Source organism: Pistacia vera, unplaced genomic scaffold (assembly GCF_008641045.1).
Source record: "Pistacia vera cultivar Batoury unplaced genomic scaffold, PisVer_v2 Contig6, whole genome shotgun sequence".
Taxonomy (NCBI): domain Eukaryota; kingdom Viridiplantae; phylum Streptophyta; class Magnoliopsida; order Sapindales; family Anacardiaceae; genus Pistacia; species Pistacia vera.
In genome coordinates this window covers 133,486-196,397 of record NW_022196445.1, presented here as the reverse complement: position 1 = coordinate 196,397, position 62,912 = coordinate 133,486, and the positions used below count along the sequence as shown (strand labels likewise).

The 62,912-nt window shown below is 36.9% G+C and overlaps 4 protein-coding genes, 1 non-coding gene and 1 pseudogene across 8 annotated transcripts; 5 read left to right on the top strand and 1 right to left on the bottom strand.

The window, feature by feature from the left end:
• The first annotated feature begins 4,685 nt into the window (after positions 1-4,685).
• Positions 4,686-7,705, top strand: LOC116110222 (annotated as a pseudogene).
• Positions 7,706-20,413: 12,708 nt separating this feature from the next.
• TRNAA-UGC lies at positions 20,414-20,486 on the top strand. The gene has a single exon. It is a non-coding gene; the product is annotated as a tRNA-Ala (tRNA).
• A 727-nt stretch (positions 20,487-21,213) lies between these two features.
• LOC116110249 (ubiquitin-conjugating enzyme E2 2) lies at positions 21,214-25,074 on the top strand. The gene is made up of 6 exons (XM_031396458.1): positions 21,214-21,266; positions 21,877-22,010; positions 22,147-22,172; positions 23,657-23,746; positions 23,856-23,944; positions 24,921-25,074. Exons 2-6 carry the CDS (start codon positions 21,886-21,888, stop codon positions 25,047-25,049), a joined length of 459 nt encoding a protein of 152 aa, XP_031252318.1. The 5' UTR covers positions 21,214-21,266; positions 21,877-21,885; the 3' UTR covers positions 25,050-25,074.
• Positions 25,075-31,626: 6,552 nt separating this feature from the next.
• On the top strand, positions 31,627-35,107 carry LOC116110250 (ubiquitin-conjugating enzyme E2 2). 2 transcript variants are annotated; one of them, XM_031396460.1, is made up of 6 exons: positions 31,627-31,842; positions 32,368-32,501; positions 32,639-32,664; positions 33,913-34,002; positions 34,093-34,181; positions 34,654-35,107. In XM_031396460.1, the coding sequence occupies exons 2-6, from the start codon at positions 32,377-32,379 to the stop codon at positions 34,780-34,782; spliced, it is 459 nt and encodes a 152-aa protein (XP_031252320.1). In that variant the 5' UTR covers positions 31,627-31,842; positions 32,368-32,376; the 3' UTR covers positions 34,783-35,107. The 2 variants fall into 2 exon arrangements, with proteins under 2 accessions (XP_031252320.1, XP_031252319.1); XM_031396459.1 differs by having other exon boundaries at positions 31,633-31,842; positions 32,361-32,501.
• Positions 35,108-37,231: 2,124 nt separating this feature from the next.
• Positions 37,232-39,047, bottom strand: LOC116110267. The gene is made up of 4 exons (XM_031396483.1): positions 38,903-39,047; positions 38,711-38,816; positions 37,940-38,297; positions 37,232-37,750 (listed from the first exon to the last, which is right to left on the bottom strand). Exons 1-4 carry the CDS (start codon positions 38,940-38,942, stop codon positions 37,238-37,240), a joined length of 1,017 nt encoding a protein of 338 aa, XP_031252343.1. The 5' UTR covers positions 38,943-39,047; the 3' UTR covers positions 37,232-37,237.
• Positions 39,048-41,908: 2,861 nt separating this feature from the next.
• Positions 41,909-47,209, top strand: LOC116110271 (protein IQ-DOMAIN 31-like). 3 transcript variants are annotated; one of them, XM_031396490.1, is made up of 9 exons: positions 41,909-42,019; positions 42,154-42,193; positions 42,269-42,318; positions 43,114-43,244; positions 43,989-44,285; positions 44,483-44,686; positions 45,354-45,434; positions 45,762-46,803; positions 46,974-47,209. In XM_031396490.1, the coding sequence occupies exons 4-9, from the start codon at positions 43,161-43,163 to the stop codon at positions 47,000-47,002; spliced, it is 1,737 nt and encodes a 578-aa protein (XP_031252350.1). In that variant the 5' UTR covers positions 41,909-42,019; positions 42,154-42,193; positions 42,269-42,318; positions 43,114-43,160; the 3' UTR covers positions 47,003-47,209. The 3 variants fall into 3 exon arrangements, with proteins under 3 accessions (XP_031252350.1, XP_031252351.1, XP_031252352.1); XM_031396491.1 differs by having other exon boundaries at positions 42,149-42,193; XM_031396492.1 differs by lacking the exon at positions 42,154-42,193 and having other exon boundaries at positions 41,910-42,019.
• The last annotated feature ends 15,703 nt before the right edge of the window (positions 47,210-62,912 follow it).

The following is a 62,912-nucleotide window of genomic DNA, read 5'->3' as shown; positions in this document are numbered from 1 at the left end:
GGAAAGAATGACTGGTTTTCAAAGAACACGACATGATGGGAAATACGAAATCGGTTAGAGCATGGATCATAGTAAACATAGCCTTTGTATGAAGTACTATAACCCATAAATGCGCATCTAACAGATTGAGCAGATAACTTATGTCGTTCATGAGAAGGCAAATGAACAAAACAAATAACCAAAAGCATGCATGTCAAGGTATCTAGGATGCTGATGATAAAGACGAAAGAAAGGAGTTTCATAATTCAAGACACTAGACGGCAATCTATTAATTAAATAAGCAGCCATAGATAATGCTTTAACCTAGAATTTAAGTGGAACAAATGATTGAAGTAATAGAGTACGAACAACATCCAACAAATGTCTATTTTTACGTTCAACAACACCATTTTGCTGAGGTGTATATGGACAAGAACGCTGAGAAACAATGCCTTTTTGTTGGAGAAAATCATGAAACTCACGAGACATGTATTCACCACCTGAATCAGACCTCAGAATTTTAATGCCAAAAGAAAATTGAGTCTTGACATAGGCAGTGAATTGTTGAAAAAGAGATAAGACTTTAGATTTAGAACGAAGAAAATAGATCCAGGTATACTTTGTATAATCATCGATGAATGTAACAAAAGTATTTATAATTTGCATGTGAGGTAACAGGAGAAATTCCCCACACATCACTATGAATTAAATCAAAACAGCGTTCAACATGACTACCATGAGAAGGAAAAGAAAGAGACTTACTTTTACCTAATTTGCATGTGGAACAATCAAAAGAGAGAGGAGAAGAAAATTGATCTTTATTGCCCAACAAACTAGAGTTTATTATATGAGATAAAATAACAGAGTTAGGATGACCCAACCGTTTGTGCCATACTTCACACTTATTGTTCACAGTGTTACAAGCAAACGAAATAATAGTAGGAATGGAAAAATGCATAGGAAATAAACGTCTAACTTTAGGCCCCTTCACAAGTATCTTGCCCGACATCTGATCATGCACAAGACAACCATCACGAGAAAAACGAACATCATAGTTATTATCAACCAATTGTCTGACTGAAATAAGACTGGTAGAAAGCTGAGGAGATACAAAAACATCTCTAATAGTGGAATAAACATCCCCAATAGCATGAATAGGTAACTGACAACCGTTAGCAATCTGAATATGTGCCGATCCAGTATAAGTTCGAACATTGCTAAGAGTATTTGAAGAACTAGTCATGTGATTAGATGCACCCGAATCAATAATCCATGAGGGGGAAAAGGAACTATTACCTTGCAGTCCTAAGGTTGAAAATGCAGAAATAATCATCTGTTGTACCTTCTCAGTAGTAAGAGCAGGGGAGTCACTAGTAGTAGCAGAAGAAGCGAAATCCACAGTAGCCTGATAAGCATTGGCCTGACGATTCTGGGGACGAGTAGGACACTTTTTAATAATATGCCCTGGCTTCTTACAATAGTTGCAAAATTTTTGTGTACAGTTGGTAGCAATATGTCCGTATTCCTTGCAGCTGAAGCATTGAACTTTCCGCATGTCTCGTCCTTTGCCTTTTCCTTGAGCAGCATAAGCCACTGCATTGCATATTATTTTGTTGTGCTGATAAGTGGCCTGGGTGGCAAGTTTTTGCTCCTCATGAAGTAACTCCCCTAAACAGACATCCAAAGATGGCACGGGATTGTGATTCATCAAATTAGAGCAAGTGGCTTCAAATTCAGGTCATAACTTCATTAAAAATTGATCTCGCTTGCTTTGCGCATGAATTTCTTGCACAACTGAGAGAGATTCTTCTGGTACCTTGGCATAAACAATTTCAGTAAATTCTTCCCAGAGATTATTAAATCCAAAAAAATAATCATGAATGGAGAGATCGCCCTAAGTATAACTAGCAATCTCGTACTCTAATTGAGAATGTCGAGCAATATTGTCTTGATTATATACTTTTTTTAAGTATTCCCACATAGATTTAGCAGTCTTATATGGCCTCAGATTAAGAACAATAATAGGATCCACTGATCCTAAAATCCATGTCATCACCCGAGCATCTTTAGTCCGCCATTGAGTTAGTTTAGGAACATCAATAGGAGCCTGATCATTCCCATCAATGTGACCCCATAACAAATAAATGAATTGAAATTCCCAGGCAGAACTACCCGTGAATTTCACCGCAATGGAATCAGAAGACATGATAGCCAAATTAAACAGTAAAGAGATAGCCACTAACTAGCCCAAGAACAAACCCAAACAGTAGCAACCAAACAATTTCAAAAAATAACTGGTAACGATACCTACCCAGAAACATGCAACAATCGGCACCCAAAAATTGAAGATCCCAAACCAAGAATTGTCGACAACCACCCAAGAAGAGATCGACCACCACCAAGGAACCACTAGAAATTGCCGACACATGCAACAGACCACCAGAAACTGCCGACAAACTTAGGACCTAAGGTGCGCCACCAACAAAACCCACCCAGAATAAGCCGAAAAGTCCTAAGAGACACTCAGACAGTGTCGAAAATACCAAGGAGCCCCAAAAACAACGCCAGACAGCGCCGATGAGGAAGCCCAACGTGACCTAAAGGCACCGAAAAGAAAAAAAACAGAAACCCACACGAGAAAGGTTCGTAACTTAGGATCCTGGCTCTGATACCATGTCAATTGAATTCAATGTCCTCTTTATGAGGATTTCCTCTCATTATATAGGCACAAATGTGCAATACACAAGGCTAGAATCAAGCCTAAATTACCGCTATTAAATCTGTCTATACCAAAACTATGTCTATATATAGATTCTGACTAAATAAGGAAGTATATATATACAATTGGTGAGAACTAAATAAGGAAACATGGAGCGTATCATGGTAACACTTGGAGGCTAGGTCAAAGGCTCGATCTCGAACTATGGAAAGGATCTCATCGATGATCACATGCGAGTCTTGCTCTCATAGCTAAATACACGGTTATTCCTTTCACACCAAATGAAGTGAACTGTGGCAGAGAGGACTAACTATGTAAGGAGATGTCTGAAGTCATCCTTGCATCTATGACGCAGAGCCGTTCACTGGAGACAATATAATATTATTCTTTGTAGATCATGAGTGATCTAAACATTTAAGAAGTCTAGAGTGTAGCTTAATTAAGTTAATTGTAACAAATTGCACTGTTCAGACAGAAACTTACACTTCATTAATAAACTCCAGTGATTTGTTTAGCGTTTACTAATATTATTTCACCCAGTTGGTCAAAAGGTAAGATTCTGAATACGAATAATCTCATAAAGTCTCTTCTTCTTCCAATGAAAAGAAAAATACTGGGAATTACAATGGATCGAACTCAATTATTAGACGTCAACGGACTTGATCCCGAGGGGGCCTGACAATGGCACTGCCACAGCCGAGACTTGTGCTTACGGAGTGGCTTAGTTACATTTTAATATATACATGACAGGGCTCAAACCTCAAGGTCCGTATTATTTTGAGTCAACCATCCTTGAGATAAACTCTTACTTTATTTCCTACTAGGGTTTTGCTTATCATACGGTTTATATTAATAAAATAATAAGGGTTTCTCATTAGGTCATTAATAAGACATATAATTGTGCCAAAAGCCACGTTTTTGGCATACACGTTGTTTTAGCAATAAACGTATAAAATAATTGTGGGTTTGGGTAGCAAAAAAGGACAATTGGATAGGTTTTGTCATATTATTGTCTATCTAAATTAATATTAAGAATAATATAAAAGCCATATGAAACCAAAAAAGTCCGTAGATATGTGGTTTCGTCTGATTGGACATTTTCCACACCACCAATAAGTAAACGTGTATCTATCTCTGCCAATAAGAATCTCCCAATTTACAAGGGCCCTATCTCATTTTTCTTATGGGAAACTTTACCCAAACTTTGACTCCACCCATATAATCAGAAATTACTCTTCAGGAAAATTAAGTAACAAATTCAAGAGAAGTAAATTTATGAACGCCCACCACGATGGGCGTGGAAAGATATCCTGGAGACCTGAACTCGTTTCCTTTTAGGAGATTAAGAAATCGTTATCTTTTTACGTGAACAAGTGATAAACTTAATATGAATTAGACTTGATTTAGGTTTATAATTTTGATAATTAAATCTTATATTATATGATATTAATAAGGTCAAATGCATGGACGAATGAACAACCATTTCCTTGATCCGATGTTTGACCTTTTAACCCCACCCTTACCCTTACCCAGAATCTGACAAAAAAAAAAAAAAACCTAAGACTTGAAGAGCAACTCCGGTCACCCATGGTAACACGGAAATTTGGCAAAAAGTTTGACCAGAGCCAATCAGCATGTGACTTTTGTCATTCAATATTAAAAACTTCAACGAGGTGGCAGTATTAGGTGGGGTCCGGGCAATGGGCTTGAAGGTCTCTCTGATTATAAACCTATCAATATTACATGTTATCTGAGGGGTTGAAGTTGAATTCTTAGTTTATTTATTTGTTATATAATAATATAATATATGGTTGTACACTGTTGTTTATTGCAATTGGATTGGGCTGTTGACACAGTGGCTGTCTGATTGGAAGTTTTTTTAAAATGAGTCAAATACCGTAGGCTCTCTAAAAAGAAAGAGCATATGCAATGTTTAAGATGACTAAAAGAGGAGAGAAGAAAAGAAGAAAACAGTTAGCTATGGAGGATGTTTTCAGACGACCTGGCCAAAGGGCTGGTGCCCGAGGAAGAGAAGAGAGTCGATTCAGTTGGTGATCATAAAGAAGAGATTGCTGTTAAGGTGAATCTTTTTTTTTTCCTTCTTTCTCTAGAAGAAGATACTTGTTTCTATAAAAGATGAAATTCAGTTCATACTTTTTTTTCTTTAATAATTTATTGCTTCCATCTTTCTGAACTTTTTCTTGAAGAATTATACACATGTTTCTGTTTTTTTTTTTTTTTTTTTAATTTCATTTCTTTCTTTATACATATTTCTTCAGATCGGAAAGAAAAGACCATGGAATGATAACAACCATAGATGAAACCATCTTCACCCAGAAAACAAAAAAAAAGCTAGAACAAGCCATAAAGATGTTAAACTTAGATCAACTTAAGTTTCAGTGAAACAAACTATAATTATGGTATAATTAAATCGATCTACATATGAAATGAGACTTTTCTATTATCTTCAAATTTAATGAGGTTTTGACTTGATGTATATGAGTAGTATGAAATATATATGCCTTTTTTCAGACAATTTAAGAAGATACTTATATATTGAGAGATAATACTTTCAACTATAGTATTTGATCACATGCATGTACATCAATCAGCATCTGCAAATATAGCTTTCATTAACAAAGGAGAAAGAACATGTTGGGATTGGGCAATTAATACGAACAAAGACTCAGACAACTTGTTGGAACTTATATTAACTGGGATTAAAGTGGTCCAAATTAATTCATAGTTAATAGACTTTGATATGTCTTATTTCTTCAACCTTTTTTTTTTTGTTTGTGATTGGGTGTCCAGATCAGTTTGCAACTAATCTCTCGGAGACTGGCCAAGAACAAAAATTCAAAATACTTAGTCGCATAATATGCCGCAGACAAAAGATTGACCTAGTATATATTTCATTGTTCACATTTTAATTAATTAATGTATTTATTTATTGTTCCATTCCATTATGATCTTCTGTTTGTTAATTTTATTAAATTTATAATGCAGGACAGTTCTAACTGATTGGGAAGGATCATCCATGGGACTGACAACTCAAGAGCATCTTCTTCAGGCATAAAAAAAGAACAGGTTAGAACCATTGTGGATAATATTTTGGAAATGTTAGTCATATAATAATATTTCGAAGAGTGAAGATGATTATTTATTCAATATTTATAATTAATTTTGACTGTGTGGACGTAGGATGATCAGTTGAATCTGCAGAGCCGAAAGGGTGAAGTGAGAGAAGAAAATGAAAGACTGAAGATGTATTTAGGTCGAATAATGAATGATTACAAGATCCTTCAAATGCGATTCCATGACTTTGTTCAGCAAGACGCGAAAACTACAGCACAGACATCTAATGATCATGACCAAGAAGTCGAAGAAACTGAGCTTGTTTCTCTAAGTCTTGGAAGATTTTCAAGTGATTCAAAAAGGAAGAGAAGACGAAAACCTCTAGCTCAGGAAAAGAAGATGATCAGAAAATTAAAGAAGGCTTATCCCTTGGACTAGAATGCAAATTTGAAGTATCAAAACCAGATGCAAATGAAGCGTTACTGATCCCAGCCTCACAAATAGTTTTGAGGAATCAAAGGAAGAAGTGGGGAGACCTGGCACATAGTAAAGCTCTCAAGACAATGAGAAGTGGAGACGAAGACATTTCTCAACAAAATCCAGTCAAAAGAGCCAGGGTTTCTGTTAGAGCTGGTGCGATACACCAACGGTAAGTATTGATCTTTTAATTAAAAGCTACAGTAATTAGGGTTCAATCTTATATTTGATGCCTTTTGCTACTGTTTATAATTAAAATATAAAGCTCTATATTCCTCATAATATTATTAACAAAAAATTGTTTTATGCAGATGAATGATGGTTGCAATGGAGGAAATATGGACAAAAGATTGCCAAAGGAAACCCTTGCCCTCGTGCTTATTATCGCTGCACTGTTGCTCCTTCATGCCCAGTCAGGAAAAAAGTGCATATATACTTAAGATTCATAAAAGTGTTTTCTCTTTTCAATATGTCTCTATCTTTCTTTAGCCACTGACTTAATGTTCGGTTACTTGGGAATTTTAGGTGCAAAGATGTGCTGAGGAAATGTCAATCTTAATCACCACCTATGAAGGAACCCACAACCACCCACTTCCAATGTCAGCAACCGCTATGGCTTCTACAACTTCTGCAGCCGTTCATGTTATTGTTGGCTCATCATCGAGCTCTGCCTGGCCCACTGCACCATCCACCTCCATCACAGCAGCCAATAATAATCTCCATGGAATAAACTTTTATCTAACCGATAACTTAAAGTCCAAGCACTATTTACCCCCTCCTTCATTATCATCTACACCTTCATGCCCAACAATCACTGTTGACTCACCACTGCACCATCTTCTTCCTCTTCCTTTGGGTGGTTATACAAATTATCCTCAACTGCTCCAAGATATTCTTCACAAGTCTAAGCCGGTTCTTCGAATCCAACTCAATGTCGTGGGGCAACAATTTACTTAGCTATGGTAGCACTCAGCCATATATCAAAAATCAGACTGGAAGTTTAAACCCCGGAATAAGACAACCTATGGAGAATATTTATCAATCCTTCTTACAAAAGAGTAACATTCCTGCTGCTCCCCAACAATCTATACCTGTAGATACGATAGCTGCCGCAACCAAAGCTATAACTGCGGACCCAAGTTTCCAATCTGCTTTAGTAGCAGCGCTACATCAATCATTGGAAATGGGACAGCGGTGGAACGAGTGGTGCAAGTCAGGTTGGCGGAGGAGATAATCTTGGTGTAATGCAGAAACTTAAGTGGGGTGAACAATTTCCAGTGGCTTCTAGTTACTCAGAGAGTGTGAAAGGCAATGGTTGGGATCAAGCTATTTGAACAAATCATCAACACGACAAATACTCAGCGGGAAGTTTGATTTTCTACCACCTTCTTTACCATTTGCTCTTCTAAAAGTGCATCTGCATCTCCTGCCGAGAATAGAGAGCATACAAATTGAGATTCAAGCACTCATTAATCTTCTTTATATCGAATTTCCACCTATGTTTAGTCGTTTACTTAATCTTCATATTGTGATGTATAATAGATAAAGAAATCTGTGCATACGCACGGATGGTGCATGCACAGACTTGCAGGGATTCTTTTATATTTTGTTTTTTTTAATTGTATAATTTAACTTGTATTTAGTTTTGCTTCTAATCATCTGGTTGATGAGATTTGGAATTCTAACAAGATTTAATTTTTACTAAGCCATGAATTTGGCATACATAAGATGGGAACTTAATTGGTATTAATGATTTTTAGAGTTAGTTATGTCATTATGTCATAATATTTGCTAAAATATGGGTTGATACCATATTATTAACACGCGGGCGAACACAAACATATATATATACTAGTTAATAGTTATATCATCTACAATTGCCTGAATCTCAAGATATTTTTCGAACCAATTGAGAACTTTAGTGGGATAGGTAAGTCGGGGAGACTCCCTTTCCATATGAGAATTTCATTTCGGTACAATAAAAAAAATATCCAAATACTCAGTGTAAAGGGTATGAAATAGAAAATTGGAAACTTCTTAATCTGCTCATTCAATCTTATCTAAAGATATGAAAGAGTAAAAATCAGAAAGCTCTTCTTTCAAGTTATAAGTAGAATACCCAAAAAAAAAGTCGACACACTTGTCCTCATGTTGATGGTTACAAGCCTCTTGAATCTTTTAATTACCTATTTCTTTTTCTTTGATTTAGTTATTTTTATTTGTATAAATAATTTTGAAACCTGTATTCATGCTAAAACCATGATGATTCAACAAAACCTTTAAACTAAGTCCAAAGGTTCCCATATAAGTATTTCTATAATAAGGTGATTCATTACTTGTCAACATATACTGCATTTTTTTTATTTTTTTTTGTTTATATATTCTTGTATATGGTATTTTCTTTTCTTTTGTGTGTGAACATTCATGCATTTCAGAAACACTGTTAACCATGTTATTATAATTAGCCCGAAGAATTTCGTTAATCTTCAGTACAGAGTGCATTAATTCCTACCATATAATTATAGCTAGCTACACGGAGACGAAACTCATTAGACAAATCCATGCAGACATTTTTGAAAGAGAAAATTTAGACAGGCAGTAGTCTAAGGAGCATAAGCAATATGCCAATATGTAACGATATACACAAACCTTTTAATGTGGTAAAACCAAAATTGACACATATATATATCCAGATAATATCGGTGAAGAGAAGGTGTGATTTTTGTCAATGAAAATTTGATAGCTAGCCAATTTTGACAGGCTAATTTGTGTCATTCTATTTGCTGCCAGACATGTTGATACTGATAAGAAGAAGTTGACATTTTCAATGCTCGTTCTTCTCCCATGTGTTTGATATTCTTTGGGCATTGCTAAATCTCTATTTAGGTAGTTAGGTTTCATTTGTGAATAGAATACCTCAAATATTTAAATAAAAGTATGAGTTATGCCTAAAAAAACCAGGGCTGACGTGAGCCCACGTCAGCAAGGGCCAATCAGAGTTCAGGAAAGGTTTGTGCCGTCTAGACACTGCCACATCGCGCAAGGACGAAAGAGGTATGACTATTGTCAGTATAGCAGGTGAATGTCAAGCTTGTGAGTGGCTAGGAATTGTCTACCTGCCCAAGTCCTACGCGATTTAAGGATGTCTTCCATGCTGACAACCAATGGGAAGTAGGTTAGGAATTGTACCACACCTATCTAATTGCAGAATCATGATTGCTACCTTAGATCCACCAACTATAAATAGAGGGCTCCTCTCTCATTTACGGGATTGACTCATCTTCAGTCTTCCAAAGCATACTCTCTCTCTCTCTCTCTCTCTCTCTCTCTCTCTCTCTCTCTCTCTCTCTCTCTCTATATATATATATATATATATATATATTCTTTCTAGATTATAATTCAGCTCGCTGCACGCGACCTGACTATTACCACCTATTAATAAAATCACAATGGACGTAGGATTCGCTTTTGAGCATTCGAACCAATTTAAAAACTGCTTCTTATTTATCCTTTAATTGCATATTTTCATATCACGTGTAATTTCTAAGTCCGCTTAGCACTTTGCACGTGTGAGTTGTTGGTGTCAAAATGAAGCATCAATGATTTGGCGCTAGAATGAGGGCCTAATTTAGTATTCGCTCTTTATCAGAAACCTCTGACCAATCGGTCCTACCCATCAACAAATGGCTCGCGGTTTCGAAACTGAGCGAACTGACCTCGACAATAAAGAAATCCCCCGGGTATAGGATGACACTTCTCCCGAAGTGTAGCCAATCCAACAGAGTATCATGGCGGATATTCCTTCGAGCTCACAACTTGACCCAACCGTGATGAATTACATGGCGAGGTTCAAAAAACGGCTAGACCGTTTGGATCGGGTCGTACCACCAGAGTCCAATAAGGTGGTGCCATTGCCAAAGACGCCTGCAGGTTGCACAAAAGCAAGAAAAAGGGCAAAAGCTCGTACCAGCGTGTAAAAGTAAGGGAAAGCAAGTGGCGAGCAGTGGACCAAAGGGCTCTGAGGGTCTAGCGAACATCGGTCGCTCAACGAGTAGAATACCCATGGCATTGTGACTTGGTGACATGTCACATGCAGCATGAGCCGTCCCATGCCATGTCGCATGGGCACTCCCAGAAAAGTGCAAGACAGGGAGATTCCCAATATTGCCAAAATGATGACCTCGACCGTCATTATGCAGAAAACCCCTATCGTCCGTGGGTCAGTTCTTACCACTGCGGAGGTCGGGAAAACTCCATGAGCTATTAAATGCCTTCACACGGCCCCAACCAGAGTGTGTCAAGGTTTGTCGGAGCTTCCGACCGAGATGAGGAAGAGTCCGATTTGCGGTCTCTCCTCAACCGCAACCGTGAGGGTCGAACCCACGTTGCGGAAAGTGATCCTCAGGTAGTTCCACTACCTCAGATTAAGGAATTGCAGCGAGCTTTGGATCAGCTTAAGGCTCAGCAAAATGAGCATGGGAAAGTCGCTGAGGCGTCTCCCTTTTCTCCAAAAGTGTTAACTGCTCCTCTCCCATCGAGATTCAGAATGTCCGACATGCGAGCGTTCGATGGTAATTTTGATCTGTAGGATCACCTTTACGAGTTCAACGACTCATGGAACTCCACCAAGTCTCCGATATGGCCAAATGTTGCTGCCTAGCTCTGGTTCAGATCTCTTCCCGCGGGATCAATCAGCACGTGACAACAAATGAGCTCCTCATTCTTGAGATACTTCCCGGCGAACAGGAAGTTCTCAATACCGTAGAGCTATTTAAGCAACATACGGCCGGAGAGGAATGAATCCCTCCAATCTTACACAGACAAATTCCACAAGGAACTCCACTCACACTCCCGAAGAGTCCGTTCAGACTCTCATTATCGTGGGGGTTCGCCCGCAGACTAACTTGTGGAATGAGTTACAATCTGAGGATGATGTTTCCCTCACTCGCTTCTACAACCTCACTGCAAAGTATCTCCAAATCGAAAATTTTGTGGCCGCTCTTAATCGCCACACCCTCAGTTCTTCGACTAGTGCTCTCGAATGGGGAGAGAACAGTAGATGGGCTAATGACGATCAGCAGAAAGGAAAGAAGTAGCGATTCGAGCCCAAAAAATCTTATGCCCACGTTTCTCATCGCGATCGCAACAAAAGTCAATACACTCCTTTGAATGCCTCTGTGTCAGCTATTCTGGATAAGTCAGAGTAGGCCAACCTGCTCAGAGAGCCAGAGCCCATGAAGAATCTCCCCTCAGCTAGGAACAACAAAAAGTATTGCCGCTATCATCGGGATAATGGGCATCACACCGATGAGTGTTGGGCTCTCAAGCAAGCGATTGAAGACCTCATCAAGCATGGACACTTCAAAGAGTATGTTGATGGTATGACTCACATTAGAGAAAAGGATCAAGAGGAACAAGGGAAGAAGCATAGTGGTCGCAAGGGCTTCTATTGTGTAGGGATCATCTTCGGAGGACCACACCTTGTGGGGAATTCCCGAGGTGCCTAGGAAATGTATGCTCGAGAAGCTCATCATGACCCCGTGAGTATGATGAGCACGGCGCCGAGACCCTTTAAAGTTCACAGGGAAGAGGAGATTACCTACTTTGAGAAAAACGTGGTGTGGTTGCATCATCCCCATGAAGATGCACTCGTCATCATGCCTGAAATAGGACGGTTCGAAATCCAAAGAATGTTGGTGGACAATGGAAGCGCTGTGAATATCCTGTTTCAGCAAGCCTTCAAAAAAATACAATTGGACAAGGCAGACTTGAAGCCTACCTCCATCCCTCTCTACAGTTTCATTAGGGATCATCTGATTCCTAGGGTAACGATCTCACTCCCGGTCACGTTGGGTGAGAACAACAAAATGACCAAGATGAAAAAAAATTTGGTGGTAGACTGTCTGTCTGCCTTTAATGGCATTCTGGGGTGACCTCTACTGCAAAGTTTCAAGGTAGTCACCTCTATCTACCATCTGAAAATGAAGCTCCTCACTTCAACGGGGATTGGGGAAGTAAAAGGATTTTAGCGCAAATCTCGCGACTGCTACATAAGAGTAGTGTAGATGGAGTACAAGGGAAAGGGAAGGCCAATGGGCATCCTCGAGCAGGCTATGATGATCAGTAGGATCGAGCCATAGCCCGACCTATCTGAGGTATCGGTCGATCAAAATGAGCTGACCCGAGTGTTGAGAATCGGGAGTAATCTCAACCCTCGGCTCGCCAAAAGCCTGACAAGCTTCCTGGAGAGAATGTCGATGTTTTTGCATGGACTCATGCTGATATGATCGGGATTAGCTTGAATGTTATATGTCATGCACTCAACATTGACAGTGCAGTCAAGCCATAGACCTTGAGCGCTACGCTACCCTAAAAATTAAGGTAGATAAGCTCCTTTTAAATAGGTCTATTCAAGAGGTGTTTTACCTGAGTTGGGTTGCCAATCCAGTCTTGGTAAAGAAGTCTAATGGCAAGTGGCGAACCTGTGTCGAATTCACCAACCTCAACAAAGCTTGTCCAAAGGACAATTTTCCCTTACCAAGAATTGACCAGCTCGTTGATGTCACCTCTGGGTACGAGCTACTAAGCTTTATGGACGCCTACTCGAGGTACAATCAGATCCTGATGTACGCATCTGACAAAGAGCATACCTCGTTTGTTACAGATCGGAGATTGTATTGTTATAAGGATATGCCTTTCGACTTACCAGTGGCTGGTTAACCGTATGTTTTCTGAGCAGATCAGAAAGTCAATGGAAGTCTATGTTGATGACATGCTTGTCAAGTCGCACGTCGCTTTATATCACATAGCGTATCTCGCTAAGATGTTCGACGTACTCTGAAGGTACATGATGAAGCTCAACCCTTTTAAGTGCTCATTTGGAGTGTCCTCGGGAAAGTTTCTAGGGTATATGGTTAACCAAAGGGGAATCGAAATCAACCCCGAAAAGATCCAAGCTCTCCTTGATATGAAAAGTCCGACCAACGAAAAACAGGTTCAAAGCCTAAATGGAAGGATAACAGCTTTCAGTCACTTCATATCAAGGGCAACATATCATTACTTGCCAATTTTTAATATACTTAGGGCCAACAAGAAGTTTGAGTGGATTCCAGAATTCGAGCAGACTTTTCAAAGTATAAAAGAACATCTGGGAAAGCCACATCTCATAACTAAGCCACTTCTCAAGGAAATTATATTCCTCTACCTATCCGTCTCTTAGTATGCGGTCAGCGCAGCTCTGCTTCGGGAAGAGGACAGAGTCTAGTGGCTAGTGTATTACATGAGCAAATGATTGTTGGACACCGAAATGTGGTATCCAGAAATGGAGCGATTAGCTTATGTCTTGCTGATCGCCTCTAGGAAGCTGTAACCCTATTTTCATGCCCACACAATCCATATTTTGACCAACTACCTGCTCAGGCAAGTTCTTCAGAAGCCAGAAGCTTTGGGTAAGTTACTCAAATGGGCAATGGAATTGACTCAGTTCAATCTGCATTATAGACTGAAGGCAACCATCAAAGGGCAGGCTATTGTCGATTTCATTTCGGAATTCTTTTACCAACCAAATCGAGAATCCAAGCAGGAAGCTAACGAAGTCATCCAAGAAACCATTTAGAACTTATCGACTTGGAGCCTTTATGTCAATGGTTGCTCGAACAGGAAAAGAGCCGGGGCAGGTCTTCACCTCCTCAGTCTCGAAGGGACCTGCATTCATGAAATTCTTCGATTTGGGTTCCAAGATACGTTTAATGAGGCTGAATATGAAACGCTGCTCGCCGGTCTATGACTAGTGAGGGAAATGGGATCAAACACGATCAGCATTTACAGCGACTCACAGCTGGTTGTTAATCAGATCTTGAGACAATATCAAGCCAAGGAATAGAACATGATCAGCTAACTGAAAAAAGCTAAGGCCGCACTCGAGCCTTTCAAGCACTTCACGATCAAGAAAATTTTGGGAGACAATAACTCTGTCGTGGATGACTTGGCAAGAATAGCCTCATCGCTAGACTCAGATATCCCGAAAAGTATTCGAGTTTGGTATATAGAGATTCCTAATATCAACTCACCTGAGCAAACCGTAGCTACAACATAATCAATCTTCTAGATGATTTCAATCATTTAATATCTTCGAGATGAGATTCTGCCCAGTGACAAGATTGAGGCAAAAATCCTGTGCACTAGAGCTGCTCGTTACACGCTCGTCGGAGATCAGTTATACAAGCGAGGGTTTAGCGCCCCTCTCTTCCGATGTGGAATCGACGAAAAAGTAAACTATATTATGAGGGAGATACATGAAGGGATCTATGGTAATAACACCGCTGCATGATCCCTCGCCAATAAAACTGTCCGCCAAGGGTACTATTGACCTCTACTTCAAGAAGACACTTTTAATTTTGTGAAAAGTGTGACAAGTGCTAACGGTTCATGAACATCTCACGAGCTTCTTCCCACCAGCTGACGACTATGACCATCCCCTGTCATTCTCTATATGGGAAATTGATCTTATTGGGCCCATGCCAACCAGAAAGGGGGGCGTTAAGTATGTTGTGGTCGCGGTAGATTACTTCACCAAATGGGCTTAGGCCGAGCCTTTAGTCGCGATCACTACCAAGAAGCTCAAAGACTTCGTTTTTATGAATATAGTATGCCGCTACGGCATTCCTCATACACTCATCTATGATAATGGGAAGTAGTTCGACAATAAGGAATTTAAGCAGTTTTGTGATGAGTTGGGGATCCATAAAAAGTTTGCCTCAATAGCAAGATCGCAAGCCAATGGTTAGGTTGAAGTTGTCAACAAAACCATCAAGCACACATTGAAGGCCAAGCTTGATGCTGCCAAGGAAAATTGGGTCAATGACGTCCCAGAAGTTCTATGGGTATATATAACAACTCTAAGAACCTCTACTTCGGAAATACCCTTCTCGCTAGCATATGGCTACGAGGCTATGATTCTAGTGGAAGTAGGGACTGGTTCACTCTAGAGAGACCTATTCAATGAAACAAACGATGAAGCACTTCTACGTGTGAGTCTAGACCTAGTTGAAGAACACTGTGACAAGGCTTGGTTAAGGATAACATCCTACCAGCAGCGTGCAAAAAGGTTCTTTGACTCTAAGGTCAAGAGAAAAGACTTTCAGGTTGGCGAACTGGTTCTGAAAGAAGTCTTTATCAGTACAAGGGAACTAAGTGCGGGGGTATTGGGATCTAACTAGGATGGACCATACCGCATTGCTAAGGTAATACGACCTGGAATGTATCACCTCAAAAGGTTTAACAGTTCTGAAGTACCGCGAGCTTGGAATATTGAGCATCTTCGCCCTTATTATCAGTAATTCCGAACTCGGTCTTAATTTTATTAATTTCTTTTACTTGTATAGTTTTTCTTGTAATCTTTATGAATAAGATCGTTCTACTTTATCTCAAAATATTTGCGTCATGTTCGTTTGAATGATCTTGTTCGTTATGATATTTTTACAAGTTTCCTGATCAGGAGTATAATACTAGCCTTGTGAAGTGCTCGAATTGTAGAAGTGTTATCACAAATGGCCGAAAGTACTCCTTTTATATATGATTAAAATAAGTACAATGGGTAGCAGAAAAGATAAAAAGTAAAAGAGGAAAAGTCAAAAGAAAAGCTGTGCAAAAGTAGAAGAGGCGATCACTGGTCCCTGCCTCCAAGCTCTGTGGGCGCGACCTCTGTATCTCGCGGTTGGTCGCCGACCATCCGATCAGTTGCTGGGTCCTCAAGAACGTATGCCTCTGACTAGTTATCCTCCGGAGAAGGCTCTTGTCCTTCTTCCTCATCGGCATCATTAGCTTAGGCTATGGAAGCAAGGATGTCCTGATATTCATTCAGGAGATCGGAGAGGTCCATCTTTGGATTCCTCGATCGCAAGTTGTAGATGGCTTATATTGCCTAGTCAGTGGCCTTCCTCTCAAGTTCAAGATTTTGCCGCCTCATCTGATCAGTTAATGAAGTGACACGCCCTTGGGATAGCTCGAGATCTACCTCTAGAGCTCTCTTCTACTTCTCAAAGTTTTCCCACAATCGAGCTCTGTCTTCCTCTGCCTTTATGGCATGCTCAGAGTTCGCCTTCAACTCTTTCTCTTTCTTGTCACACTATTTGGTGAGTTTGGCCACTGTTCTTTGGAGCTCCTTGTTCTCCTCGCCTCTCTTCTCGAGCTCAGCCTTCTGGAAGTCCACTGTGTGAAGGGCAAAATTTCTCTCTACCAAGTACTGATTTGCTTGAATATGGATCGCCTTCGCTTCTGCGTCCAGAGTCGCAAAGTCCTGTTTCAGCTTGGTATTCTCTTCCCTCAGCTCGTGGAACCCTTCAACAAAGTCTAGATCGATCTTCTATTAGGCCATATGCAAGGCGAGCAAGGACTGCATGAGAAAAGAAACAAGAGTTAACCTCCATTTTCCCAAAAATCATAAAGGTTAGAAAATTAACTGATATTGGAAAGTCCTCGACAAGAACAAGTTGTTTTACCCAGATTTGCAGCTAAAGCACATTAGCCACTAGGTCCGTGGGTCAGGAAGCCACGAACTTCTCGAAGGCCGCAACTAGTTGGCACTCCAGTAGGGTATACACACCGGTTACAGGTTCTCTGGGAGTTGCCTCATGAATCCAGCACAAGCGTGTTTAACCCCAAAGGAACTGGCATCTCATTGACCTGTTGTTTACCCGCTCTCCTTTGGGCAACCGCGACCTCCTTCTCTCCTCTGCACGAGCTTTTGGGGGCTGCAAAGGGGCTTGGTGCGCTCCTCGGGGGTACCCACTAGTGGAAAGCTTGGTAAAGCTGTGATCCCCTAGACGGAACCCCTAAGCTCTTCGGCTCGAACTCTGATTCCTCCTCAGCAAGCAGCTACTTCCTCTTCTTGGTTTTCTGCTTAGCGGCGCGAGTAGCCACGGGCCGAGAAGCTTCCCTATGTCACTCTGTGGGTGTTTGCCCTTTGGCGCCAATATGTATCCCTCCAGTAGGGATACTGTCGGGGATTGCCTCGGCTGGCACAGTCGGGGTGACCCATGGAAATACGAACCCTCTGGTCCTCGTCAATGGCCTTGGAACCTTAGGTGGCATGGTCAGTGCGTGACATGAAAGTATGTTAGTAAAAAGGTCACCTCAGGCAAAAGAAAAGGGTTCTAAGTGTGAAGATACTTATGGGCTAAGGGTTCCAGAGATGCTTTCAGATTGAAAAAATCATACTTTCTTAAGTTGGCAGTAGTCACGAGCAATCTTGCATTGCGACTCTGCTCGGGTAGATGACCGAATGTCATAATTCGGTTAAAATCTGTCAGAGTCGTCAATCTGATCATCTTATTTCTTGCAAAGAAACAAAAAGTTCGTTAAGTATAAGAGCTGAAGAAAAAGGAACAGTTTGCAAATCAAAAGAAAGAAAAACCTACTTGGCTCCCTAAACTGGCAAACACCATCATATGCAAAAAAGAAAAATTTGGTCTCATAAGCCCCGACGTTACTAGGGTAACCAAATATTCATTCCTCGATTGTAGATCACTTTGAAAGGTAAAAAAAGTCTTTATCTTTGCTTTTCTTCAGATAGTAAGCGCATGCGAGCTCCAACGCTATTAGCTCGCCAAGACTATTTTCGTAACATGCAATATACATAGCAACAACTATTATATACGCATTAGGCATCAATTGTAGTGGCGCGACCTCGAAGTGGTCGAGGATCGATCTAATGAAAGGGTGAAAAGGTATCAACGCCCCACATTTAAAGATTGCCTTGGAGATCGTGGCCATTTCCTTTGGGGGATTCCGAGTTGTGTATGTCTTATGCTGGTAGATATCCATGCTAAGTGCGAACTAGTCTACCGCTTACTGTATCTCGTCCCGGGTGGCCACTGATAAGGCCTTTTGCACAGGACCTACTAGGGCGCCCGACACCTACGACCTCGTCCCCTCAATTGCTCTAGTTGCTAGATTATCCATTGCTCTTAAAGTCTGAAAAAGGGGCAACATGTAGAGATAACTCAATCTCCGTACAATGTTCCGTATGATGACGTGGAAGAGCAAAAGAAACTCTAATTTACCTTAACCCATAGAAAAACCCTGAAGAATGAATCCCCAAGGATTTGTGCCCTAAGTTCTCACTTTCTATAAAGAAAAAAGTTCTCTTTTTACTGCTGTCTAGAGATACACACCATGAAAGCTTACCAGGCAGTTTATACCCACCATTACTATAAGTCAAGCTAGTAACAAAAATAATAGAAGAAAACAAAGGAGAAGTCCTCCTTACCTCTTGATTGTTGGGAATGAACTTCTTGTCGTAACGGAGAGTGCACATCAATTGGGAGAAGAGCTAACTAATTTTGCAAGAGTTTTGTTTTTTCTCTTTGAAAATGTGAGTTTTGTGATAAAACTTGGGGCGAACCTAGGGTTTTATAGGGGAAAAAAATGATGATTGGTTTCCCTAAGCAAGCGACGCTTGGGCTGGATACGTTTCTCGCCATTGATTATGACTAGGTGTCATTAATCAGCGAGAAGAGTAACCTTCACACTTCGTGGATACCAATCGACATTTCCCTCTATTGGAGCAACCAAGCATCAACACAGTTATCTCTCCCACATTAAATACGCCCTCATCTGCATTTAATGCTCTGAAAGGGAATGTCGTTTCAGCATGGCTTGCATTTAATGGGCATGGTTGGCACTTATTGCACAATAGACACGTCTGTCAGGATAAAGATTATTTAACTAACCAGACTAGCTGTCAAGTGCAACAGATAACATCTGAAGAGTTTGTTCGAGTAAAACACTCTTCGCCATGTATTGATTTTGAGACGATGTGATTCCTTGCTTTCGGTAAAAATATGCTAAGTATTTTTAGGTCGCGAGCTACGGACGAAAGTTAAAGCAGGTTGGTATATCACTGAGTAGGGTTCGACCTAGGTCGTTGAATTTGTAGGGGAAGGTCACCTCAGGTCGCTTGTGTTACTCTGAGAGACCTATGCTGCGACCTCCTTATAGCTCGATCAGCTCGGTCAAGCGTCATTCGGGACAAGTCAAGTCGCTGTATAATCATGAAGTTCTCAAGGTTCAATCCATAAACCTTAAAAATTGGGGGGCTTCTGTTATGCCTAAAAAAATAATGGCTGACGTGAGCTCACGTCAATAAGGGCTAATAAGAGTTTAGGAAGGGTTTGTGCCATCTAGACGCTGCCACGTCACGCAAGGATAGAAGAGGTATGGCTATCGATAGTGTGGCAGGTGAATGCCAAGCTTGTGAGTGGCTAGGAATTGTCCATCTGCCTAAGCCCTACGCAATTTAAGGATGTCTCCCGTGCAGACAACCAATGGAAAGCGGGTTAGGAATTGTACCACACCTGCTCGACTGCAGAATCATGATTACTACCTTGGATCCACCAACTATAAATAGAGGGCTCCTCTCTCATTTACGGGATTGGCTCATCTTCAATCTTCCAAAGCATACTCTCTCTCTCTCTCTCTCTCTCTCTCTCTCTCTCTCTCTCTCTCTATATATATATATATATATATATATATATATATTCTCTCTAGATTATAATTCAGCTCGCTATACGCGACCTGACTGTAACCACCTATTAATACAATCACAGTGGACGTAGGATTTGCTTTTGAGCATCCAAACCACTTTAACAGTCGCTTCTTACCTGACTGTAACCACCTATTAATACAATCACAGTGGACGTAAGATTTGCTTTTGAGCATCCAAACCACTTTAACAGTCGCTTCTTATTTATCCTCTCATTGCACATTTTTATATCACGTGTAATTTCTAAGTCCGCTTAACACTTTGCACGTGTGAGTCGTTGGTGTCAAAATCCAACATCAATAGTATGGATCATCTCTCAATACAATTAGGTATAAATTTAATATACAGCACTACATAATACCAAACATGTTTATAGGGTAATTATTAACTTGCAAAAACTAAAGGATGAAGACACAGAATTTAGAGATTTTTTACCCACCCTTGAGAGGTGAGAAAGTTATAACACCCCCTTGCTTTTTTAAAATTATATACCCCCTTATTATGGGGTTTTTTTGGAACTTTTTTAGGGAATAAATGAAAATATAAGGAGGTAAGTGTGCTTCCGCAAAAACCTAGGGGACATTTATAATTATAATTAAAATTCTCCTTCGAGGCAATGAGGGGATGTAGCTCAAATGGTAGAGCGCTCGCTTTGCATGCGAGAGGTACAGGGTTCGATCCCCTGCATCTCCAACCTTTTTTAAAATTCTCGTAGAGCAGTTGGTCCCGGCGGCTGGCGGCCATCTAATTCTACAGTCCAGTAAGTATATTATGATCTACAGTGTTCTATTCTTTTGAAGAAAATGGATAAGAAGGAATAAATGTGTTATGTGTATACACATTACACAGTCCCTATCACTTTTACATCCCCTATTTTATATCAATACCCAAATACTCCTCCTCCCATACCTTTCTTATTTATATCATCTAAATACCTCCATATTTTTTATTTTCAAAATCTCATTTATAGTTTCATAAATTAACTGATATAAGATAAAACAAATATAATGTTTATAAAAAATAAAATTATTTAAATATATATATTAAATATGATAATGGTTAGATTTATGTGTATTTTTTTTTTTTTAATTTTGGATATAATTTTGTAAAAATATGAAAGTTATATTTTATGGTTAATTAAATTAAATGGGTTGAAATTTAATTAAAAGGTCCTCAGGGATTATTTGTGCAAATATTGAAAAAACAAGAGGAAGACTGGGGACGGCTTCAACACAACACACAAGAAGCCAAACACGTCCCAACAAATACATAAAACTAAAATAATTCCATTCTTTTTCTTCTTTCTCTTTTTCTCCTTAGATTCACTCTTCCTTTTTTCCTCTCCACTCGTACTCACCATTTTCCTCCATCCTTTTTTTTCGTTTTATATAAATTCCATCAATTAGGAGCTAAAACTTGAAGCCCTAGCTTCTGCTCTGAGGTTTTCCACCACCTCTTTTCATCCACATATAGGTTAGACACTTATTCATTTCATTTTGGTTTCTTTCTTTAATTTTATGCAGTTTTCTTTTTTCTTTATTTTATTTAAGCTTATTTTATTTTCGGTTAGATCGGATTAGAGGAACTAAAGATCTAAATTTTGTTATTTAAGCCAGTAAAAGACCTAATTTATGTCTTTTTGATGCATGGGAATTGATTGTTTTAGTTTGCTATTGGAATTACTTGCACCTGTTAATTGTTTATGTAAGATTAACAATATGTTAATTTGAAATGAAAGTTTCCTTTTGGTTATCATTAGTGGCTGGAATCCTGAAAGTTGATTGAGAAATCGAAAGAAAGCTAAGAATTTATTTTTCTTTAATTGAGATGGATGATATGATATTTAAAGACATAACTGGTCATATTTTGTTTTAGTTTAATGATTTTTGGAGAGACGTATGAATTGGATTTGTTCTTACAGTTACTTATTTGGTAAAGTAATTTGAAAGATGAATTTTCGGTTTTTGTATCATGATTTTGGGAGATATTAATCAATTTAATTTGTTCTTGGGAGTCACTTAACTGAAAAAAATGTGTGAAAAGATAAATTGGGTTTTTTTTTTCAATGTTGACATTAATGCAGGTGGTGCCAATGTCGACTCCTGCGAGGAAGAGGCTAATGAGGGATTTTAAGAGGTTGCAACAAGACCCACCTGCAGGCATCAGTGGAGCACCCCAAGACAACAATATTATGCTCTGGAATGCTGTGATATTCGGGTAAGAGCATAACAAAATGTGTACCAGTCTCTTTTGTGTTTGCTAATGTTATTTATTTTATTTCCTTCCATTTATCAGTATATTTGAATATGGTTGGGTAAGCAGTTTCTGGTTTCTTGTCTGATTTGGATTGCAGTCCTGATGATACTCCTTGGGATGGAGGTGAGTAATCCTGCTACTGAAGCTTTTACTGGAAGGCAATGTGTTAAATTGTTATTCCACTGTACTTTGCAATTTCTGCATATGCTTATGGAGATTGAAAGATTTGAAATGTCAGGGAGACTTTATGTTCTATTCTTGATTTTAGATGACTCTCTTGTGCTTATACTATTAAGTCTATCCCATGATAGTATTTCAATTGCTTTGATTTCAGGGTCTCAATGAGTGACTGCATTTCTGTTCATGTATGATGTTATTTAGTATTGATTATTGGCATGAAAAAAGCTATAATTAGCGCACAATGGAACAAATTAATTTTTCATTGACTTTTGTAATCATCTTTACCATATTAATTTGGTTTCTTTTTATTCTGCAAACTTCATATTAATTGAAATTTTCAGCATCATGCATAATATACCAGTTGCACTTCTGCACTTGTGTATTTTACTGTTTTTCAGACTGAAAATGAAAGGATACTCTGCCTCCTGTTCACTCTTATAAAATTAGTATTATCTTGTTTGCTTTCTTCATTGTTAAATGGCATGAAATAATGTTGTAGTTCAAATGTTATAGTTCTCTCAAATATATTTTTTCAGGATAAATTAGCTTCTTAAAGCATTGTCTGTGACTGGATGGTAGTATGCTTGTTGGTGCATCAGCTACATAAAAAATTATGTGGCATAGAGTTATTTTATATTTTCTGTAAAAATTCCATTCAAACTAACCCATAGGCAACACATGTAGTGCTACCAATAATTTGCAGTTGAGACTAAAAGTAGAGTTGTAGTTTTGAACTCATACATGCATACAATCTTATGCATGTTGGATACTAGAATTTACCTCAACTTTGCCATTGAAAGGTCACTCTGTATTTGGAAAAAGGAATACTTACATTAGCTGTTCAACAACTGCCCTGTTAAGCTTCTACAATGAAGCCCTTTGTTACACTAGGCTTAAGCTAATGGCTGAATTAAAGTGGAGTCAACTTAGGTCTGTTAAGAACGAAAGGACTGCAAAGTAGATAAGATTCAATCTTGCTAGTCATTGCCTATAATTAGAATTTGATGAAGCAAGGCATTAGCTAGGACAGTGGCAGCAGTTTTCATTTTAGGGAGGGATAGAATTATATGGCATTTTCCTGCAATCAGTGCTCGGGTTGTGCCCCCTTTCAGTATTATTGACAAAGCTTGAAAAGCTAATCCAGAAATTTGAGGCCAGGTTGAAAATATATTATTGATTGTCTGCTCATAACAGGTTATTTGTCATAGGGCAGGGATGTCCTGTTCATGACCTATTTGGAATTATTATGTCATTGAATAGAAAATGATCTTTATATATATTTGGTCGTTGGAAAAAAATTGAGTAAGTCTTTGGAAAAAAAATCCAGTAAAATCCTCAATCTGAAAATGTTTCTTTATTTATCCTAGCTCAATGTTGTTTACATCTACATTCAAAATATTTTTTTTTTTTTTTTTTGAGTTTTTCAGGTACATTCAAGTTGACTCTTCAGTTTACAGAGGATTATCCAAACAAACCCCCAACGGTTCGATTTGTTTCTCGAATGTTTCATCCAAATAGTAAGTCAACATGCTAATTGTCTTAATTTGTAAAGTTCTTACTGTTACTGTTTAAACCCAATTAGATTATTACATTACCATTTCTAACAAACCTGTTCACTCTGGTCAGTTTATGCTGATGGAAGTATTTGTTTGGATATTTTACAAAATCAATGGAGCCCTATATATGACGTAGCTGCTATACTCACATCTATCCAGGTTTGTGGAATATGTTTTTGCTATGTTTAATATTGCTTTTTGTTTGTATATTTACTAGTAGAGCAGGCACATATGCTATATAGGTTACAGTTTTTGCTCTTTGGTGTTAAAGAGAGAATGTAGCTGTACCTTCCAAATATTAATCTCTCATCTACTTATCAAAGAGAATATTAAGCTTTGATCTGCTTCTCCTTGCCTCGTTATTTGTACACTACAGTTTCCTAACTTATCACTTACTCTGGTACACTGACTTGGGAGGATGTACACAATAGAAAATCCTTTTTGTCCTTTTTTCTTTTGTATCTTGGCCTTGCGACATTTCTACTAATAGTGTAGTAAATGAGAACAGAGCAACTTAGGGTGTCAAAGGATTATTACAAGTTTCAGTCTACTTCATTATGTATTATTTTGCTACTAATTGTGGTTGATTGTTACTTGTTGGTTGTAGTTTATACGTACATCTCCATTTTGTTACATATTACTTTATATACATTTTGGCAATAGTTATGCCATTTTCTTTAATGCCCCATCCATCTGGATAGACTATGGAAATGATCTGAATAATATTTGTACTTGTACATTAAGTTTAATCATTTGTCGGTGGATAGGTGATTATTGAAACTGCTTGACAGTACAAGACTTTTAGTGATACAAAGTTTTGGATCTCCACACTACATTAGTTTTTAATCTCTCTCTATTAGTCATTTTTAGTGAACTTGTGGTGTATAGAAAGATAGAAGTAGGACAAACATCAGGTTTCATGATCAAATTCCTGCATAATGCAAAAATCTATTTAAGCAGAAGATAGATATTTAGTATGATGAAGTCACTTCCATTTTTGCAGTGAACTGATATAAAAGCAGCTACATTCACCAAGCTGTTAGCAGATATCTAGCTTTTGAGTATATTTCATTCAAGATATCCTCATTGAGCAAGAGAATTTATTTGATGATTGTCTGTCTATTTCTGAATGCAGTCATTGCTCTGCGATCCCAATCCGAATTCCCCTGCAAATTCTGAAGCTGCTCGGATGTTTAGTGAGAACAAGCGTGAGTACAACCGAAGAGTAAGGGAAATAGTGGAGCAGAGCTGGACAGCAGACTAGCTCTTCCTTGGGTGGGGTAATTCAAGTCTGAAGGTTTTGGGGCATGTTTTATTGACATTGGCATTTCATTATCCAATTTCAGGAGCTGTTGAATTTATCCTGTATTTCTCATGTCAACCTTTCATATATGATGGGAGAGCTATTTGATCCATATTATAGTATGACTTTTCAGTGTGTTGTGTCTTTGATCTTCTGTAAAATAGAATTTTATGAATCAATTTGCAATGAATTTCTATGAACTGCCATCGTTTGGTATACATGTTGTCTTTGACATTTCTTCTATGGGAGAGTAGTATGACTCTCAACAAGCTAATTCGATTTTGTGCGTGATTGCATACTATCCACTTTCAACCATGAACTCCGGATGGTAGGATTTTAGGTTTTTGGCTGCGTTATAGCATTCCTGTTTTCCACAGTCAATCTGAAATTCACATCGTCTGATATTTTTTGGCTCCTGCTTTAAAGGTCCAGCCAGATCTTAATTCTTAAAGGAGGGTTTTTTTCTTACTCTGTTCTTAACAAAAATGTTAGAATTTGTTTTTTCAGAATCAAGCTCCTGTCATGGATAACGTGCAGCTTCGAACTTGGCATATTAATATTTCGGTTAGATGATTGACTATATATATGGTAATTAGTAGTTGACTAGAGCTGCCCCTCTTAAAACCCCAAATGATTCTTTACGCTATCACAAATAGTTATCTGCTCAACTGCAGGTGGTTGAGAAGTCATTGGCAGATGAAGTGGTACTGTTAATGATAGTTATAGGAATGTAGTGTTTGTAATGTTTAATGTAATTCTGCAGTAGAGTTAGATGGAAGTTAGTTTACTGTTGAGTTAAACTTTGGTTAGATCTTAACCAGAGTTAATTCTGTTGGGTTAGTCACTGTGTAAGTATAAAACACTGTACAACTCAGAATTGATTACTCAATATACACGAAGACAGAATTTTCCCAAACTTTCTCTTAAAACTGTCTATTTTACTCTTCAACATGGTATTTTTAGATTTTTTTTGCAATATGATCAAAATTCGATCAATTAAACTCTTGATCTTCTTCTAATCTAGCTCAAAGGAGCTCAAATTTCAGTAATTCCTTCAATTTGAGCTCGAATCCTAGCAAGATTTAGTATAGTCAACTATGGCAGAGGAATTAGTTGTGCCTACGATAGACTCGAATTCGCCTCTCTACGTTCACCCCTCAGATACGCTTGGATCAGTTCTTGTATATGAACAACTCGTCGGAACGGACAACTACGAAATCTGGAGTAGAGCGATGACTATTTCCTTATGTGCCAAGAACAAGCTAGGGTTTGTTAATGGAGTTTGTACGAAGTCATCTGTGCATCCTAATTTAGTTCCACTGTGGGAAAGATGCAACTCTCTAGATCTAGCTTGGATCTTTAACTCAGTTTCGAAGGAGATCTTTAACGGGATTGTCTATTCGTCCAATGCCTCTTAAGTTAGGCAGGACTTGAAAGAGCAGTATCATAAATTCAATGGGACTAGAGTTTATGAAATTCATAGAGAAATTGTGAATCTTACACGAGGAACTAACACTGTTGCAATCTATTTCAACAAACTCAAGTTGTTGTGGGACGAGTTGGATTCTTTAGTAAGTCTACCCCCTCCAGATATCACTTCAGCTTAGGCATATCTTGAGCATCTCAACCAACAGAAATTGCTACAATTTCTGATGGGTTCGAATGATTCATACTTTATGGTTAGGAGTCAGATTTTATTAATGAATCTTTTGCTAGGTGTTAAGCAAGCTTACTCTGTAGTTAACCAAGATGAAAGCCAAAAGGTTTTAGTTGGATTGAACACTAATTCGGAGGTTACTACAACACTTTATGCTCAAAATAATGGTAAGAACTGGAATCAAGGGCAGAGGTATAAAGGAAAGAAACCTTATATTGAGTGCGAGTACTGTCACCTGGGTGGACATAAATGTGAAAATTGTTACAAATTGAATGGTTATCCAACCGATTATCAATTTACAAAAGGAAAAAATGGTTCAAAAGCTAAATATTCTACTAATTAGGTGCAAGCATATAACTCAGCTATGGAAGGTGTAGATGCAAAACCTGTCAATACATTAGTTGGTCCTGTTTTGACATCGGAGCAGTATAACCACATTTTGTAGTTGCTAGGAAAGGAGAATGTTAATCCTTTAGATTCCTCAGTTGCAAATCTGGTAGGTACTTTCAATAGTACTCATAATGCTCTATTTTCATATTTAAATAGTAATGCTTGGATTATAGATACAGAGCCTATTGATCATATGACATGTAATTACTCCATATTATAATCCCCTATTACCATAATGCCTTCCTCAAAATCACTTGTAGGATTACCCGATGGAACTAAAACTCACATTGCACATATAGGTTCTGTTATTTTGGACAATGATATACATCTTTCAAAGGTCTTACATATACCAACCTTTAAACACAACCTACTTTCAGTCTCGAAATTTACAATTTCTAATAACTATGTTATCAATTTTTACATTGATTTCTGTCTAATTCAGGATCTTTACAGTGGCAAATTGAAGGGGATTGGTAAGCATAACCAAGGCTTGTATTTTCTTGATCCAATGTCACAAACTCGATATTGTCAAACGTAGATATACCAAATAAGGTTGTTTGCAGTGTTTCAAACAAATTTTTAGTAGTGTCTTGTTCAAACAATAATGTACCTTTCGATTTACAGTTGAATAAAAGTGTTGATTCACTTGGTTTTTTATGGTTACCAATTGTTCTACTAATATTGAATTATGGCACCAAAGGTTAGGGTATGTTCCTTATACAATTTTGCATCATATGAATGGGCAATTAAATGTGTCTAAGCCTCCTCACTACCATGTTTGCCCATTAGCCAAACAAACCAGGGTTCCTTTTCCTCACAATCACTCAAATTCCAGTTGCATATTTGACCTATTACATGTTGATGTTTAGGGTCCATATAGGATACCAACACATGGAAATGCTAGGTATTTTCTTACCCTAGTGGATGACTATTCTAGAGTAACCTGGTTATTTTTAATACAGTATAAATCTAATGTGTTTATTACCATCAAACATTTTCTTCAAATGGTGCATACCCAATTCCATTTCACTCCCAAATGTATTAGGAGTGATAATGGTCTTGAATTCTTCTATAAAGCATGTCATGATCTATTTACTAGCAAAGAGATTATACACCAGAGTTCATGTGCCTATTCCCCTCAACAAAATGAGATTGTTGAGAGGAAACATAGACATATTCTTGAAGTAGTTAGAGCTTTAAAGTTTCAATCTAACATGCCAAGTCAATTTTGGGGATATTATGTGCAAACAATGGTGTATCTTATTAATAGGTTTCCTTCTTCTATTCTAAAAGGGTTATCTCCTTTTGAGAAATTTTTTGGTAAACCTCCTTCATTGGATCACATGAAAGTATTTGGTTGTTTGACTTATGCTACTATCCTCACCTCTAAAGACAAGTTATCACCTAGATCTAATCCTTGTGTGTTTTTAGGTTATTCCTTGACTTAAAAAGGATATTTGCTTTATAACCTTTCATCTCATAGTGTTATAGTTACAAGAGATGTTATTTTTTATGAACAATGTTTCCTTTCACTTGGTCCAAATCTACACAGCCACTTTTTCCCATTGATATAGATTTCCTTGATATTGAGTCCACTTCTTCTGTTATGCCCTTTTCTGATGATCCTTTACCTGTTGTCCAGAATATAGAACCTACAGACCAGAATAATTCCCCTATTCATCACCAAAATTCAGACCCTACAACACCTCATACTGCCTCTTTAAATGACCAGCATCATTCCCTTATTCCTCACCAGTATTTGACACCTATTAGAAAATCTAGTAGACCTACAAAACCCTCCATTTGGACGACAAATTTCATGCGTCCCTCTATCAAACCTTCACCTACTGCCAAATTTACATCATATCCTATTTCCAATTATGTGTCATATGATCATATTTCCCCTGCTTACAAAGCTTACTTAACAAATCAGCATTTGGTAGAACCTTCCTCCTTTTCTTTAGCATCTCAAGATCCTAACTGGGTGGCTACAATGCAAAAAGAAACACAGGCTTTAAAGCTCAATAAAACCTGGTCTTTAGTCCCTTTACCCCCTGGTAAGACCCCAATTGGTTGTAAGTGGCTTTATAAGCTCAAGTATAGAGCTGATGGTTCTTTGGAAAGATATAAAACTCGACTTGTCGCTAATGAATACACTCAAAGGTTGGCATCGATTATGCAGAAACTTTTTCCCCTGTGGTCAAAATGGTCACCATTCGAACCATTTTATCCCTAGCTTCTACACATAATTGGCCTTTATACCAAATGGATATAGATAATGCATTTCTACAAGGTGATTTATAAGAGAAAATATATATGACTTTGCCTCAAGGTTTTGCAAAGCGGGGGTGGGGGGCGGCGCGGCGGCGTAAAATATGGTTTGTAAATTGTACAAATCACTTTATGGCCTAAAACAAGATTCTAGAGCTTGGAATTATAAGCTTACACAAGCTTTAATTGCTGGAGGTTTTACTCAATCTAAGGCTGATGACTCTTTGTTCATTAAAAGAATTGATTCTCACATTGTGCTAGTGTTAGTGTATGTGGATGATATTGTCATCACAGGGGACAGCATTGATATGATCCATCATACAAAGAAGCTTATGTAGTCTAATTTTAAGTTGAAGGATTTAGGGATGCTGAAATATTTTTGGGGTTTTGAGGTGGCTAGATCGTGTAAAGGGATCAATTTGTGTCAAAGAAAATATGCTCTTGAGTTCATTTCCGAATTTGGGTTATCTGGCTCTAAACCTTCCGTAGTTCCAATGGAGTCCACTTTGAAGTTAACATCTACTACTTATGATGAACTTTTTCCTACTAACAATGATCCATTACTTGATGATCCTAGCATCTATCAAAGGTTAGTAGGTTAGTTGTTATACTCGTGCATGACAAGACTAGATTTCAGTTTTTCTATCAATCTATTAAGTCAGTTCATGCATAGCCCCAAGCCGTCACACATGAATGCAGGTCTTAAGGTAGTTAAATACATCAAGGCAGCTCTAGGCTTAGGTTTGTGTTTATTTTTCCCAGCTCATAATCATATGGATTTATCGGCCTTCTGTGACTCTGATTAGACATCTTGCCTCATGATAAGGAAATCAGTTACATGTTATTGCATTTTCCTTGGTAAGTTCTTAATTTCATGGAAATCTAAAAGGCAGGCTACTATTTCCAAATCCTCCTCCAAAGCTGAGTATAGGGACATGGCCTCTATTGTGTGTGAAATTCTTTGGCTCATACAACTTTTTACTAAACTTGGATTCACTAGTCTACCTCCTGTTCCCCTTTATTGTGATAACCAGGCTGCCAACCACATTACATCCAATCCCATCTTTCATGAAATGACCAAACACATCGACATTGACTGCCATATTGTGAGGGAACAACTCAAGCTGGGCTTGATCAAAACTGCTTATGTTCCATCCTCAGAACAGCCCGCTGATATTCTAACTAAAGCTTTTGCAAGTCCTCTTCATTCAAAGTTATTATGCAAGTTGGGTGTTCTTGACCTCTTTCACCCTCCAACTTAAGGAATGGTCTTAATGATAGTATATAAATATAATGTTTGTAATGTTTAATGTAATTCTGCAGTAGAGTTAGTTGAAAGTTAGTTTACTGTTGAGTTAAACTTTGGTTAGATGTTAACCAGAGTTAATTCTGTTGGGTTAGTTACTGTGTAAGTATAAAATACTGTACAACTCAGAATTGATTACTCGATATACACGAAGACAGAATTTTCCCAAACTCTTCTCTTGAAACTTCTACCCACAAAAGCATCCAAAATGTCAGAGACATGGTGAATCGAATCGATACAAGGCCAGGTAGAGGTATGTAGCGCGCAATGGCGGCAATCAAGGTTTCATTTGTTTTAATTTTCAAGGACCACAGTTAAAACGATAGAACTTGTCTGCAACTATCAAAGTTGAAACCCTTTGAATGGGGTTGGAGACGGGTGACGAGATAAACTTTGATTATTTGAACCCTAAATGCATATTTTAATCCACTACGCATTTGTCAAATGGGAATGTTGACAGTGACTTCAATTCAAAACGCGTAAGGTCAATTGCTCAACATATAAAATTGCTTGCTGTTATTAACTGGCTTGCACTTCCTTCCACTCGCACCAGTATTTCTTTCAATAAAGTAAACAGGAAGGAATAAAAGACAAAGACAATCTCTTCCTATCCCTATTAACACCATCAGCTCCCAACTGTAGATTTTTTTTAGGTTCAGGGATTGGGATATTCTGCTTCTTCTAAAAAGATGAATTATTCCATTACTCATATCACGACACACCACCTTATTCCTATTCCTTTTCAAACCCATGTTTTGTTGCAGTGGTAAAAGATTCTTGTATCCCACCTATCATCTTCCCTTTTCCAATATCTATCTTGTATTAGATTTTACATTTTGGATCAAAATAAATTTAATTATTTTTTTTATTTAATATCTAAGATATCATAATATTGGCATGTCAAATTATTATTACGTGTGTGATTAAACACACAGAGAGAGTGGGGGCGGCCTCTCAAAACACAAAAAACCAACCACAATATATTAGCTTCATTCTTCTTCTTCTTCTTTCTCTTTCTCCATAGATTCTCTCTTTCTTTATTTTCTCTCCACTCACAGTCTCTCCCTCTGCTTCAATTTACCTAGCTTCCTCTTTCAGCTATCCCAACTTCTGTCATCATCTACGTACAGGTTAGTTTCTCTGTGTATTTCATTTTATTTTTTTGCTTCTTAACTTTTAGCTTGTTCGGTTAGATCGGATTAGACAATGGAAAGATCTAAATTTTGCTTGCAAAGCTAATTTAAAAAAAAAAAAAAATGGATTTTGTGGACTGCTTAGATGCATAAAAATCTCGATTGTATGTACTGGGAATTACTTGCCACCATTTAACACTATGGAAAGATTAAGCATATGTTATATATATATAAATAAATAAAAATATATTTTGTTTGATCGCTGGCTGAAATCCTAAATATAGACTGTGAAATGGACAGAAGGCTAAGGATTTTGTTTTCTTTTGCAAATAGAGTGGAAACTTTGCTTAATTGAGCTATATGATATGATCTCTTAATGTATAACTGGTTAATTTTGGTCTTTGTTTCATGATTCCGGGTAAGCTGTATGAATTGAATATGTTCTTAAGAGTTATCTGAAAAAAATTGTGTGAAAAGATGAATTGGATTTGTTTTAATTGTTGACTGTAATGAAGTTTGTAGGTGGTGCTGATGTCTACTCCTGCGAGGAAGAGGCTAATGAGAGATTTTAAGAGGTTGCAACAGGATCCACCCGCTGGCATCAGTGGGGCACCCCAAGACAACAATATTATGCTCTGGAATGCTGTCATATTTGGGTGAGTGTAGAACAATATGTGAAACCAATCTCGTTTTGTGTTTTCTAAGTTTTTCATTTTAATTCAGTTCATTTATCATTATATTTGAATATGGTTGGATAAGCAGTTTCTGGTTTTTTGCCTGATTTGGTTTGCAGCCCTGATGATACTCCATGGGACGGAGGTGAGTAATCCTGCTACTGAAGCTTTTACTGGAAGGGAAAGTGTTGAATAGTTTATTCCATTTTACTTTGTAGTGTCTGCATCTGCTCATGAGGATTGAAAGATTTGAAAATTCCAGGGTGACTTTATATCATATTCTTGATAATTTTTTAAACAGTTATGTTGTGCTTGTAATTAAGGCTATTCCATTACAGTATTTCATTTCGGATGATTTCAGGATCTCAATGATAGCTCCATTTCTGTTACTCTATAGTGGTATTTACTATTTAGTGAATTATTGTTATATGGCAAAACCTGTAATTAAAACACAGAGGGACAACTTAATCTTCATTGAGTTTCATAATCACTTTTTACATTATTGACTTAGTTGCTTTTTTCTTATAAAAGTTGCATAATCTTTGAAATTTTCAGCATTCCACATAATTTGCACTTTTGGACTTTCTTTTTTTACTGTTTTTGATACTGATTACTGAAAGGAGAGCATAACTCTACTTTCTGTTCATTCTTTATGAAATTGGTATTTTCAGGTGACTGTTTCATCTTATCTGTGATCTTTATTGTTAAAAGGCATGAATTAATATATTATCGTCGATGTTATAGGTTTCTGAAACATATTTTTGGGATCAGTCAGCTACTTTAAGCATTGTCCTTGACTAGATGGTAGTATGTGTATTGTGGATATGCTACTACATAAACTATGTGACATGAAGTGTTTTTTTATTTTATCCCCAACTAGAGAACATTCCACACCTCAGAAGAATGAAAACTGCAAACTAGAGAAAATTTTAATCTTGCTTGTCATTTTCTACGTCTAGGATTGATGAAGCAAGGCATTAGCTGGGAGCAGTTATAATTTAAGAATAGTACGATTGATATTGCCTCTGTTCTTGTTATTGCTGCTTGGGTAGTGCCCCCTTGGAGTTTATTGATTCTTGAGAAACGCTAATCCAGAAATCTACTGTCAGATTGAAATATAATATTGATTGTCTGCTCATACCAGCTTATTTTGCTTAGCAAGTGATGTCTTTTTATGAGCTATTTGGAATCAGTTTGACTTTTAATAGGATAAGAAAAAAAAGGAAAAAAAAGAAAAAAAAAAAAACACATTATTGCTTTATTTGGCTTCAAAAAATTGTGTTTAATTTTGTTGTTCAATTTTCAATATGAAATTGTATGTTAATTGATCATAGCATACTAATAATGATGTTTACATCTACATAAAATGGATTTGTTTTTTTGAGTTCTTCAGGCACATTCAAGCTGACTCTTCAGTTTACAGAGGATTATCCGAACAAGCCCCCAACAGTGCGATTTGTTTCTCGAATGTTTCATCCAAATAGTAAGTCACTGTGAAATTTATGTTATTACTACTCTTTACTTCCCATAAGATTTTCTTTAATAATTCTAACCGAGCTGTTCATTTGATCAGTTTATGCTGATGGAAGTATATGTTTGGATATTTTACAAAACCAATGGAGTCCTATATATGATGTAGCTGCTATACTCACGTCTATCCAGGTCTGTTGAATAATTTGTTGCAATGTGTTTGATAATGCTTTTTGTTTACTGTATATAAGTAGCCGAGCAGTCACATATGCTATATATGTCACTTTTATGGTGCATTATATAACGGTTTTTGCCTTTCGTTTTAGGGAAAGATATTGGATTAGTACCCTTCCAAATATTATGCTTTATCAAAGAGAATATTAATCTTTAATATTCTTTTGTTAGGCATTAATTGCTCCATGAAGCCTATACCACTAGCTTATTACACAGTAGTATTCAAGAAGGATATACCTAAAAATTCCTCTTAAGACGCAACATTTCTAATGATAGACTAGTGAAATGAACATAGCAACTTAAGGTGTCAAAGATATTTTTACTAGTCGCAAGCTTCTTGATATGTATATAGTATTTGAATATGTTTCCATTCAAGTTATATCTATTTGATGATTTTCCAATCAAGGATTTTTTTTTTTTTTTTTTGTAGTCATTGCTCTGTGATCCCAATCCAAACTCTCCTGCAAATTCAGAAGCTGCTCGGATGTTTAGTGAGAACAAGCGCGAGTACAACCGGAGAGTAAGGGAAATAGTGGAGCAGAGCTGGACAGCAGACTAGCCCCATGTGAAATTTTCAAAGGCATGTTTTAGTGAACATTGCCAATTCATTACCTAATGTCTGGAGCTGTTGAACTTCTCCTGAATCTCTCATGTCATCCTTTCATAATATGAATGTTAGAACTATTTGATCGGTATTATACTATGACTGTTGTGTGTGGTGTGTATCTGTGCTTGTGTAAAATAGTATTTTATGCTTCAATTTGCGTTTAGTTTTCATGAAATGTCATGCATTCATATACAAGTGGTCTGATTTATTGCGAATTAGAGGAATTGCCACATCTTGAAGGAGAGATTAATAAGATGTTCAACAAGCTATTCATCATCAGAGCATAGTTGCATTTTGTATTCAGAGACATGAACTTACTGTGGTATGCTAAATTCTTGTATTCGGATTGTCCGTGATCATCCTACGAGTTCTGGAATTCAAATGTCTGCTCTTACCTGGTTCCTGCTATTTGGTTACAAGCATAACTTAACCTGGGTTTCTTAAGAAGTCTTCGACATTTACTTGTTCCTCATTGTTGATTCAAAATTTTTGAATTGCTGTTTTATGAATCAATCTCTCACTTGTAACAAGTGATAAGGATATTAAGATTTTGATTATTATGTTTATGTAAGATCTTAGACGTTTAACAAAATTTTCATAGAATTTTGAGAATCCAACAAAAAATGCTTTCTTGGCTTACCATCATTCATGGGGTTGTCTTAATGTGTGTTGATAAAGTGCATTAAAATAATCAAATATTTTGTCTGTGATATTATTACGTGTCCTAAGGGCATATGATAAGACAACCTTAATTCATATATGTTAATATTTCATTGTTCTAGTGTTTTTTAAGTCCCACATTAAGTGGGTTACTGTTATAAATAACTTTTCTCGTATTGAAATCTATCTTATGTCTAAGTGATCTCTGGATTGAGTATGAAGTTGATGAACTCAGTATAACTTATTATTTGAGTGATCTTTTGGATTGAGTACGAAGATCAGGAGCTCATTATAACTTAATTTTCACATTATGGCGTTTCAAATATTTCAAATTCATGGATTAGATCTAATTAGTAACATCGTTTGGGCTATTGGGTGAGATTATTTTACCTAGGGTTGTTAACCGAACTGAGCCGCTCACAAGAAGTTTAGGTTGGGCTCAGTTCGAGTCGAGCTAAAGCTCAAGCAGTTTGGGTCGACTCTAGTCGAGCCCAAGCCACCCAGTACTCAGCTTGAGCTACTCACGAACCTCCTTGAGCTCGAAAGGATATGCATGTTTTGAAAGTATGAGAGAGGTTTATGTAATTTACTATTTTGCATATAAAATTAAAAAAATTCGAGACACCCTAACTTCATCCTCCAATTCACTTCTCTTTTCTTCTTCTTCACTTTCTCTCCCCCTTCAAGTCGACTTACATACTCCTCTTCTTTTCCTTCTTCACCTTTCGTTTTTCTTCTCCCTTTTTCTCCAATAAAGACCTATCACCAGAGAAAGATCTTAGAGGCACAAGTATTTGCTAATTTTGTTCGGTATTGTTTTATGGAAAGTGAATTGTTGACGTTGATTATAGGTCGTTTCGGCTCTACTTAGTTAAATGCCAACTAAGCATTGAAATTGATATACACGCTAAGTAATCTCACTTAGGCGCTTCGTAATAGGCGTTGGTAAACTTGTTTTGATCTAAGCTGAAGCCCCATTTTTTCTATCGAGCTCAAGCTCAAACCCTGTTTTTTCTATCGATCTCAAGCTTGAGCTCTTCCTATTCAAGCTGAGCCGAGCTCCAGCTCACCAAAACTCGGCTTGGCTTAGCTCGATAACACCTTTTTATACCAAACTACAATTGTCTAAAAGCTAGAATGCCTTCTCAGCTACATGTCATTCAAGTTTTAATGTACTTTATTTTGAGTGCATGGTACGTCTGGCGGAGATATATGTTCTTAAGAATAGCCTATTCAACAAATTCAAATTAAAATCAGATATCAAAATCAAAATTTATCCTTCACAATACAAACAAAGTTTAAAAAATTCAAAAACAATTTTACTCCATAATACTAGACACAATGTCAGTTTAATCATCCAAACACAAATAAATAAAATTTTCAATTTCTTCACACCACAACCTTTAACACTCCCTATACAATAGAAAACACCGGCAACCAAACACTGAAGAAACTCTAAAATTGTATGCAATGATATGATCCGGCGTTTCTGGATTAAAAGGTCTGCCGATATCACTCACTCAGAGACAGATATCTTCCACTGGCGTCGAATCCTGCACTAGACACAGTGACGAAAATTATCAAAATCTAGCAAGTAAATATCAAAACATAACAAGTTAACTCGTGGAAGCTCAGTGCTTACCATGTTTTCTTTGTTCTCTTCAACTTTGTCCCCTGAAAGTGAAGGACTAACTGGACCTGTAAATAAAAATTATATCTTCAAAATGTTAGGTCACCCTCAAAGTAATTACAAATACTGTACAGGAAATAACATTGTATACTTGCCTTCTTCCCCAGTAGATTTCTTTCCTTGTTTAATACTGTCCTTCCCTTTATTGGTCTCTGGTTTAGTTGGCTTCTGCGGCTTCTTCTGTATCTTACCATTTCCTGTCTCTGGAACTGATCTTGTATTAGCAGAATTCCTACTCAAAGATGCCCTGGTCCTGGTTGAAGGATAGTTCTTTGTGGTAGCCTCCTTCTTGGCTGATACAGTGACCGAGGAAACTTGAGCAGTATCATTATTCAAGGACTTCGGTTTTAGTTTCCTATTTCCGATTGTAGAAGAAGAGCTGAGAACCTCATCATCAGATGACCGACTTCCCTCTTCGGGCACCTGAGAAAAGGTTTCAGAGACTTGCAATTGCTCTGAAGTTCCTGTTATATTATAGCTCTCAAATAATTCTTTAACAAGTTCTTCAAGTTCACCAAGGTTATGACGACGAGCATATGATTTGAGTTCATCCCGCATTCGCTGAAGAGGCTATTAGAAGGGATGAAAAACAAATGGTGAAAATCATCTCTTACATAAAACTTTGTTAGCCTAACTTTTCATTTACTAACAACATGCAAAAGCAACTAATTGAAACTATTGTGTGCAAGAAAGATATCGGCAATAATCCAACTAAACCTCATGATTTAGACAACAAATTATACATCTAAATTGGCATACCTCACATCCAGCTTCCAAGGCAAGTTTGAAAAACCCAAGTGAAATTGAGTGCCTAGCCTCAGATTCAGATTGCTTAATCTGTCTAAGCCAATATGACGCTGATGACAGAAGACTAAACTTCTTTCTGCTTGATGCTCTGGAAACATCAGATAGAGGTGTTTCGCTTCTCCCCTGAGTATTAACCGATCTCTTAGTTCTAGTTTCGGAAATTGGAGTGATGTTGCCAACTGATTTTGGAACTGAACCCACTGTCGACTTGGCAGGAATAGAAAGCCTTCTAGGTGGCTTAGCAGACTTTTCTTTGCCAGACAGATCAAGAACACTCACACTTTTACTTATGGTTGATGCAGTTCTTCCCCTGAAAAAACATTAAGTTCAATACAGATTCAAAGTTAGCAATGAATAGTAAAATTCTGGCCGAAGAGTATTACGATACCAAATTTTAGGTTTTAAATCAGATATAAGAATCTAAGATTTATTCAAAACTCGGTTATCATTTCAGTTGAAGCAAAAGAATGGTCAATCTTCTTACAATTTTGATCACCAAAGTTTACTATTGACAAAGAATTTCAGAGGATAATTAAATTCCCAGAAAATAACACTATAATTTCTCTGAAAACATGTAAAAATCACATACAAGCTGCCCAACTATTTTTCTAAGCCAACTTTGTTAAATTCGTTATAAAACAATACTCAACTATATATTTCGTCTCCATAATAATATCTGCATCTAAACAAACCAAAAGAAACTAGGAAGTAAATGAAATAAACCTCCTGGTGACAGAAGAATTCGAAGATTCAACCACTGGCGCCTTCTCCTCCTTCGATTTGGCCGCCGATCGGAGCGGATACCTCAGCTTCGACTTCGTTGTATTCACTGTAACATTTCAATAACATAAAATTTCATGAAGAAAATTAAAATAAATACCTAGAAAATTATATCTAATATATAAAGATTCTTACCACTAACAACGGTAAGTTCTTCTCTCAAGGTTTCGGCCATGATTTCAATATACTTTAATTTCAGAATTTCTCGTGAAACTTGTGACCGTTTTGATGACTATGGCAGAACTGATAACAGACTGGAATTTATAAAAGGAGAGAGAAGCTGTTCTTTTGCCGTTTGTCCATTGGGCGGGAAAATTTAGGAACCACCTCATCTTTGTCAAACTCAAAACATATTCTCACCACTTCCCTTCCCGTACTGAATTGTTTTACTCGCTTCATTTAGTTGACACGTTTCATATTTGTGTTCCTCTAAGTTAGGTTCATGGTTTCTGTTGACGTGTAATAATTTCATTGGTTTGTGAATTGTTTTCTATGGTTTTGAGATGTCGGACTTGGTCCTCCAAACGGGTGGAATAAACAAACGGGTCTGGATGATGATTGAGGCGAACTTTTGAACGGCTGGGCGCTGAGTGGGACCTACTTAATGACCTGTAAACGCTCGCTGATTTAAATTTTGAATTTCAAATCTTGAGCCGTTGAAACTGCTTTACGGTTAAGATGGGACTGTATTTCTCATGGAATTCGTCTTTGTCTACTTGCTTGAGTGGACCAAACACGTGCTTCACTAGCCCTTGGGCCCCCACGTGATGGGTTCTAAGGCCCATACGGCCGAGCAGTTTGGGCTCCATCCTAAAATAATTCTCTTGGAACATGTAAATAGTGAAGAATAAATCTCATAGGGTACGTTTGTTTTGTTATTTTGGATAGGATTTTAGGAATAATATTGGGTAGTTGAATAGGGTGAGTATTACGAGGTAAAATTTAAAAATTAACAAAAAAACCCCCTAGGTTTGCTAATTTAACTAAATACCCCAATATATAAAAATTTTGTAAAATAACAAAAACACTCCCACCAACCACAGTGCCAGATTCTGGCCACCACCGCCAGAATCTGGTCAGAATCTGTCGTTACGACTCAAACCAGTCGGATCTGGCCGGCGGTGTGTCGATCTGGCCTTTTTAGGTCTGGCCACCGACAGCCGCAAAATGTCAGATCTGGCTGTTGGCCAGATCGGTGAATAAACAACCAGTTCCGATCATTTTAAGGCCGTTGTGATAGATTCCGGCCACCATCGATGGCGGTTGCCGAAATCTGGCAACTATGGATAGATGAGGTTGTTTTTGTTAATTTTTAAACTTTTTTTCTGGGGGTGTTTAATTAAGTTAATAAACTTAAGAGGTCTAAAAATAATTAAAAAAATAGAATAATATTTCTCAAATAATTAAATAAACAGATATTTTGGAAATAGGATAGGGAATAAGGTTTGAAATAATAAAACAAACAACCCATAATTATTCTGGTACAAATGGACAACTTTAAAGCATGATTAATTAAAAATGAAATGCAAAGAAAAAGTGTCTCGGGATTGTCTTTTCTTGATGAGGATTTGATGTGATTATTTGGAAGGTATAATAGTGAGTGGAATATAAGACACTCATTTGGTTACTTTTAATTTGAGGATGAGTTAATAACTTAACCCTAGAGGTATTTAAAATAAATAAATAAAAATTTCCATGTTGTCAAGTTTAAGGTGTTAAAATAAATGATAACAGAATGATTTGGTAAATAAATAAAAAGCATATACATATATTAATAGAAAAGGAAAGAAATTATTAGTTGACTGTTTGATGTTATATTAAATGGCATGGTATGGTGATGTTTACATATTTGTTTCCTTATACACAAAATGTGTTTGTTTGAAAATAAAGTAATGGGTAGGTGTGAAGTAACTTCATTTTTAAAACTTTATTAAGTGTCAATGTCTTGGAATTTATCTTATTTATCTCTAACACTCTCCAAAGCATCAATGAAATGTTTGGTGGGATTTCCCATCCATCATGCTTAATTCCAAAACGGTTAGCGGCCAAACCAATCCCCTCTAAGATTTTTTTTTTATTTTTTGTATGATTGGGTATCAGACCAACTAACGTAAACTTCAACTAATCTATCGAAATTTTAAAATTATCGATTGGATAAAAATTTCAGTGGTCAACGAAAAATCTTTATTGAACAATTGGACCACTTAAAGGATTGGTTGGTTTAGCTTTGTATATTATCATTTAGTTTAATTTCATATTTGTTAAATTATAATGAAATAAACAATAATGAGAAAACCATCATAAATAGTTCAACAATCAATTAAATCTTTTAGATATATTATTTAAAAAATCTTAAATTTAATTTATTTAAGTTGTTAATAAGAGTAACTATTCAATCATTAAAAAGATTTATTTGACTGTTAACTCGAAGAGGTTCGAGGATTAATTGACTCGGAATAGGTTGTCCGAACACCATCGGTAAAAAATAATAATAATAATGATGAGAAATTATATGCTAATTTAATAACGTACAAAACTTTCTTAATTAGCTTTTGCAGTTGCAGCTTTGATATTCGTTGATACTACAGGAGTCATGATGACTGGGTTCACAGACTCGTGGCCGTGTGGCAGTTTGACAGCAGTCTTTTTACAATTTTACTCTTCTTTTGTCTCACGGTCACGGCACCAGTAATTCCAGCGTGTCACTCATGCACCATCTGACAACCTCTCCCACTTTCCAATACTATCCTTTATTTCCACGCGCTCCTGATACCCATGTCCGTGACTCTACCGCCACAAATCAGCCGCTAAATTTCTCACACACTCTCACTCGCAACTCTCCTTCTGGTTTCTGGTAAGAGGACACAAGAGTAATTCAACAATGCTTCTGCTTAAAATAAAGAAACTGGACACTTGTACACAAAGTAACTGCCATTGGGACACCCAACACCACCTCTTTAAAACACAGCTATTATTCCATGCACTCGACCTCATGATAGAACCTTTTAATCCAAAGGTCAAAACTTCATTGACCAATTATCACACGGCTATAACTTATAAGTGGCGTCTCTTATAATGGAATCACTTCTAGCATAACACAACTGTTTATTTTATCTAAATTTTTCAAATTCAGTCATTTTTTGCACTATCAGTGCACAGAACACAGAGCAAGCAAAGCAAAGCAGAAAAAAATCGATGAAGCTTTATTTCTTATTTCCTTGATTCCCAAGCTCAGTGATTCGCACACTCATGGTACATTTCCTTTTATTTTTCTATAAATCTTTTTTCATTCTCTTCTTCTCACGCCTGAACTAATTTATTTATTTATTTATCTTTTCGAAAAATATCTGAGTATGCTTTTCTGGGGGTTTTATTTTTTAGCACAGGAATGGTAGATTTGAAAGTTGGAAGAGCCACATTTGTCTGGTAACTTTCAGATCTAGTGCAAATCCAGCTTATACGTGTTAATTTAGTGATTATTTTGCTTTTGTTCTCGTGTAGCATTTTGTGGTTCTTTCTCCGTGGCAGATCACGAAGTTAAGCTTTCTAAAGTAAGTAATTTGTGCTTGAATTCTCAGATTTTGCTTTCTCTTTGATTGCTTGTTCGTTATCTTTGAATATTATGGTCTTGAATAAACTAGATCACTGTGTTTTACTTAATTTCTTTTTCAAATCTAACGTTGCTTCACTGCAATCATGTTGCCGCCACTTTAAAACATAGATTAATTTTTCAAAGCATTAGCTGTAAAATATTGGAATTGAGATTTTGACTTACTTTACTTAAACTGTTTATAACATGTAATAATTAATAATTTTAGTCAAAATTAAGATAAAATACACTGTATTGCATTTATATTTTAAAATTTAATTGTAATGATTAGTAGTGCACTGTACTGTTAGATTGTTAGTAATAACCAGAAATAGTGCATTATTATACGCATAGAAGTATATGGACCAAATAAGTATCAAACTTTTGTGTTGTTGGCATTGCAAGAAGGTTTGCAACTTGTAGTAATTGAACTTGGCTTCCTTACCCAAAATTTATCTCATTAGTAATGTTGAATTTGAATTACTTTACTGAAAATGTAGTATTGGAGCCAGTAGTTTCTGACATTTATACTGAGAGATGATCTTTGATAAAAAAACAACATGAACCAAAATTACTTCCACATGCCCCTTTGAGTTTAGGAAGAACAACTGAAAAGAGTAAATGTTGTATTCATACATGGTTCAAATACTTCTGATGGATTTCTGTTTCCTGTATTGCATGATACCGTTTTGGTTGTACATGATTTCTTAGAATTACATTGATGGATGGACAAGCTAACATACCTTGAATGATGCAGGAAGTGGGATTGAAGTTTGAGCTACTAAAAGTTCTTGTCTTCCAGCTATGGGAAAATCACCTGGAAAATGGATCAAGACTATACTTTTTGGCAAGAGATCTTCTAAATCTCATACTTCAAAAGGAAGGGAGGTAAATATGAAGCTGCAAATATGCTTGAAACTTTCTAAAACAGCATTTTAAATTATTAATGCAACAACGAGTTTCTATTTAAAGATTATTACTTGTGACATGAGTATTTTCGCTCTAGTCTTCATAATTTTAAACTTCCACCAGACTATTGGTATGGTACTTTTTTGGAATAAAACTAGACAGTTAAATTTTCACAGTAGATTGCAGCTTGAATAAGGTCAGCTATTATATTGGTCCTAACATCACTGTATTATGCTTTGATGGTATGAAGTTGATGTTGCCTGAGTCCTAAAATCATTACTTAGATGTACCTAAAACCAGCTATACAAGATTCATTTACCTATGGTTTTAGGATGCTAGGAATTAGTTATAGCTTAAATTACATAATTGCTTTTGGGTAATTTAGAACACACTTAATTTTTGTGGCCACACCTTCATCACTAGGAAATTGCTGCATGTGCTCATACTAGCAAATTTAGTACGTTTTCATTTTGTTGGAGATCCCATATCGATTAGACACACTCAAGCCAATGGGTTTATAAGAGTGGACAATCCTCCTATTCAATAAGGCCTATTGGGTGAGGAGTTAGGCCCAACTCAAACACATTTATCATATGGTCAGTATTAGTCATCTGCTTTGAAGCACTTGCTTGAATTAGACAAGTTTATATTTTAGATACATATGTTATCGTTATCATTATCATTAACTTTGGTAATATGGGTTTATTTATTTATTTCTAACAGAAAGTTGCGAATGAAAAAGAGGTTTTGGTTTCTGTCAAGGCAACAGACACTGATGATAATTTGAATCTTCCTTTGGCTTCTCATCCAACCACATATACCACTCATCAAAATGAAAGGAATTTAGTTTTGGAAAACAAGGAAGCTGCAGATATGCCACATGATGGGGCAATATCGTTGCCTGGGAGTCAAGCTGCAGATTCACAAGATTTCACACCACAAGATGAACCATATGATCCTGAGAAAATCAGGCTAGAGCAAGCTGCAACAAAGACGCAGGCTGCTTTCAGGGGTTATTTGGTAATCTTCTTACTTTGTGAATGTATTCAGGGGCTAGTACACTCTCACAAACTGGCTTTGATTTTCTGTCTTTGTACACTGAATAGACTCTTGACAATGTATAGCTTTGATCTTATTAAGTATGTTAGATTTTGTTTTATGGACATAATTATGTTTTTGATATTATGTCTATACTAACATAAGCTTATGCTATGAAGGCCCGCCGAGCATTTCGGGCTCTCAAAGGCATAATAAGGTTGCAGGCTCTCATTCGGGGACACCTGGTTAGGAGACAAGCAGTTGCTACTTTGTGCTCTATGCTAGGGATTGTGAAGTTACAGGCACTTGCTCGTGGCAGAAAGGTTAGGCATTCCGATAGTGGACTTGAAGTGAACAGAAAGTGCAATCTAGTGAAGCTTTTGGTAATTTCTTAAGTCCACAGTAAATTGGAAACTTTTAATCATAGTTCATCTTCTCTTATTTAACTTGATGAAGAGATTCATTTAATCAATTAAATACATATTTGTCTGAGTTTAATTGATTTGTATTGTGTAATTGCTCTTTTATTATTATTCTTTTGCAATGTGGTTGGGGTTGCAGCACATTCAGGATAGTGGGAGCCCACAGTTAGATGGTTTATACAAATAGACTTGCTGCAATCATTGTAATTGGTTTATAAGACCATTGATCAACGTCACCCAAAGTCCAGTGTTTCAGTATCATCTCAGTACCTAATGTCTGCCCCACAAATGTCTATGATTGAACCTGTTCATTATTTGGTTGTGAATCTTCTCTTCAAGAGTCACCCTATGCTGGACATAATGTTTTAAGATACCATGAGTTTGGGACCTTGGGTACATATACTACTTTGAGATATGGTGTAATTTTCTGATCTTTTTAGGGTAGTTAACTTCTAGATTTCCTCTATTATGATGCCATTTCCAATCTCAAAAAGTATTGGTAGTGTACATTTGGAAGACATCTCACGTATACAGATTCAAGACATTATTAAACTTCCTGAATTTCTACATGCCCTGGTTTATCTCTAATTATTTATTGTCTTTTTCTTTTTTATGTTTTATCCATCAGGAAGGCAAGCCTGTGAAGTCTGTTGGAGTTAATTTGTCTATACGAATGAGAAAGCTTTCAACAAATGCTTTTGTCTCTAAGGTATGCTTATAGTCATGTCATACCTCTCTGTGTTGCTATAATATTTATTTATTTCGAATAAGCAATAGTTTGGGTTACCATGTCTTTGTGCCGTATCATTTAAGGCGACCTAAATGGGTGCCTCCAGCATATTGATGTGCAAGTAGGTCTTTTTAAACTAAATAAAGAAAAACTAACTTCTAGTTTGAATTCCGCATCCACTGTATTGGTGATCACTAATACTCCAGTGTTAGCTATTCAGGGGATTTATTTGCTATTTTTTATTTAATCTTCACCCACGTTCATTTTTTTATACTGGAAAAATGATTGCTGAATTTGTTGATTTAGCTGCTCGCTCCATCACCTACCGTGATGCCTTTGCGCCTCCAATATGAGCCTGAGGAGCCAAATTCAGTCTCAAACTGGTTAAAACGCTGGTCAGCATCTCAGTTCTGGAAACCAGCTCCCCAACCAAAGAAAGCATCAGGGTCAAAAACTCAGAAGAAGCAGGTTAATTCTCAAACCATTGATGCTGAAACAGGCCGACCAAAACGAAGTGTCCGAAGGGTTCCTGCTACAAACGCTGAGAATATCTCATTGCAGTCAACCCCTGAATTTGAGAAATCCAAACGTAGTCTGAAGAAAGTTACAAGTCATCAAGCAGATCCAGTGCATGAAAATCCACAAAATGAACTTGAAAAGGTTAAGCGTAGCTTGAGAAAGGTTCATAGCCCTGTTGTGGAGACTTCTGTTTCTGTGCAGTCAGAGTTTGAATTTGAGAAGCCAAAGGTAAGTATGGAAAAGGTATCAGGTACTTTAAGTCATGAAATTTTAGAACAGAGCATGGGTTCTTCAGGTGAGAAGATGAAGAAAGAGACGCCTTTGACACCATCCAAACTACCTGATGTAGAATCTACTCCAGAACCAGTTGAAATGAAGGAGACATCTGATTTACCTTCTGGTGATCAAATTGTGGTTGAGTCAAAGCCTTTGATAGACAATGGTGGAAAAGATGAGATTATTCCTGTACCAAATGGTGAGCTTAATTTAAAGGATGATTTGGTAAACAATGAGAATCACAAACCAAGCAGGAAAGCTTCTACTCCGGCAAAGCAAGAACGTGCCGAGAATGGGTTGCAAAACAGTCCAACACTGCCAAGCTATATGGCGGCAACTGAATCTGCAAAGGCAAAGCTGAGACTACAAGGCTCCCCTAGGTCTGGCCAAGATGGAGCTGACAGAATTAGTGCCACTCGACGGCAATCACTGCCATCTTCAACTAATAGCAAAATCAGCTCACAGTCACCAAGGACGCAGAGACCTGTTAATGCTGGCAGCAAAGGTGGTCATAAAGGCGACAAAAATCACTCATCATCGAAAGATGGAAATGGTATGAAATTTTAGCGTTCAGTAGAATTACTGGTGGTTTTTTGGTCAAGGATTGGCTTGAAACCTGCATATATTTGTTTCCATTATAATCTCAAGACTATTCTCTTTCCCTTTTTTTTTTTTTTTTTCAAGATTTTACTAATCATACTCCTTGGTGGTTGGGTTTTGCAGCAAAAGTAAGCCAGGAGTGGAAAAGGTGAGTTTCTGGAAAAATCTGATTTCCAGGATTTAGTGTAAGGGGCTACAATTGACCTGCAGTTTTTCATTAATTATCTGTCGTGTACGATTATACTGTAAAAGTGAGATTGAGTCTATAACTGGAGGTGTGTGTGGTGGCCGAGAGAGACTTAAAAAAAATTGTGATTTGGGGTGTTTTTGATTTTTGTACATCATAGGTTTTGAAGTTATTTCCTGCTTGCAACTATACATCAATTCATGAACTGTGGTTGGTTGACTTGGTATTTGGTTGTTCATAGTGTGATAATATACTACTTCCACTTCCAATTTCACATTTGTTCTTGTTTTCCCCTTTGGCAGAGCTGAATTTATTCATATTAGTTTATCCTAATTTTATTGATAGCTTGTAAATATTAGCACCAATACAATGATATTCCTCAAAAACCTCTATGTAATAAAGATGAAAGTCCAAGTACATATATAGTTTCAACACCTTATATTTACACTCAGTCGACCTTAAACCTCTGTTTTACAACCCGGACCGGACCGGATTGTTCAGTCCAATCGGTTTGATCGGGAATCGGTCTTTACTCCGGTCCGGGTTAACATAAAAATCGAGAATGTCATTAAACTCGCTTTAGACTAGCAATGGACTGGTGGAACAGTATAAAACCGTTGGTCCGACTGGCCCGTGGCTTAAAATTGTTTGCTATTTTTGGGTATTTGATATTAAAAAATTCATCTTCCTAATTCGTAAACTAATTTGCAGCACTGTTTCATTCTCTATTTCATTTGAATAAAAAACCAAATTGCATTTTCCATTTTTATCTTCTATTCTTCTTCACTTACTTTAAAATCTACAGTGTAAAAAAGAAGAAGTAAGGGAAAGGGAAGGGGAAGGAAGAAGAAAGAAAAGATGAGACAAGAGAAGTGTAAAGAAGAAGAAGTAAGGGGAGGGGAAGGAAGAAGAAAGAGAAGAGGAGACAAGAGAAAGAGTAAGGAAGAAAATTAGAAGAAAGAAAAGAGGAGATGAAGAGAAAGAGAAGGAAGAAGAAAGAAGAAAGAGAAGAGGAGAGAAAAATTAGGGTAGAGAGACGCGAATGTGCTAGAAGAAAGAAGGAAGAAAGTGATGGGGAGTGATGGAGAGAGAGAGAAAAAAGGAAAAAGAAGAAAGTGATGGGGAGTGATGACCAGATGGGGAGAGAGAAAAAAGGAAAAAGATGGAAGTGATGGGGAGAGAGAAACAAATAATTAATAATAAAATCTATAGGATACATTTGCTTTATTTTAAACTTATAGGGGCTTATCGGTAAATTTTAGGGATGTATTTGCTGGTTTTCAAACTCATAACAATTAATGGAATTGTTTAAAGATGTGATTGCTATATATTGTCAGACCGATCGGTTCAATCGGTTAGACCGGTCAACCAACGAACTGGTCCCTTGATTGGGTCAACAAGCTGTCCGATTTTTAAAATAATGCCTTAAACTCAATCCACTTTGGTTATGGTTCCAAATGCCAATGTCTAAAAGAATTGCATCCTTCAACCTGATCTTTTCTCAATTGTGCAATTCTCTACATGATCGAGAAATTCTTTATTAGGTTGAAATATTTTTATTTGATACCACCAGATCCAAAATTTTGTACCAGTCAAGAAATTCCCTACCTTCCAAATAAATTCTCCATGATTGCAAAGCTAACATGGCACCAACTCATCACATGATTTAATCATTGTAAATAAAATTTCTATTATAACTCTTTTTGCCCTTGTATAAATAGGGCAAGTTTTTACCTCCTATTTGTTTTTCCAACTAGGGAACTTGGTCTTGTTTGTTGTTGACGACTGGCTTTGCACAAATCATAAAAAGATTTATTTATTTTTTAATTTTACTTAGAAGAAGAAAAGAGGAGATTTATAATAAACCTCACAAAATGCAGTCTTCAGTTTCCAGTCTATCAATTGTGCTTATACTAATTTGTCTCTGTCGCATCTCCCAAACGACGTTGAACCTGTGCTACATATGAGAAACTATGCCAGATTGGGTTGCATATAACATTCACAAAGAGTTGTATAGCATGATGAAAACAACCCCACATTTGGTGTCGTTCTCTGAAAATGATGGGTTTGCCACGTCGTGGCCTCTCTTTGCAACCTATATAGTCGTTTTGTGAGAAACGATGGGGCTGCCGCTTCGTGACATATTTCTGCACCTGAAGTGGTTGCGCCAATGATACGACGGATCGTACTCTAGTTGTCGAACACCGACACAAATGTTGATCATATTCCACAGTAGTAAACTTCAAATGTGGATCAAGAGGGACCAATGCTAGCTTAGCAGCAGCCAGCCCTGATTCAGCTATCAACTCCAAAACATACTTCCTTTGACACAAGCTAATCCCTTTGGAAGACCTTGCAACTTCAAAACCTAAAAAATACCTAAGAGCTCCCAGATCTTTTAACTTAAAATGAGAATGTAGCAAATCTTTAGTAGCTTGAATAAGAGTAGAATCATTCCCAATAATGACTAAATCATCTGCATAGATGAGTAGGATAACAATATTGGCTTGATCCTTCTTAAAGAAAAATGAGTGGTCTGAAGGTGACTGCTGGAAGTCGTCCAACAATAATGCTGCAGTCATTGTTTTAAAAGCCGGACCGGACCGGCTGGTCCAACCGGTTGGACCGGGAACCAGTCACGTGTTCAGTTCGGGTTAATCCTAAAACCGTTATAAGTAATGGACCGATTAAACCGTTAAAAAACCGGATCTTTTCAGCGAACTGCCGATCCAACTGGACCGACTGATAAACTGGTCCAATTAAAAATCCCTAAACCTAATACACACATCCTTCTTCTCATCGCGTTCAGTTCATCTCTCTCAGTTTCTTACGCAAATTTCTCAGCTTCTTCTCTCTTCTCTGCAAAAATTTTTCAGCTTCGTCTCTGTTGTCTGTTCTTTGCGAAGATTTCTCTCTAAAATCCCACCCAAATTGCATCTGAACTCTCTGAAATCGTCCTCGCTCGCCAGAAATCGACGACGTCTTCCTCCTTCGTCGGAAATCGACGACGACAGCTTCGTTCCTCGCTGGAAATTGACGGCAACAACTCCATTAATTGACGACAGCTCTATTCTTCGATCCAGGTAATAAACACGCCATTCTTCGATCTAGCTTCAATAATCAATAATTTCAATTTCATTTTTGTAGCAATGTTTTTTTCTCTAGGCTATGGGTTTGGCTTTCGGTATTGGATGGGGTGGTACAATTACTGATTGGTTGTCAGCCCTCTGTTATATGGTTGGATTCATTTTGTCTGCTTCCAAGGGATTTGGTTACTAATGCTACCCTCCCTGATTATGTTGTGATGACTTGCTCTTTGTTATTTGTGCTATTATGTGAGAATTGGTGGATGGTCTGTGGAGGTTGGCCCTTACACTGGTTAATTAGGAAGGTTTATTATTGTGGAAGAAGTGGTTTTTGTCGTGGTGTGTTAGCTCGAAGGATTTTTGACTGGTTTGTTCATTATGAGTTTTGTTGTTTGACCTTTACCTTTTTGGATTACAAATTTTGCCTATGGATACTTAACTGCTTTGATTGGCAACTGGTGTTCTGTGTTTTTTTATGATTTATGCATTTTATTCTGTCTATACAGTTTCATATTCGATATTTGCTTGGTAAATCTATTATTTCATTAGGTTAAGCATCAGTATTACATTATTCTTTCATAGAAAATTACATTCGTAGAAGATTCTAGAAAGAATTTGCACATTCATTAGTATGGTTCATCACTCTTATTATAACTTGCTTAGTGTTGGATTATGCATAGGATTCTAAAGATTTATGTTTTCTGATTTTTCCTTTTAAATTTGTAGCCGTGTATGTGGGAACCCTCATGGGTTAAATTTGGGTAGATGGTGGTGATGGTTATGATGATGATGATGATGAATTTTGATGCTAGTGTGTGAAGCTCAATCAACATAGAGACGGATCAAAGAAAAAACGCTTGCATCAAATATTTTGTTATTAATTTGTATGTATTTTGACATTTAATATGTAAATACAACATGTTTGGATTTGGACTTTAAATTGTTGTTAAATACTTAAATTATGTTAGGATTGTTGTTGAATTTGAACTTTGAATCATGTTGGATTGGACAGTAATTAAGTTGTTATTGTCTTATTAAAAAATAGAAATCTAAAAAAAAAAAAAAAAAAAAGTTTTTTTATCTGACGTCATCATGATGTGTGATGACATCATCGATCCAATCGACGATTGAATCGGTTAAATCGTGACTCGGCCATCAGAGCGGGTTGCCCGCCGGTCATGTTTTTAAAACAATGGCTGCAGTAAGTTTAGTATTCTAAGCTCTCGAAGCCTGTTTCAAGCCATACAAAGACTTATGAAGTTTACAAACTAGGGACTTGTCATGTCGTTTAGAAAACCTTCGGGTAAATGCATGTAAATCTCCTCTTGGAGATCTCCTTGGAGAAAAGCATTATTTACATCCAGATGATAAAGTGGCCAATTTCTCATGGAAGTAATAGCCAAAACAAGCCTTATAGTCACTATCTTAACTACCGGAGAGAAAGTCTCCTCATAATCAATCCCAGCTTGTTGGGTAAACTCCTTGACAACTAACCTTGCTTTGTACCTTTTCAAAGTGCCATCTGCTTTATATTTTAGCTTATAAACCCATTTGCACCCCATTGGTTTTTGCTAGGAGGTAGGGTAACTAAAGACCAAGTCTCATTTCTTTCCAAAACTTGAATTTCCTATTGCATAGCAACAACCTAGTAGGGATCTTTGGATGCTTGGGTGAATGAGGTGGGCTCAATAAGGTCAGAGATACTAGATAGACATTTTTGATAGGTATGGGAAAGATGTGTATAAGATATATAATTCTGAATAGGGTACTAGACAACAATTGAATTTAGGCAAGGTTGGACATACAAAATATGTAGTCCAAATGGGTGGTTTGATGGTTCTATTTGATCTTCTAAGTTGTGTAGTAGAGTGATGGACATGTTCAATGTTGGAAGGTGATGAAATGGTATTAGGTGAGGACTTAAGATCTGTTGGTTCTATGTCTTGCAATTCATTTGCATTCTCAGGATAGGAATGAAATTCAGGAGAGGGATTATCTAAATCCTGTTCCATGAAAGTGTCCAGGAAAAGTGGTTTACTAGATGAATGCCAAGTAAAGGGAAAAATTTATTCATGAAAGACCATCTCGGTTAACACACATTGATTTTGTATGCAAATCATACAAAAGATAACCTTTCTTTGTAGGGGAGTAGCCAAGAAAAACACAAGGAGTGGACCTAGAGTAAACTTATCATGAAGAACCAAATTGGTAGCATATGCCAAGCAGCCAAAGACGTTTAAATGATCCAACTTAGGTTTTGTTCCAAAGAACTTTTCATATGGTGAAAGACCATCTAAAACTCTAGTAGGAAGCCTGTTAACGATATAAACAATAGCCTTGACTGCATAACCCCACAAGTAATTTGGGATGCTAGACTGAAATTTAAAGGCTTTAGATATGTTTAGTATATGCCTATGTTTTCTTTCTATCACTCCATTTTGTTGTGGAGTGTAGACACATGTACTTTGATGTATGATGCCTAAACCAGCTAGTAGATCATTACATTGGTGATTAAAGAACTCCAATCCATTTTCGGTTCTAATGCATTTAGGTGTTTGATTGAACTGATTTTGAACCATATGAATAAAGTCTTTCAATGTTTGATAAACATTAGACTTATATTGCACAAGAAATAGCCAGGTTATCCTAGTGAAATCATCCACTATGGTGAGAAAAAATCTAACATTCCCTTGGGTAGGTATCTTATAAGGCCCCCAAACATCTAAGTGCAATAACTCAAAGGCATGTGAGGAACTTTTGTCACTTAATGCAAAGGGCATTCTAGTTTGTTTAGATAATGGGCAAATATCACAGAGAAAATCATGCTATTCAGGTAAATTATGATGTATTTTCCTAAGGATGGGAATTGGTACATGCCCTAATCTTTTGTGCCAAAGTACAACATCTTTAATATGCAATTTAGTAGACAAAGCTGAAGACAAACAAGGAATCTTTATTAATGGATTACTAGGTACAATTGGAGTCTTACAAACATCACTTTTTATTCCTAAATCAGAAGAATGCAAACTTATTTGTGAATTAGACACAAAATTATATAACTATTGTCATTGCTTACCAATCCCCCTTAGTTTGCCACTCTAAAGATCCTAGATAACATAAAAATCAGGGTAAAATGTAATGGAACAATGACCTAACAAAGTTAATTTGGACTAGGGATGGACAGAGGGAATTCAGGGAATCCCCAAAATCCTCGTTTGGGGGTTTTGTATTATGATTCTTTTTAATTTATAATGATTAAAAAAAATTACAATGAATCAAAATATCAAAATTATAATCATGATATATTATACATATATGTAAATATATTATATATTAATGGTATAATATTATGTATTACTGTATTAAGTAACAAGTATTAACATATGAATATATGATATTATGATTACGGATAATAGCATATTATATATAATATATAATTTTTGTTTTATAGCATATTATGTATAATGTATAATATATAATATATTATAATACATTCTAAATAAATTATACCATATATATTATAATGTCTCATTAATATTCTAAATAATACATAACATTATACATAATATATTACATATGATACATTATTACTATATAATATAAATATATATATATATATATATATATATATTATATAAATATATATATATATATATAATATAAATATATAATAATAATAATAATAATAAATTCAAATAAATAGCTACCATAATATAACAAGGGCAATGAGGTTATGGAATTGAAATAATAATTCAATGAGGGACAAAAAAATTTATAATGATTTATTGATTTATTATAATCAATCAAAATATCAAATGATACATTATAATATATAACATACATATTAATATTAACATATGATTATAGATAATAGCATATATGTAAATGTAAACATAATATGTTATATACATTATACATATATAACATATATAATGTATAATGTCAATGATAACTTTTGTTTCATACATACATACATACATACATATCTACATATATATATATATATATATATATATATATATATATATATAATATATATATATATATATTATATATATATAATATATATATTATATATATCAAATGATACATTATTCATATATAACATATTTATTATGTATTACAAATATTTATAATGATTTATTATATTAAACTTAGTTTTATTTATCACCTAGTTATATATGGTTTCATAAAATACTCACACAATTATAATTTGTTCTTTTATAATTTATGGCTTCATTAATTGATTTTCAAAAATTAAAATTAATATAGGATTAAATGGTTAAAATTAAACCTTACTATATATATTGTGTACAGGCCAGGGCAAGACCAATCTCGTCCCTAACCGTCCTCAAATTTGGGGGCCAATTTTTTTGCTCGAGTTCGACCCAAACCCTGAAGAATTTGGGGAAACTTCGCCCCGTTTGGGATGAGTCGAAATGGGTCGGGTATTATGCCCATCCCTAGTTTGGACACTGACATCAATTTGAAGTCTGGCAAATATAAAACCTTATCAAGACACAAATTTTCTTGTAATTTCACATAACCAACATGTCTAGTAAGGGTTTTTGTGCCACTTGGGAGATCTACATAGCTTGCTATGGGCGATTGGCTAGCAAAAGTACATTCAATCATTATATTTTAGCTTATAAACCCATTTGCACCTGATTGGATTTTTGCTAAGAGGTAGGGTAACTAAAGACCAAGTCTTATTTCTTTCCAAAGCTTGAATTTCCTGTTGCATAGCAACAACCCAATGGGGATCTTTGGATGCTTGGGTGAACGAGGTAGCCTCAGTAAGGTCAGAGATACTAGATAGACATTTTTGATAGGTAGGGGAAAGATGTGTATAAGATATGTAATTCTGAATAGGGTACTAAACAGTGGACAACAAGTTGGATTTAGGCAAGGTTGGACATACAAAATTTGTAGTCCAAATGGGTGGTTTGATGGTTCTGTTTGATCTTCTAAGTTGTGTAGTAGAGTGATGGACAGGTTCAATGTTGGAAGGTGATAAAATGGTATTAGGTGAGGGCCTAAGATCTGTTGGTTCTGTGTCTTGCAACTCATTTGCATTCTTAGGGTAGGAATGAAATTCAAGAGTGAGATTATCTAAATCCTGTCCCATGAACGTGTCCAGGAAAAGTGGTTTGCTGGATGAATGCCAAGTAAAGGGAAAAATTTGTTCATGGAAGACTACATCTCGGTTAACACATATTGATTTTGTATGCAAATCATACAAAAGATAACGTTTCTTTGTAAGGGAGTAGCCAAGAAAAACACAAGGAGTGGACCTTGGAGTAAACTTATCATGAAGAACCAAATTGGTAGCATATTGTTGACAATCTGGTATTAAATGAATGCACAATTAGTTGAGATAATTGATATGATCCAAATATGGTTAGCTGAAATCATGTTAGCTGAAATCATGTTATTTACCTTATGTATAATGAACCTATATTTATTTACATTATTTTCTTTCCTGACATGTTACATCTATACTTGTATAAATTGTGACACATTGTACATGAAAATATATATCAAATACAAAAATATTCTTTCTCTCTATTTTCTTGTTGTCCCTTTCTCTCGGCATACTCAGCAACTATGTTGCTCCTCCTGCCTATCCAACCGCTCCTTGGCATACTTCAGTAGCCTTACTACCCTCTCTTGCCACTCCAATTCCAGGTTCTTACATGGTATCAAAGCAAGCCTTCTAGCAAAGCTTTCCCTTGTTTCCCTCCCTTGCCGCTCAAACTCAACTCCTTGGTATTGCTTCACCTGCAAAACAGAATACCAAGATTAGTTTTTTTTGCCAAAACACACAAATGGAACCCAACACACCAAATATGGGCCTCGACTCAACCCACATTCCACCAAACACTCAATCCAGCCCAAATACACAAACAAACCCAAGCACCCAACTAGGTCCCAACACACAAAAAACATTGTTTTAAAAATCGGACCGTTCGTTGACCCGGTCAAAGGGCCGGTTTGCGGGTTGATCGGTCCAACCGGTATGTAACAGTCCCATCTTTAAACAATTCCATTAATTGTTATAAGTTTGAAAACCAGCAAATACATCCCTAAAAGTTACATATAAACCCCTGTGAGTTTAAAATAAAGTAAATACACCCTCAAGTTTTATTATTAATTATTTTTTCTCTCTCCCCATCACTTCCATCTTTCACTTTTCTCTCTCTCCCCATCACGCCATCACTCTCCATCAATTTGTTTCTTTTTCCTTTTTTTTTCTCTCTCTCTCCCCCATCACTCCCCATCACTTTCTTCTTCCTCTTTCTTCTCTTTCTCTCTTTCTTCTTCGTCTCTTTCTTCTTCCTTTACTGTAATTTTTCTTCACTTTCTTCTTCCTTCTCTTTCTCTTCATCTTCTCTTTTCTTTCTTCTAATCTTCTTCCTTACTCTTTCTCGTGTCTCCACTTCTCTTTCTTCTACCTTCCCTTCCCTTCCCCTTCCCTTACTTCTTCTTTACAGTTGAAGATGAAAATGGAACGGTGCTGAAATTAGTTTAGGAATATGAATTTTTTTGAATTAGACGAACCGTTTTAAGCCCCGGGCCAGTCGGTTTGACGGTTTTGTACTGTTCCGTCGGTCCATTACAGGTCCAAAATGGATTTATTGACATTCTCGGTTTTATGTAAACCCGGACCGAAGTAAAAGACGGCTCCCAGTCAAACTGGTCAGACCAGTCGGTCCGATCCGGGTTTTAAAACAGAGACAAACAGGCCCCAATAACCAAATCAAGCCCAACATCCAACTCGGCCCAAACACACAACAACGTCAAGATGGTCAAAACAGCCCATAAGCCCAAACCCATCAATCCAACCAAACCGACCCAAACCAATTCCCATTCAGGTATACGGATTCTGGCCCAAACCCGCAACCCTTCCAATTCCAGCTTGTCCAGCCTCAACGTCGCCAATTAGAGCCTAGCAATGCTCTGTTTTCCTCACTGTTTGATGGGCCAAAATTTGTTCTAGTCAAACAAGTCCTCATCGAATATGAAAACTACGTGACTTGGGTTCGTAATTTCCGTTGGGCATTGATCACCAAAGACAAAGACGACTTCATCAATGGCACAATAGCACCACCGGCTGAAGCACATATTCAAAAACACTAGACAAGATGCAATATGTTGGTCTGTTCTTGGATTAGCAACTCCCTGACCTAGGAGGTTGCCGTTGGCTTACCACTAATGGAAATCACCTAAGAACTATGGTGATTTATAAAGATGTATGAGCAGTTGGATATGGCAAAGATCTTCACTCTTCGGTAAAGCCTTGCTGAAGTGAAACAGAACAACAACACCATCACCATGCATTATAATCGATTGTCAGCCATCTAGAACGAACTTGATGCCGTCACAGAGTCACTACAAGGCCCATCGGAAACTCTTCACTAGTTTTAGAGGATCAAAGACCAAGAGAGGTTGATCCACTTTCTTCTCGGCCTAAATGAGAGCTTTCTCTCCTTTAGAACTCAGATGCTCGCTAAGACATCCCTTCCATCTCTTTGTTAGTTGTACCAGCTCGCCATTCAAGATGAGAGCCAACGCTCAACTTCCATAGAATCATCACAGCAGGGTGATTCACTGGCTTTTGTTGTTGAGAAATGAAAGACTAAGAATGGGGAAAGTCGACTGCCAGGGTTTTCTAATGAAAAAGATTCCCTTTTATATCAAGGGATCAACGACCAGGATCAGACCAAGCAATCCAATGGCCAGCAGATAGTCAACATGGTCAATAGTCAACAAAATGGAAATCCATCCAACGGTCCATATTTGGGAAATTTTCAATATGGATCTAATGACTTACTATCATCCCGATCTGGTAAGAAAATGTACAGTGACTATTGTAAAAGGAGGAATCACAATCGGGAAACTTATTGGAAATTACATGGCCATCCTAAAAATGGTAATTCGATGACAAATAGCATGACTGCGACCACATCCACATGATCTATTGCTCAATAAAATATGATCAAACCTGAACAAATTAGTCAACTCATCCACATGTTGAATCAACTACCAACCACCAACGCTTTCGCCAGTTATGCAGGTATTTCTTTTTGTTTCAGCAATTTAATTTTCTGTGATTTATGAATTATTGATTCAGGGGCTAATGATCACATAATTTGCGATCCTAAATATTTCCAGACACACATAAAACCCATTATATCCATTTCTGTTAGGATGCCTAATGATAACATCGCCTCGGTAACCCATATAGGAACAATCAAACTCAATGACATCATAACTCTTACAAATGTCCTTTTTGTCCCTGATCTCACTTTTAACCTCATATCTGTGTCAAAATTCTACACTGATAATAATTACACGTTACAATTTCTTCTTAATATGTGTACCTTTTAGGACCCTTTGACTGGCAAACAGATGGGCTTGGGTAAAGCCTATCATGGGTTTTTTTTACTATTGAGAGCCTTTTTCATTTTCTTTTTCTAGCAAGAATAAATTGAATTATTGTAATGCCAATATAAATAATAATTCTATTATTTATCATCAACGATTGGGTCATAGTGCTTCCATTCCTTATTTAAATTGTCCAATTTGTCCAATTGCTAAACAACCCAAAATCTGCTTTCCCACTAGCACTTCATCCACAGATGCCCCTTTTGCCCTTATCCTTCTTGATATATGGGGACCATATTCTGTTTCCAATCATGATGGCTCTTGTTTCTTCTTGACCATTGTGGATGACTTCTCTCATGGGACTTGGATCTTTATTATGCAAAACTAAGCCCAAGCCTTTTCCCACATCCTCAATTTCCTCTCCATGGTCAAAACATAATTCCACAAACGGGTTCAAAGGGTTAGAATTGATAATGCTTTAGATTTTTTCAACAAACAGTGTTCCTCTTTGTTCTTTTCCCATGGAATTCTCCACGAGAGTTCTAGTACTTATACCCCTTAACAAAATAGGATTTGAATGCAAATATCATCACCTCTTAGAAGTTGCTAGAGCCCTTAAACACCAAGCCCAAATACCAACCACCTTTTGGGGCGAATGTATGATTACTGTTACCTATCTCATTAATCGCATGCCTACGCGGGTTATTAGAGGTAAAACTCCTTTTGAATTATTTTTTGGTAAGAAACCTGATAACACTCATTTACGAGTTTTTGGTTGCCTTTGTTATTCCACTACTATGGGGCCCCGTGACAAGTTTGCTCATTGTGCCAGAAAATGTATTTTTATGAGATATCACACACTACAGAAAGGGTACTATTTATATGATCCCTAACATAACAAGTTTTTTGTTAGTAGAGATGTAGTTTTTCATGAAGACAACTTTCCCTTCTCAGACAGTGAGCCTTCCTCCACTTCATCACCACTGGCAACATCGAATCATTGGTCACCACCAAAGACTCCCATCACACTCATTCCCATTCCACCTGATCAAACCCAATATGACACTCCACGGTCTTCAAACACTCAACATACTGAATCTACAATGTCCAGTAATCCTCCATAGTCTCTAATCACCATAGATCCATCCATTGTAGTTCCTCCTTCGGTTGATTCTCTAGATCTTGTCTTCTATATACTATCACCAGACATTGCTCCACTACGCCAGTCCTCCCACAGTTCTCGGCCTCCTGTATGAACAACTGACTACATATGTTCTAATATGGAAGGTATACCCTATCCCATCTCTAATTATGTCAGTTTTGATCGATTATCTCTTGCCCATAGATCATGTATAAGCAGCATTTCCAATGATCGAGAACATTCCTCCTTCTCTGATGCCATCCAACACCACTGTTGGTGTCAGGCCATGGAAGCAGAACTGAATGCTCTTGTCAGTAATAATACTTGGGATCTGGTTCCTCGTCCTTCACATCGAAAACCAATTGGTTGCAAAAGGGTCTACAATATCAAACATTGTGCTGATGGCTCCATTGAAAGGTACAAAACTCGCCTTGTTGCTAAAGGTTTCATCCAACGGGAAGGCTTCAATTATCAAGAAACCTTCTCCTTAGTGGCAAAACATGTTACCTTTCGAGCTTTTCTATTCATTGCCTCTCATCATGATTAGCAGCTACATTAGATAGACGTTCACAATGCCTTCCTTTATGGGGATCTCGATGAGGAGATTTATATGGATTTTTCACCAAGTCTTCGCAATCATAGGGAGAATTTGGTATGTTGATTGCAAAAATCTTTATCTAGGTTGAAACAGGCATCTCGACAGTGGAACGTAAAGTTTACAAAAGCTTTCACTATTATTGGATTTTTTCAATTCAAACATGATTACACCCTATTCTCCAGACATCAGGGTGAGTCTTTCCTCAATCTTATTGTCTATGTTGATGGCATTCTCATTACAGAGAATGATGAGAATGCAATCAAAGAATTGAAAGAGTTATCTACACAAGACTTTTCACATCAAAGATCTAGGGGCACAAGGTATTTCTTGGGAATCGAAATTGCTCATTCTTCAGAAGGAATATATCTCAGTCAATGAAAGTATGTACTTGAACTCATATCAGATTTAAGGTTAGAAGTGTGCGAACCATCATTCTTGTAGGATGGAATATCAGGCTCACCATATATGAATACAATGAAAAAAAATCAAACTTCCAACACATATCCCTTATTAGAAAACAACACTAGTTATCAACGACTCGTTGGAAGACTCATATATCTGACAATGACTCGACTAAATATTAGCTACGCTGTACAAATTCTCAGCCAATTCATGCATGCCCCAAAACTATCCCACATGGATGTAGCAGTTAAGGTGCTTAAATATCTAAAGGGTTGTCCAGGTTTATGACTTCTCTTAGCAAGAAAATGAGACTTAAGCATCACGACATACTATAACTCAAATTGGGGCTCGTGTTCAATGACGAGAAGATCCCTCACTAGATTCTGTATTAAGCTTGGAGAATCTCTTATCTTCTAGAAGACAAAGAAGCAAACCACAGTGTCGCTATCATCAGTAGAAGCATAATACAGAGTCATGGCTAAAACCACTTGTGATATCACATGGATTCTTGGTTATTAAAGGATCTAAACATACAAGTGAAAACAACAGTAAGATTGTGTTGTGACAACAAGACGACAAACGACATCGCAACCAATCCAGTCTTTCATGAAAGAATGAAGCACATAGAGATTGACTGTCACTTTGTCAGAGACAAGATACAAGAGGGTATAGTTAAAACATAACACATCCGAACCACAGATCAGCCAATAGATATCTTCACCAAACCACTATGTCAGAGACAATATTCATTTTTATTAAGCAAGCTCGGAGTTTATGACATTTATAAACCATGAGCTTGAGGGGGAGTGTTGACAAGCTGGTATTAAATGAATGTACAATTAATGGAGATAATTGATATGATCCAAATATGGTTAGTTGAAATCATGTTAGCTGAAATTGTGTTATTTACCTTCTGTATAATGACCTTGTATTTATTTACATTATTTGCTTTCTTTACATGTTACATCTATACTTGTATAAATTGTGATACATTGTACATGAATATATATATCAAATATAAAAGTGATTTTTCTCTCTATTTTCAGGTTGTCCCTTTCTCCTGGCATACTCAACAACTAAGTTGCTTCTCCTGCCTATCCAGCCTCTCCTTGGCATACTTCGGTAGCCTTACTACCCTCTCTTGCCACTCCAATTCCAGGTTCTTACACATATGCCAAGCAGCCAAAGACCTTTAAATGATCCAACTTAGGTTTTGTTCCAAAGAACTTTTCATATGGTGAAAGACCATCTAAAACTCTAGTAGGCAGCCTATTAAAGATATAAACAGTAGCCTTGACTGCATAACCCCACAAGTAATTTGGGATCTAGACTAAAATTTAAAGGCTCTAGCTATGTTTAGTATATGCCTATGTTTTCTTTCTATATAAAAATTGTAAGATTCTTTGTGCTTAGTGAGTTGAATACGAAATAAAGAAACTTTACTTTTCTTCAATTCTTTTCTCTGAACAAATCGAATATGGTATCAGAGCATCAATTGAAGCTGCGAAATCGTTTTTTCTTTTGAAGAAATTAGTCGACATTAAAATGTGTGTTCTTGTAATCTTCGTTCAGGCATCAATTGAACTTCATTGTTGATTTTGTTGATCGGTTAAGCTAGATCTTCTTGCCGTAAATCAAGTAAGAATTTGTGATTCAGAATTAGTGAAATGGCGATAGATTCTAGCTCAACTCTTTATATACATCCTCTGGATACTCCCGGTTCAATCTTGATTTCAGAACAACTCATTGGAATAGAGAACTACGAGATATGAAGTCGAGCTATGACAGTGTCTTTGACAGCAAAGAACAAGCCAGGGTTTGTTGATGGTTCTTGTGAGAAGTCAAAATTTAGTCAATTTTTGCATGCACAGTGGGAGTGATGTTAATTCCTTGGTTTTGGCATGGATTTTTAATACGGTTTTGAAGGACATATTCAATAATATTATGTATTCGAGTAATGTGTATCAAGTGTGGTAGGATCTACAAGAATAGTTTGCAAGGTAAATGGCACATGAGTCTTTGGAATTCACAGAGAGATTGTGAATTTGGTGCAAGGAACCAACTCGGTTACGGTATATTACAACAAAGTAAGACTCTGTGGGATGAATTGAGTTCATTGGTAAGTTTACTAACACTAGACAGTGATTCAACCAAGGCTTATTTGGCTCATTTAAATCAACCAAAGCTGTTAAAGTTTTTAATTGGACTCAACGACTCTTATGCTTTAGTACGAAATTAGATTTTATTAATGGTTCCTCTA

Bases quoted from the DNA above. Each gene is read 5' to 3' on its own strand.
- LOC116110249 (XM_031396458.1), top strand. From the start codon at position 21,886: ATGTCGACTCCTGCGAGGAAGAGGCTAATGAGGGATTTTAAGAGGTTG. The intron at 23,747-23,855 runs GTAAGTCAACAT...CACTCTGGTCAG, and splicing joins TCGAATGTTTCATCCAAATA to TTTATGCTGATGGAAGTATT. The intron at 23,945-24,920 runs GTTTGTGGAATA...TTCTGAATGCAG, and splicing joins CTATACTCACATCTATCCAG to TCATTGCTCTGCGATCCCAA.
- LOC116110250 (XM_031396460.1), top strand. From the start codon at position 32,377: ATGTCTACTCCTGCGAGGAAGAGGCTAATGAGAGATTTTAAGAGGTTG. The intron at 32,665-33,912 runs GTGAGTAATCCT...TGAGTTCTTCAG, and splicing joins TGATACTCCATGGGACGGAG to GCACATTCAAGCTGACTCTT. The intron at 34,003-34,092 runs GTAAGTCACTGT...TCATTTGATCAG, and splicing joins TCGAATGTTTCATCCAAATA to TTTATGCTGATGGAAGTATA.
- LOC116110267 (XM_031396483.1), bottom strand. From the start codon at position 38,942: ATGGCCGAAACCTTGAGAGAAGAACTTACCGTTGTTAGTG. The intron at 38,817-38,902 runs GTAAGAATCTTT...GAAATGTTACAG, and splicing joins AGAACTTACCGTTGTTAGTG to TGAATACAACGAAGTCGAAG. The intron at 37,751-37,939 runs GTATGCCAATTT...CCCTTCTAATAG, and splicing joins CCTTGGAAGCTGGATGTGAG to CCTCTTCAGCGAATGCGGGA.
- LOC116110271 (XM_031396490.1), top strand. From the start codon at position 43,161: ATGGGAAAATCACCTGGAAAATGGATCAAGACTATACTTTTTGGCAAG. The intron at 44,286-44,482 runs GTAATCTTCTTA...TATGCTATGAAG, and splicing joins CTGCTTTCAGGGGTTATTTG to GCCCGCCGAGCATTTCGGGC. The intron at 44,687-45,353 runs GTAATTTCTTAA...TTTATCCATCAG, and splicing joins GCAATCTAGTGAAGCTTTTG to GAAGGCAAGCCTGTGAAGTC.